The following is a 72,089-nucleotide window of genomic DNA, read 5'->3' as shown; positions in this document are numbered from 1 at the left end:
AGAATTATTAATGAAACTTTTGTTTTAATAGATTCCCTTCAGCAAGTTATTTATTCTTTTTATTTCTTTTTGTACTCTGTGCTTGTTTAAATACTTTAATTGTTTTGATATCCCTTAATTTTGTGCGCGGATTTGATCAACCCGTGTTTCGAAATCTGGAGGTATCACACCAATAAATCTAAACTCTGGCTCTCTTGGTATCTGAAATACTTCTTCTTTCCAAAAATAATCTATTGAAGCATGATACGCAGATAGCTAATTTATACTAAAAATGATATCAAAGTCTGGTATACCCAATGATATCAAATTCACCTTTAAATGTTTATCTCCCAATTGTAATACACAATCCCGATATTCATTTGTAACCACTACCACTTCTCCCATTGGTGTAGAAATAAACAATTTACTATCTAGTGATGAAAGTGATCTACCAAATGCATAGCAATAGATGATGCAACAAATGAATGTGTTGATCCAGTATCAATAAGCACAATAACATTTCTATCCAAAATAGAAAGTGTACCTGAAAATTCTGGGGGTGTTGCCTTTATAAACCTTTCATGATTCGAGCCTTTCTTTCCTTCCTGATGCCTCTTCTGACTTGCAATAAACTTTTCATTTTGTTCTGCCAATCTTGTTATATCTCTCTCTATTTTCTATATGTCAGTTAGCTGCTCATGTTTTCTTCCCGTACCACCCTGAATAGGTTGTTCCACTTCAGCCTCAACAGGAACATAAGAGGCTTCTAACTCGGTTCCATGATAACCATTTCCTCCTTCCATCACTTATTATCTTCAATGAATCTCAAATGTAACAAAAATATAAATGATATATATTCGTTTCAACATATTTGTTAGTATTAAATCAAGTCAAATATATGACTCTACTACTGACTTCCTACTGCCACTGCTAAACTAGACTTTTTCTACCTCCAAAACCTAGAAAACCTAGACTCTGATACCAAAAGTTGACACACTCCAACTCAATTTACAATATTTAATAAATCGAACAATTGGAATGTATCTAACCATCTGCATTAACCTCATACATACGTGACGTCATCATATATCAGAGTGCCTGCTTAAAAGTTTACAATTAAAAATAAACTATAAATCCATCTTGCAAGTTCTAAGAAAACTAAACGGTTAATTACAAGTCACAATATTAAATTCTACTACAATATTTACATTTTATACAAAAGACGTTCCATTATTCTTTTCCCCATTCACACCCAAGACTCTAGACCTGGCAGTAGCAACCTAACCTAATACCTGAAAAATATAGCTATGGAAGGAGTGAGCTTAAAGCCCAGTGAACGCAACACTACTACATCAAAGTAATAAATAAATATTATTTGATAACTTTAATTAAACTTCATTAACATATAACTTCCAACTTTACATACATCTAAAATATAGTACTCTCCTTCTAGGCCAGAGTATGCACCTTATATATATAGTATTCTCCTTCTAGGCTAGAGTATGGACCTTATATATATATATAGTACTCTCCTTCCAAGCCAGAGTATGGACCTTATATAATATAGTACTCTCCTTCCAAGCCAGAGTATAGACCTTATATAATATATTACTCTCCTTCCAGGCCAGAGTATGAACTTTATATGATATTATTATATGATATTTATAAGCATTTCCACATCAAATAAACATCTTCGATACTTCGGCATACATATTCAAATATAAACTTTTAGTTAGTACACTCACCTTGACTACTTTTCAAATTATTTATTTGTCCTTCCGTATTGTCGTAACTTCTGTCTCCTTATCTTTGCCTTTATTGCTAGTGTACAAAAAGTCCAGCAATAATTCTTCCTTTCCCTTTTGCTCTTCTTTTCTTCCTCCTTCTCTAGCCATTTTTCCCCAATATATTTCACTGTTGTATTTAATTTAATTAGTACCAGTTTATGGTGAGGCGGTTCTCAAAGTTTCTTCCAGAAACTTTTCGGCTAAAATGATATACATATCTATATACCCACGTGTCTTGAAGATTTGTGCTGGCAGTAAGTTAGACATATATCTATCTACTTATATCATACTATTATATGTCTATATAGTCAGACACCAACCCACCAAGCTTATAAAGAAAAACTCAGAATAAGTATACTTTCATGTGTATATGAAAATCTCCAGCATATATAAACAAATAAATACAAATATACCAACACACCAATACTTATCTTCACACACCCACGTTCACCTGTGCATCCTTATTTTTTCTTTTCTGTGTATAACATATTAAATGTGACCATCATTAATGATTCATTTCCTTGCCCTTTTCCTTTAAGCACATTAGTTAATATATATACTTACAAAGTCAAAGTCCACAAGTTTCTTAAATAAAGTTTAACATAATACAATGTTTAATATATATATACATATCCACATATAAGTGATCCACCAGTAACTTAAACATTGCATATAAATTCAGTAATCAACTCCACATTTGCTCCATCAAAATGATAAATTATAGATCAATTTATCAATCAATTTAATTTATTAAACAAATTAACTTCTAAAATTCCTTTCATCTAATTGTTGCTATTTATCTACTAACTTTGACGCCAAACATGAACTTCACCACATAACCCACTCTAGGCATGTTATATATATCAAGTTCTCATATAAAATATTTATATGAAATTTATGATAAAATAAAAATTAAATCATGCTAATGAGAATGATTATGTATTGGGGTCTAACAAAAATGCTCTAATATCATACTGTTGTTATAAAATTGAAAGATATACAAAATTTTATTAATATATACAGGTATTATTTTTCTTTCAAAGATTTCTATATTTCTTTCAAAGAAACATCTAAAGAAAAACAAAATTTTAGTAATATATACGGGTATTATTTTTCTTTCAAAGGTTTCTATTTTTATTTTGGTTATTACATTTTATTGCTACAATAGGTGGTAATGATAAAATTCAATACAAAAATTAAAAATAGGGTGAGAGTAGTTTTGTGTTAAAAGGAAAGGATATAGGTGGGTTTAAAAAATTATCGTTAGATTTAATCAATATGTCCATATAAAAAGTGTGGATTAATTTTCTTGCTACACAAGGAGCAAGAGATCAGGACTACATTTATATATCCTTATCTATCCTATTAATGAAGTATGAATTATGCTGCGATCAGGAGCTACTTAACATCATTGAGGATTAAGGCATTGGTGTTGGGTTTAAATTAAATTAATCGATGTAAAAATCAAGAATACTTTAAAGAGTAATTTAGATATCGTACCTGATTGATAATTAAACCACATAGTACCTTTAGAATATCCATGTAATCCTCTGTAAGTTCCTGCAATAACAACAACAAGGGGGGACGGCTTTACCCCCTTCTGAGAGTTGTCGATATGATAGGACTGAATAAGGGTTTTAAAACCCTTATATATAACAACAACAAGGGGGGACGGCTTCTCTACAAACAAGCATATCTAAGTCTCCTTTCCTATCATGGAAACTTAGATATCAATAATTAGAATTAAATCACACCAAATAAGTTGGAAAACCACAATCCAACGGTATAAAACCATACTCCTAATTAGACCACCAAATTGGAAAGTACAACCCAATCCATCAAGTATCAATAATCACATTGCAATCCTATTTTAGAAAACGTAGTGCATAGGACCGTAAAATAATTTTTATTATTTAAATATATATATAAAAATTCCAACAATCTCCCACTTGGTCCATGCACTCTAAGTTTTATAAAATGACACTATGGATTGCAACACACTTTATAAAAGTCGAGTGGCCACTCATTTTTATTTAAAAAACACAATTATCGAAATTGATAGATTGAAACTTTAGAACACTCTCCTCCATAAATTTCCTTAATAGTGGATCATGAATGCGTAAACAAGTAATATATTAGTCTATACAGTTCCATGGTCTCAAAACTGATTCCATCTAGGATTCAAGCAAATATAATGGTTTTACTGTATTTCATGAGATGTGCAAACTGCATGGGGTCTAAACGCACACCTCACTATCCGTCCTGCTTCATACCATTGCGGTATGTCACCTAAACATATTACAGCAAACCGCCAACCTTCTGTTCAGTGTGAGGGTTTACCGATATGGAGCCAATCCCATATCTAGCCCAAGCTATCCATCCTACTTCATACCATCACGGTATGTCACCTGAACATATTACAGCAAACCGCCAACCTTCTATTCAGTATGAGGGTTTACCGATATGGAGCCAATCCCATATCTAGCCCAAGCTATCCTCATAAAATGTGAAAAAACTCCCACAGGCAAAATTTAATATTTATGTTTGGATTTACCAATGTGGTGTCAATCTCACATCTAATCCAAACAACCTCATGAGTGAAATACCACTCCCAGACACATCTTATATTTGGATTTACCGATATAGCGTCAATCTCATATCTAACCCAAACAACCGTATGAGTGAATTATCACTCTTAGACAACCTTTAATAATTATTTTGGATTATCGATGTAATGCCAATCTCACATCTAACCCAAACAACCTCATCAGTGAAATATCACTCTAGGCAAACATAATAGCACGTGCATTAACCATATATATCAAGATAATAATAATTATGCATCATAACTTTATTTTGGATGCAAATAACTGTCACCATAAGGCGTAAACTGGAGGAAAAATAACTGTCACCATAAGGCGTAAAGAAACTAACTGCAATGTAGCATATATAAAAGAAATACCGGACATCATAACACAATGACTCTCGAACACCTATCCGAATCACGTGCTTTATAAATACTTTATTATCTTTGGCTGAAAACCCTTAGTGAGAGGACATGTACCAATCTTTCTGTAACCATATGGGAAAATCTTAAAGGCACTTAAACCTTAACTTTCTCATGCTTGAAAATGAACTTTATGTCAATGGGCTTACTACGCTTGGTCACCGTTAAAAATTTTCATATACTTAATTAATATAAGTCTTATGAGAAAGTCCAAATATTTCAATAGCATGATCTATGTGGATTCTAAAGCCAAGGACATACTTTGCATACCCATGTCCTTCATGTCAAAACTTTACATAAAATTCTTAATATCATGTATCACATGAATGTCATTGCTACCTTGCAAAATATCATCAACATATAGGACAAGGACTCCCACTGAACTTGAGGTATATGCATTTATCCATAACATTCTCTTTGAACTTACAATTAGTAACCACTGTATCAAAATTTTGGATACTACTGCTTTAAAACTTACTTAATCTATAAATGAGTGATAATGAAATAATGACTCTTAAAAAAGTCCTTTAATTAAGCTGGAGAAAATCTCAAAGAAATCAACACTTAACTTTTGCTTAAGCACTTGGCCATCAATTTTTGTCTTATATCCATCAGACATCTCAAAATTACCAACTACAGCATACTTCCAAGCTCTAGAAAATCTCCAAAGCTAAACTGGCTTAGGAACTAGATTGGAAACTGAAAGAAAGGTCTGCAAAGGAGAAATAACTGAAAGAGTAGGAATATGAGCTTTAACTGAAACCACTAAAGAAAGTGGAATAAAGCCTGGAATAAATAGAATAGATGCTGAAAATACCTTTTTGCAAAAAGAAACTACAATATCTTAAACTCCCACTAGATTCACCACTCTTATTAAATATGCATGGCATATTCCAATAATATCCATAGGTCTACAAGACAGTAAAATCTTGAATTCTTTAATCTTCCAAGATGTCTAATAAAATAATCATTGGTAATGTGAGTATTAAGCTCCTTAATATCTACATTATATAATTATGTCTCTATAAGATATCCCTACACTTCCTATTTTCTGCAACTTTATTCTGTTCAGGAAAAACTAAGAATGGTGTATTGTGGCACAATACCCTACTCTTTAAGTATGTATTGAAAATACTACTATTTACACCCTCCTTATCATTCTCCTATTAAAACTCACCACCTTAGTCTGATCTTAAAACCATAATCTTTATACCAACTACTTTCAACTTTAGTCTAGTAGATTTTACACACATCAAGTGCTTCGGACTTCTGGTGGATTAAGTACACAATCATACCTTGAGAACCAATTAATGAAGACAATGAAATACCTTTGCTGCAAACGAGCTACAGTAAGAAATGGACCACAAATGTCGGTATAAATATAGTCTAAAACCAAATGACCGACTAGCCTCAAAATTGCGTTTCTTAGCATTTGTTCTTTGACACAACCAATGCATAAAATTTGTGGCCTAATAATCTCATCCTTGACCAAGCGTTCAAATCTCTTTTGAGAGACATTCCCCAATATCCTATGCATAACATAGATGAATCCTCTCTGACCAAAACACGATTTTATTCGGATGGTATTGAGTCAATTGAAAAACAAGAAGCAAGTAGGATCACACCCGAATCCATCCACCATGTTTATACCTATATTTTTACCAAGTTAGGCTCAAATATTAATATAGCAATTTTCTTTCTTGCTTTGTTTTTCTTTTCACCACAATAAACTTTTCTTTTGATGTCCTTTTATTTCTACAGGATCAACATTTATCATTCCATGATCAATGTTTTTATTCTATTTAGCCTTATTCACTTTCTTGCCGCCTAGTTTCTTCATGAAACTATTCACTCTATCACCGCAAGATAAGCTAACTCAATTTTAACACCCTTGAGTTGTTTCCATTCAATAACACAAAATGCTAACAGCTGGTTAATGCCACATTTAACTTTTTTGTGAATTATAATTCACCTTGAAAAACTGGAAAAACCTAAGCAGAGAATAGACCACCATGTGGACTAATTAACTTATTAGCAAATATGATTCTCTACTACCTCAAATCATTAACTAGCTTGCACATCTTATAGATGTACTCCCTCACTGAACCATTACCATCATATCTCACTAACATAATCCATGTCAGATAATAGTATTGTAGTTACTTTTTAATACTCATTAACTCTTTCTTGATCAAATCAAAAAGCTCATTGGCAGTATCAAAACTAGAATACCACCCTGAATAGTATCACCAATAAAAGTATAAATTAATGTAACGGAATAGTAGTACCTGTAGTTCACTTAAAAAATGCAACAACTTTTCTACCTAAGAAGACAATGCACTGGGCATATGGGTTTCTTTCTAAAACAACAGACACGTAATCCAGGAAATCCAATATAATATCAAAACTGGTCTTCTAGGCAGTATAATTCTAACCATTCAATGGTTCAATCCCTATAAGATATCTTTAAATTGCGAAAGCGTCTGTAACCTGAATAAATGTTATATTGAATAACATCACATAAACAACATATAGTAATATATCTCAGCTTGAGGGATTATAACTTGTGATACCCCTCGGATCTGAGACACGGGTTGATCAGGCCCAGGCCCAAACCCGAGGGAATATCAAACAATTAAAGTATTTTAAAACGAACACAGATGACAAAAAGAAACAATAAAGATAGAATAAAACTGAAAGAAAAAAATAATAATAATACCCTCCATGTAGAACTGAAAAATGAAACTCCAATCCTCCAAAACTTCACGGTTACAACTTGGGAATCCACTGGTGGACCCCTAACCAAAAGTTCAACTGAAACTGAAAACTGAAAATAGATAATGCTAGAAACATCGAGAGAAGTCCTACGTAATCAGATGAACGTGAGACTGTCCTCAACAAGCACGATCAAGCTCTAAGGCTGGAACCGTCCTGTACCTGAAAAAAATAATAAAGGAGTGGGTCAGACCTACGAGCAAGTTCTAATCTAACTGCAATCCATATAGTGACCCGATACGCAGATACACCGTAGACACCTCACAATATCTATCTAGTCCATACGTATAAATATATCCACACTAAGGGACATTCACTAGTCTATAATAGGGGTCTCAACCTGAATAGAAGGCAACATGCGAATACGCACCCAAAGGTGGGCATGAGTACCTAGACCTAACAGGGTACACCTCAACCTATTATAACCAGCTACGCATCCACCGCATATACGCACCCTAGCCAACAAGTCTGAGACTCAAACTCAGCTCGTGGTACCATAAACATATATATAAAATCCATCCAAATCCAGGGTATGTAGTTCAAATATTTAATGAACTGACATACAACAAACCAACTGGTTAGTCACTCAACTTATTCAATTGATGTGACTTAACCACCGTCCATTAATCCAGGAAGCCACTCAACTTAGTTGCAGTTGATATGTCTTAACCAAAATTAGGATTCAATATTTATAAATCCATTCCTTTAATCCGTTAGGTTAGGTTTAGGCATTTTGAGCTAAACCGTTCCTAGTATGTCACCGTCCCATACCGGTACATACCATCCTCCATATCCAGGTAAATTACAATGTATACATAATAAACAAGTAATCTACAGTCCAAAACCACTATCCAAATAATTGCAAAAAAGTATTTAAAGTTTCATCAATTTAAATCCAAAAATTTAACCATATAGTTGCAGGAAACGATTTAATAATTCAGCAACTAGCCTCCCGAGAATGCATAGATCAAAACTAATAATTAAATGACCTTATCATGCACTTGAATGTATTTTAAAACAAGTTTTATAAACACATTACATTCCATCAAATTGCTGAAATTTATTTCAACAATTAATTTAACTTCCATTTGTTAACAACATAGGAAGTGCCTTAATTTTTACACTGTTTGTCCCGACAATTTAGAATTAAACTTTAATCAATTTAGGGTCTTAATAACACTCAAAATTCATTCCTTAATCCCTCTGTAAAGTTCCAGATTCACTCAAATAGTCTCCATGCTCCAACAATGTTAAACAGTACGCAGAAAACTAAAAAAAATAACAAAAAAAAAACAAAAATTGAAGATGGAGCCTGCTCCAAATTTTGGGAGCAGGCTCTTTCAGTCTAGAGCCCTAATGTAAAACTCTAGTCAGTCGGCCCATATAGCAATCTAGGTTATAAGATACTCGGCTACATACGCGTAACCTCTTAGGGAACCCTACTGTTTAAAAATTAGACCAGTTAGTAATTTATTTTAATACAGAAACTGATACTAATTTAAACTATAATTTAATCTAATTAAAATATTTAAATAAACCAATTTACACATTAGAATGACCAACTAATCCAATTACAGAAAACACACATATAACTAAATACACAACCCAATTAAAGAAAATAAGAAACAATTAACGAAAATAAAATTCATAATTAAACAATTAAAACACTTAAACAATAAATGCCAACTAAATACATGTCACATAAAATTAATAAATAAAAATAATTAAACCAAATAATCACGCAAAAATACAATAAAAATAATAAATAAATGCCGAGACTATCCTTTTAAAATTAGGGGTATTACATTCTTCCCCCCTAACAAAAGGAATTCCGTCCTCGGAATTCACTCTAACCTTCTTCCAATATTTCAGGAAACTGCGAGCGAATGACATCCTCCCGTTCCCAAGTGGACTCAGCCTCATTGTGATGACTCCACTGCACACGAACCAAAGGGAGAACCTTATTGCGAAGGATTTGATCCCGACGGTCAACAATACAACATAGGGGCTCCAAATAAGTTGCATCCGGCTGCAACTCAATCTCCCCAACATCAATATGCTGATACCGATCCTCATCGCGTAGAAATTTTCGTAACATGGAAACATGAAACACGTTGTGAACGCGATCCAAGTTATCCGGAAGTGGCAACTGATAAGCCACAGCTCCCACTCGATCCGTAATCATGAATGGACCGACAAACCGCGGAGACAACTTCCCTTTATTCCTAAAGCGCATAACACCCTTCATAGGAGATACTTTGAGAAGAACCTGAACCCCAACCCGAAACTCTAAAGCACGAGTACGACGATCAGCATAGCTCTTCTGCCTACTTTGGGCAATACGCATGCGATCTCGTATAAGAGCAATCTTTTCAGAGGTTTCCTTGATGAACTCAGGACCTAAGAATCGATTCTCTCCAACCTCCATCCAACAAACAGGTGATCGACACGGTCGACCGTATAACGCCTCAAAAGGTGCCATCCCAATAGTCTTCTGGAAACTATTGTTATAAGCAAACTCTACAAGTGGCAAATATTCCTCCCAGTGGCCCTTGAAATCCAGAACACACGACCGAAGCATATTTTCCATAATCTGATTCACCCTCTCAGTCTGTCCGTTAGTCTGAGGATGATAAGCAGTACTAAGGTGTAACTCCGTACCTAAAGCTTACTGAAAACTCTTTCAAAATCCAGATACAAAGCTCGAATCCCTATCCGATATAATAGACAATGGAATGCCATGTAGCTTCACAATCTCTGAAATGTAAAGCCTCACCAACTACTCTGAAGTGTAGTCAGTGCAAATAGGCAAGAAATGAGCTGATTTGGTCAACCTATCCACAATGACCCATATGGAATTATGCCCCTTGAAAGAATTTGGCAACCCTTCCACAAAATCCATAGATATGCTTTCCCATTTCCACTCCAGAATTGGTAGTGGCTGTAGAGCTCCTGGCGGCCTCCGATGATCAATCTTAACCATCTGACAAGTACTACACTGAGAAACAAAAAGAGCAATGTCCCTCTTCATACCTGCCCACCAAAACTACCGCTTCATATCTTGATACATCTTATCGCCTCCTGGATGAACAGAGAACTCAGAGTGGTGAGTCTCAGTCATCACATCCTTCCTCAAACCATCAGCAGAAGGTATTACTATACGCCCCTTGTACCTCAAACCTCCGTCAGCCCCAACATAGTAAAATGGAACCTCTCCAAAAGCTATCTCTGCAACCTTGTCAATGCACTGCTGATCCGTGAGTTGTGCTTATAAAACCTTGCGAATGATGGAAGGTGTAACCACCATGCAGGCCATAAAAGCATCCGATAACTCATCCACACTCTTCAAAGCATTCCACTCAGTAATGAATAGAGCAGAAAGACTACCAACAGGTCGGCGACTGAGTTCATCTGCCACCACATTCGCTTTCCTTGGATGGTACTGTATAGAAAAATGATAATCTTTTACAAACCCCAACCACCTGCGCTGTCTCATATTCAGCTCCCACTGAGTGAACAAGTACTGCAGACTCTTGTGATCACTGAATAATCTGAAGAACTCACCCAACAGATAATGCTTCCAAATACGCAAGGCAAAGACCACTGCTGCCAACTCCAAATCATGTGTTGGATAATTAAGCTCATGAGGCTTAAGTTTCCGAGATCCATAAAAAATTGGTCGCTCTTCCTGCATCAATACACATCCAAGACCCTGCAACGAAGCATCCGTGTAAACAAGATACTCTATCCTGCTCTGCGGAATAGCCAGAACTGGTGCAGAAGTCAGTTTCCTTTTCAGCTCATCAAAAGCTCGCTGACAGTGTTCATCCCACACGAATTGTACACCCTTCTTGGTTAGATGAGTGAGTAGTCCTGCTAACTTGGAAAACCCCTAGATGAATCTCCTGTAATATCCTGCCAGACCGAGAAAACTCCGAATCTCAGTAGGTGATGTAGACTGTCCCCACTCAACCACCGCTGAAACCTTGGATGGATCCACTGCTATCCCCTTTTCTGACACCACGTGACCCAGAAATTTCACCTTCCGCTGCCAAAATTCACACTTCTCGAACTTGGCATATAACTGGTGCTCACGAAGCGTCTGCAAGACTATGCGAAGATGTCTAGCATGATCGTCCTCCGACCGAGAATAGATCAAGATGTCATCAATAAAGACAATAACAAACTGATCCAAACAAGCCCGGAAGACTCTATTCATTAAGTCCATGAATACTGCAGGTGCATTAGTCGTCCCAAACGGCATAACACGAAACTCATAAGAACCATATCTCGTGAGAAATGCTGTCTTAGGAACATCCTGCTCCCTAACCCTCAGCTGATGATACCCAGAACGCTAATCAATCTTGGAGAAGTATGTGGCTCCCCTTAACTGATCAAACAAGTCATCAATCCTGGGGAAAGGATACTTGTTACGAATCGTAACCTTGTTCAACTCCCTGTAATCTATACACAGACGAAGCGAACCATCCTTCTTATTCACAAGTGGAACCGGTGCTCCCCAAGGTGATGTACTCCTACGAATAAAACCCTAGCTGAGTAACTACTGAATCTGATCCCTCAGCTTTCTCATCTCTACCGGTGCCATCCTATAGGGTGCCCTAGCAATAGGCGCAGTGCCTGGAGCTAAGTCTATCATAAAATCGATCTCGCGACTAGGTGGCAACCCTGGAATCTCCTGAAATACATCCGGGAAATCCTGTACAATCGGTATGTTATCCAATGACACAGTAATCCCCTCCTTATTTTCCCCCTCCACATGGAACAAATAGGTACTACCGCCCCCTTTAGAACGTGGCATAGCTACTACATACATATCCTGACCAGGTATGGTAAAAATAATAGATCTATCAAAATAATCAACTTGGGCATGGTAATGAGACAACTAATCCATCCCAAGTATCACATCATAAGTGTGCATGTCCAGGACCAATAGGTTGGCTAGAAATCTGAGTCTGCCAATATCTAGTGTCACAGGCCCATCACTCTCATATATAATAGCTGTATCACCCAATGGTGTAGAAATATCCTGAGGTCTAGTGCATACCCTCGTCTTCATCCCAGATAAAGCAACAAAAGTCCTAGCTACAAATGAGTGTGTAGCACCTGTATCAAATAAAACACGTCAATGCAAACCATTAATAGGAAACTTACCCTCAATAGTCTGAGGTGCCTGAACATCCTGTGGCATGGGGTTATACACCCTACCATAGTGTAACTGCTGTGGTGCCTGTCCCTGAGTCTGCGGCGGTGCCGGTAAAGCCAGATGTGTCTGTCCCTGAATTCGTGGAACCTGTGGAGCTGGTAGAGGCACTGGCGCCCTCTGTCCCTGCTGCACAAACTGTCCCTGTCCCTATCCCTGTCTTGCTTTAGGACACTGCCTGGTGGTATGACCATACTCTCCACAAGTGTAACAACTACCCTGGAAAGTACCAAATGGCCTCCTCTGTCGGTTTGCCTGTGGCTGACCCTGTCCTACCTGTGGTCCCCCATTCTGTTGCCTCTGAATAGGTGCCCCATTCCGGTGAGCATCTGAACCACCCTTGTGCTTCTTCCAAGGCTGTTGTCCCTGGAACTTGCCTTTGTCATTCTGCCGGTGACCATTGCCATTCCCCTTTTCAGCTGACTGGTTAGTAGAGTCTTTATCACCCCGCTTCTCACCACGAGCCTGTCTGATGTCCACAGTCAACTGATACTGTTGTAGAGCGGCGTCTACCACCTGAGCATAGGTAGTATAGGCTGGACTACCTGTAATAGCTCTCTTGATAGACCACATCAGTCCCTTGACGAAACTGTTACGCTTCTTCTCATCTGTATCCACCTCCTCCGATGCAAAGAGAGACAAGCATGTGAACTATTGCTCATACTCTGCCACTGTCATGTTTCCCTGCTGCAGATTTAGAAACTCGGTCTTCATAGCTGCCCTGACTGCATAGGGAAAATATTTCTCGTCAAAGTGAGCACTGAACTCATCATAAGACAATGTCATCCTCTCCTCTGAGGTGGTAACTGACTCCCACCACCGTAGTGCATCCCCAACCAGCTTGAAGGTAGCAAGCATTTGCTTCTGCACCTCCGTGCACTGAACCAAACGAAGATGACGCTCAATGTCCTGTTTCCACTGGTGAGCTGCTCTCGCATCGGTGGAGCCTGAGAACACAGGTGGACTCCCCTTTGTGAAACAGCTCCTAGCCTTTCCCCAAGAATCCGTTTGAACCACTGGTGCTGGTACAGGTGCCTGCTGAACCTGTGGTTAGTTCCGGAGTACAGCTGTTACCCCAGCCTCTATAGCCCGAGCAACAAGGTCATTAAGGTGTGGAGGAATCTCTGGATCTCTGACCCGACCCTGAGCTTGTTGAACTTCCTCCTGCTCCTCCTGAAACCCTGGCATTTGCTGCTCTTCTTCCATTTGCCGACGTTGTAGACGTTCTTGCTGTTTACGTGCCGCTCTCCTCTGTCGACTGTTCATGTTATGTCCTCTTCCAGTGTTAACCATGCTGTTAACATAGAAAGACAGACATCAGTACGAGTTTAAACGAACCGTAAAAGAATTCAACGAATCCTAAACATGAGCTCTATATAAAAAAAAACGCTACGCGGAAGTCTTAATACGAAACATCCTAGAGACACTTGAACCTGGAGTGCTCTGATACCAACTGTGATACCCCTCGGATCCGAGACACGGGTTGATCAGGCCCAGGCCCAAACCCGAGGGAATATCAAAAAATTAAAGTATTTTAAAACGAACACAGATGACAAAAAGAAACAAAAATTGAAGATGGAGCCTGCTCCAAATTTTAGGAGCAGGCTCTTTCAGCCTAGAGCCCTAATGTAAAACTCTAGTCAGTCGGCCCATATAGCAATCTAGGTTATAAGATACTCGGCTACATACGCGTAACCTCTTAGGGAACCCTACTGTTTAAAAATTAGACCAGTTAGTAATTTATTTTAATACAGAAACTGATACTAATTTAAACTATAATTTAATCTAATTAAAATATTTAAATAAACCAATTTACACATTAGAATGACCAACTAATCCAATTACAGAAAACACACATATAACTAAATACACAACCCAATTAAAGAAAATAAGAAACAATTAACGAAAATAAAATTCATAATTAAACAAGTAAAACACTTAAACAATAAATGCCAACTAAATACATGTCATATAAAATTAATAAATAAAAATAATTAAACCAAATAATCACGCAAAAATACAATAAAAATAATAAATAAATGCCGAGACTATCCTTTTAAAATTAGGGGTATTACATAACTTTAATTCGTGCTTGGGGTTTTAAGCCGAATTTATCAAGGTGTTTTACTATGTGCAAAACCATCCACCCCGCGGGAACAAATAAAATGCCATCTAAAAATCACCTTTTGGCAGAATTTTAGATTTTATTTTACCCCCAAACCTGCGATCAAATCGCATATTATTTGATTATACTTGAATTATTGCTAAACACTTCCACTACCTTTTGGTAAGAGAGTTATTTAGTTATAATCCAAGCACTCTCAAATATTCTACTCACTTATCCCACACTAAGACATTGATCACCTTTTAGCAGAACTAATGCCTTCATGTAGGTAAATGCACTATGAGACCTCAATAATACCAATGTCTTAAAAAAAAATTAAAAAAAAATAAATAAATAACCTCCGTGAGCGTGTCACCTTTTGGCAAGCATCACCCACTTTAGCTATTACCTTTAAAACGGTCACTTTACCGGTCTTCCTAAACCCCAAGGAAAGACCTAAACTGTAGATGTTCCATTTTATTTATGTTCATATTTATTTAGTGCACATAAGCCAAACCCAAAATTATGGAACATTTAATTTCACTGTAATATAAATGGCTTTAATATAAATAAAATAAAGTTTCTTCATATATCTTAAGAAATTACAGTGAACTATATAATAATAATATGCACATTAATCAAGATTTAAAAATCTCAATTCTTTATATACTTTAATTAAAATAAATTAACAAAACTTGACTCATGTATATTATATATCTGATAAACAATTTAAAGTATTTGAATCTTTAAATCAGTCAGATCAATTATACTTGCTTATGGCATGCAAACTCCCATAATTTTTCAACTTAAAATTGAACAAGTATCATGAAATACTCAATAAAAGCATTGGGCATAAGGTGTGGTTACATAGCCATACAATCTCGTATTTAACTAAAAAGTTACTTGTACCGTACCTTTAGAAAAACTTTATAGAGAAAACATATAAGGTATATACAGTATTTAAGCTTGAACAAATTTGAATCTTCCAGCAACTTGATTCCAAAAGAATCATTGATTCATTACATTTTATAATCATACAAAATCAAATTCTTGAACAATTTGATAGTTGGTTAAATTTTCATATAAAATAGATTCTCAAGTTCCATATAGAATATATATGAAATCATTAAATATTGCACGATTATATTACATACACACAAGACAAAGTAATTGTTCTATTTCATTGTCATGCACGTGAAACAAGATAAATAATTTTAATCTTTAAGTAACTTGATTTCAAAAGAAACCAATACCTTGTACATGTAATATAATATTTAATCAATGTCTAATAAATGGAGAAACCAGCCAACCTATATATACATACAAGCCATGCAGGAAACTGAAGTAGTAAAACATGATCACAATTTTTTTTATTTATGAAATCATGATATCTATACTTTATGCATGGATCACGAAGTACTAATTTAACATGTGGGCTGGCCATCAAAACAAATTAATAGTTGCATGGTTAAAATAAACAGGCAACAACAAGATATATAGTTTTTGGCCATATTATGAATATGAAAGAGAAAATTTTCTGGAAGTGTTTGACGCATAAATTGTAATAGTTGATCCCTAGTAGCAAGACCCTTTGCCAACTAAGCAGGCTACTAAATCCCCACTTTTTTTTTAAAGGCCCGTTTGTCCAGATTGCAACAGGACAATTGCGGAAAACGGTAAGCATTAACACCACCCTGAATGTGGAACAAGGTTTCGTTTGGTTGTGTTTCACACAATTGGGAAACAAATTGATCAAACAAATGAACCAATTCATACCAATGGATACGAACTGATATATATATATATATATATAGCATAACAAATTTATTTGTTAACAAATTCTCGTTCGGCGTGCAATAAATTTATAATTTCTACATTAAAAAATTTAAACCCTAACATTGCTCTGAGACCAATTGTTGGGTATAAATTAAATTAATCGATGTAAAAATCAAGAATACTTTAAAGAGTAATTTAGATATCGTACATGATTGATAATTAAACCACATAGTACCTTTAGAATATTCATATAATCCTCTGTAAGTTCCTGCAAAATATTAGAGTATTTTACCCCCTTCTGAGAGTTGTCGATACGATAGGACTGAATAAGGGTTTTAAAACCCTTATATATAACAACAGCAGGGGGGGACAACTTCTCTACAAACAAGCATATCTAAGTCTCCCTTCCTATCATGGAAACTTAGATATCAATGGTTAGAATTAAATCACACCAAATAAGTTGGAAAATTACAATCTAACGGTATAAAACCATACTCCCAATTAGACCACCAAATTGGAAAGTACAACCCAATCCATCAAGTATCAATAATCACATTGCAATCCTATTTTAAAAAACGTAGTACATATGACCATAAAATAATTTTTATTACTTAAATATATATATATATAAATTCCAATAATTGGTTCCTGGTTACATTATATTCAAATTTTTATCTTTGATGCTTTAATGAGCTGTTTTATGTGGGAAAAAAAAAATTAAAAATGTTAAGAAATTTTTTACACTTTTAGAATAGTGTATATATATATATATATATATGGATAAAAAATTTAAAATTAAAAAATAATAAAACAAGGAGAAGATTTGGGTACCGTCATCTAATATTAAAGGATAAAAACTAATAGCTCGAAAAAATCGGCAAAAAAATAGGCCTTCCATAAAAATATGGGTTATATTTACTTTTACAAATTTATAAATTTGGATTTTCAAAACTAACACTTGAAAGATTTCAAATTGAGATTCGGCACCTATTAAATAGGAATGTGTTCGGGCTGGACGGCTGAACCGTTCAACCTTTTTTTTTTTTTTTTTTCTTATGAACAAATATGCAAATTACATTGTTCTTTTCCGATTTGAAACATCATTGTCACTAAAATATTCAATTATTAATTTTTATGTATTTTCAACTCTAATTTTATTTGCAAATCCGAAAGAGAAGGGGAGGAAAACAGCTACCACCTCACTGTTATTATCATTTATTATCTCTTCAACCACATGTATAGATATAAATATATATATATATATATATAGGAATGCTCTCATGTGGTCCAAAACAACGTACTTTTCAACGGACCAAAACTCAATTAGTTAATTGCACTTTATTCTTTATCAGATTTAACCATAATTAATAATGTTAACTTTAATAGTCAATTTATCATAGTTAGCCAATATCTTTATTCAATCTCTCTCCTTCTTAATCTCTTCCATCTTCCTTGCAATCTTAACCACTACCGTCATATCCACACCACACCATCTTCACCACTACAACCACAACGCAACTACCACATTCATTTTCCAACATATGAGAATTAAAAAATAAAAAATATATAAATTTGAAAATTAATATAAATTAAAAATATTATTTTTCTAAATATAAAATAAATACGTGATTTTATGATGTCTAAAGGTCAAATAATAAATAAATAAATAAAAGGGAAAGTTAAACAGGTTCCATATTATTTGAGTCTCGTGATTATGTTTCCCGTGTACAGCCTTGCTGTGGGGAAAACAAAAGAAATGGGATAAAGAAGGGCTTTTATTAAATATATTTTCAGATCCAGAATACATTGTTGCCTTTACTCTATATATTTGTTTTTTCTCACTCTTTTCCTTCCTTTTCACTGGTCTAGAAAATGGCAGATACTGTAAAAATCGATTCATGTGTCGATATCAAAACTATAAAAAATCGTCTTGAGTTGGCGACAAATTTGACCTATGTTATAGAACAAATGGACTATTAAAGTTAGCATTATTAACTATAGAGTAATAAATTATAATTAACTAATTAAGTTTTGGTCCGTTGAAAAATTTGTTATTTTGGACCACATGAGAGCCTTCTTGATATATATATATATATATATATATATATATGCTGTTTTTCACCCTTTACCAATTCTTATTTCAATCACACACACACACACACACATATATATATATATATGTGTGTCCAAAACCAATTATGATTTTCAGTAAAAGATATAGACACCACACACACATATATATATCAAGGATTTGGAAGGAAAGAAAAAAAAAAAAAAAAAATTGGAAGGTGAAAAACAAAAATGGTAATAGAGCAACACACACCATACATACATACATATATATATATATATCAAAGACAACCACACACCGTACATATATATATATATAAGATATGTATATTTCAAAGATTTGGAAGATATTTTCAAAAAATAAAAGAGGAAGCTTTTTAAATTTCGGGTTTTGGGTTGGGTTAAGGTCGAGCTCGAGCCCAACCCGAACATGGCTGGGCTTGGAGAAAACCCAACCCTAATTGGACCCGATTTGTGAATTAAAAAGCCCATGTTTCAAAATTTTCAGGTTGGGTTCGGGAACAAGTTGCACCCCTAATAACAGCATCATACAAAGTCAAATTAATTTTGCTGGTGACTGGAGATTGAGCAAGCAACATAAAGATGCATTATTGATGTGTAAGCAATTTTTAATGCAAATAAACTCATGGATCTAAATGCAAAAATTGATAGAAAAGACATACCAGATATAGAAACTCAATTTGAAGAAAACTACCGCAGAAACAATCTTCAACACCTTTCTTATGTCTGCAAAACTGGATGATGGTTTCCAGGTCTCTTACGCATATACATAGTAAGGGTTGGAACCGTTTCAGTTCATACGTGAAGAGAGTGTTGGTTCCATTAACCAACACAACTCTTTATATGTGACTATTCATTCTAAGGGTGCAACATCTCTTATATGCGTAGATAAGTAATATATTTAATTAATTATTGATAGACTACTATTTTGCTTATATTTTCCCACTTAGTTTAATAATAATTAGTTATGATCACCTCAAGAACAAAATGATCATGAGTGTTTTCCAGAAATTAATTCATTTATTTTACAATTAACACCTCTATAATTCAATTTTGGAATCCTTTCAAGTCTACTAATATGGGATCAAGGGCGTGTTTACTAATATGTGATCAATGACATCATTATTTCATTAATGATTTAAGACACCAATGGTCACTGATACTAATAAACTCGACTCCAAAGTCACATATATATTGCATGTGTATATATTTAATACAATATTCATGTCATATATCGGTCTTACCATGTCTCAAAACAGTCAGTCCTACCGTGTCTCAATAAGGACATACCGTGTCTCAAAATAGGACACTTATGTCACAAATTTTCCACACACGCATGCACTAATATGGAAAATCTAGTAAATGAGTATAATAAATGTGATTACAAAATAAAAGTGTTTTTGTGAACCAAATACAACCTCCCACTAACAAAGTAAATCAATGTTGTCAAAGAGAAAACATACATGTTACTGAGTAACATAAACGGCAAACCCTTAGTCGTGGGATCAACAATTTTTTGTTGTATGTCAATGTGCTCAACAGACACTTGCTAGTTTTGAATCCTCTATTTCACAACAAGGTATTAATGGTCATATTTTAGACAAACTTGAACTCTTATTGTTTCTTTAATATAAGACTGTAGCGAAATTATTGACTTGAAGTTCAAAATTGATATTTTAAAAGGTATGAAACGTAGCCTTTTTAACATGCAATACATTCCGCTTCCATCAACTATTATAAAAGTAAAATAAAACTTCAAGTGGATTTTGTACTGTCATGAAAAACTAGCATAATCAGTTTTCTACCACTCCAAACTTGTCGATCTTATTATAAAGCATATGGTTCTCAATCCTTTACAGATATCTTTTAAATTTCTTTGCCGCTCAGTATATATCCAAACCAAGATCACTGTGATATCTGTCTAGCATATGCTATATAATAGTTAACCATATACCAAACATGAGCATACATTAGGTTTCCAAAGGTATATGAAATGTCTTTTATCTAATCTTACTCTAGGTATATTTTTTTTCTTTCCTGAATGGTGTAATTTATAAAAGAAAAAATAAACATTACAAAATCATAAGGAGTGCTCTAAGTATTTCTCACCATTGGAATATCAAATTCTCACATTTACAATGAGTTCAATTTCACCTTTATAGTGTTATATGTCAATTACTTTCATAACTCTATCAAAGCAGGTTATTTGTGGCAGTCCAAAATTTCACGAAATTTATTTAGGTGAAATTTAATACCAATAAAAGGCTTCACCAACACCTTTATCTCAAATATTTGAGAAGTTAAATTGTTTAATCTCATGTACAATAATGTCACTGTCATCCATATTTAACACTAAAGATGAATTTTATTGTAACTTAGAAAATAATTAAAAGTTACACATTTACAGTTTAATTGGTGGGAAAATCAACTAAACTTTCCATAGTTGATTAAACAATGTCTCAAAACAATTAATTCTGAATGTGATCAAAATAACATATAATAATATTTTTTTTGGACCAAAATTATCATATGTTAGTCTCCCACCAGTGAAATAACTTTCACCTTTGAGACTAATTAATCATAGAAAACGCAATAACAACTTATACTCTTTCGAGCTTTGGGTGTAATACGCCATCAATTATGTATTACACATTAATTACCTTAATCCGCTTAGTTAATTTAATTTAGAGCTAATAAGTTTGCCTCATCTGCGTTTAAAATGAAAACGATGGTGTTTGAATAGAGTTACGCCACCTGCACCATTCAGGAGATGGATCATAGATGGCTTCCACCGAATGGGCTGAACTTTGGGCTGTACTACAAGTAAAGCCATTCTTTAATGGCCTTTTAAATTAAACTTTAGGATGCCTTTAGGCTTGGGCTTCTCTTGTTACTTTCATTTTAGGTAACTGTGCTTGGGTTGACATAGGCCCGTAGTGGGTTTAGCAGCCCCTTCGGCCCATATTAGGTCTGTACATATATATTTTTTCCTCAGATATCAATGTATATATACTTTGCTTTTAAACTTTATCGAATGACCTTAATAAATAAATTTTTATTAAAAATCAATATTCATAACATTATTTTACATTGTAATATTACACGTTGTCTTGGCCTTTTTCTTATTATTTAACTTTTCATAAAGTGCAAAAATAACCTTATTATATATATACAAAATGTGCAAATACTTGTTGGTGTTAAAAAAAAAAAAAAAAAAATTATATTTTTCCAAATTCAGTAAATAAAAATATTTTGTCAATTTGAAAAATGAAATACCTAAAATGCTCTTAAGATAAATAAAAAAAATAAAAAAAAATTAATTTCAAAAAACACTATTATTTCGGAGTTTTAATTAAAAAAAAATTAGTCAAAATTGACGATAAAAGAGTAATTTACACGTATTTACAAAAGGTTCATTTGTTTGTTTGTTTTTTTTTTTTTTTTTTTTTTTTTTCACTTTACCAACTTTTAAAAGCACTCAGATGCTCCATAATAATGGAAGATGTGCTTTGTAACTATGTTTTCTTGACCTTGTTATAATCCTTGAATACTTAGAACCAATGCCACAAATTATACATACTGAAATTAAACTTTATCCATTTCTATAAAATCTTGCAACCTTATCCAATATCACACAAAGCAGCAACTCCAATTTTAATAACAGAACAATAGTAAATCGATCATTCCACTTCAACCATACAAACCAACAATTAAACCTGACAAATCCAAGCCAAAACAGCATAAAGTGACTTACAAAAAACTGAAAACACTACTACAAAGCAAAACAATCAAAAGAATGCCACATGTTTCACCATCCTTCCTTGACATTCACAGCAGCTAGTTTTCGAGCAGGCCGTGTGGCTGACATTGGAGATGTAGATTGAGGCAGAACAGTTATGACCAACTTTTGATTTCCTACTGCACAATGCTTAGCAACACCACAAATGTACCATTTTCTCCCCGGAGTGGCAAGGGTGATCACATCACTTCCGGTGGTCAGAGCCTCACTGAGAGGTGGCTTTATGCACTCTTGGAAGCCAGTTCCATTGACTTTGAAGACATTATGCGCTCCTACAGGATAGTTGAAAACTGCAACGGAAATATTTATGTTGTCAAACAATATTTTCACAGTCTATATTAATTTTGCAGTTTTCTTAATGAACAAAATCAAAATGACAAGCAATGTTAGAGAATTACGAACTAGTAAAGATAGAGTAATGAAAAAGCTTAAGTACCTAGTTTGTCTCCGACCACAAACTTCTTTCCCTTGGCCCAAGCTTGATAATTGAAGTAAGGGGTCCAACCATTGTCATCCCCAACGACAAATTTCTTTGCAGACTCATATGCTGGAGATGTAGATTGAGGCAGAACAGTTATGACGAGCTTCTGATTTCCAACCGCACAATGCTTGGCAACACCACAAATATACCATTTTCTCCCCGGGGTGGCAAGGGTGATCACATCACTTCCGGTGGTCAGAGCCTCACTGAGAGGTGGCTTTATGCACTCTTGGAAGCCAGTTCCATTGACTTTGAAGACATTGTGCGCTCCTACCGGATAGTTGAAAACTGCATCCCAAATATTTATGTCATCAAACAATATTTTCACAATCTAGAATTTTGCGGTTTTCTTATTGAGCAAAATCAAAATAGCAAGCAATGTTATAGAGAATTACGAACTACTAAAGATGGAGTATTGAAAAAGCTGAAGTACCTAGTTTGTCTCCGACCACAAACTCCTTTCCCTTGGCCCAAGCTTGATAATTGAAGTAAGGGGTCCAACCATTGTCATCCCCAACAATAAATTCCTTTGCAGAAATAGAAGTGAAAAGTACTGCAAGGGTGGTAATGACAATGATCTGGGAAGATGCCATTACGACTTTTTTGACTCGATTTTAGTAGTTGAATTTCTTGAAGGTAGTTCACTGAAGTGCAGAATTAGCTGAAAAATGATGCCTATTTATAGAATTCTAATGCCAAGAAGAAAGAATATGCATGGCCGGCTTATGGCAGTGTAATGCCTCTACTGTGGCCAAAATGCTGACATCCAAATTAAATTATGCATGTATTTAGAGCTATTCGTTTTGGCAATATATATACTATGACTAGGTCATTGTATAATTAAAACTCTGAATTTAGAGAATCTGTCCTCCTTGATTGTGTCGTAGAATTATTGAGATAAGGTTTACATATATTATCAACTTAAAGAAATCAAGAATAATAACAATTGTACCTGATTTGTGATTCATGATTAAACATTACAGTACTTTTGAGAATTTCCAGAAGATCTATTGATAATCATGTTAAATTCTATTTTTTAAAAATATAGTCCTTAAGACCATAAAATAATTTTTATTTTTAAAAAATTCCAACGTACAAATTACACTGACATTGCTTTTCGAAATTAAGAATCAGGTAAGTATGAGTGGGGCAAAAGTTAGTAAACCTTCCAGAGATTGAGACTTGGTCTAAGTTTATATTTTATTGATTGAATGATTTGATCATAAATGGAACATAGCACCCATAGCTTACCTATTCAACTCAAGCATGCTGTATATCAATAAGAAAAGCTATTAAAAAAAATGGAATGGATTTTAGACAACGACAAACAAGAACAATTTCGTAACAATTGCATGAAGGAAAACAACCTTTTAGAAAGCACAGCAGCACTGTTGTCTGCTTGATTTTCAGCAGAAAGAGGAACTGCGCAGCCAAAGAGGCAAAACATAGGTATTTTGAACGATGACAGCATCATACAAAGTCAAATTAATTTTGCTGGTGACTATGGAGATTGAGCAAGAAACATAAAGATGCATGATTGATGTTTAAGCAAATTTTAACGCAAATAAACTCATCGATCTAAATGCATAAATTGATAGGAGAGACATATTAGATATAGAAACTCAATTCGGAGAGAACTACAGCGAAAACGATCTTCAACCCTCTTCCATGTATACAAAATTGGACGATGGACTCCAGGCCTCTTTAGCATATAAATAATATGGGTTGGGACCATTTCAATTCATATGTGAAGAGATGTGTTGATTCCATCAATTAACATAACTCTTATATGTAACTATTCATTCTAAGGGTGCAACATCTCTTATATACATAGATAAGTAATATATTTAATTAATTATTGATAGAATACTATTTTGCTTACACCTCTAGCTAGCTGTGAGTTTTTTGATGCAACAAAATCACTTTGGATTGTTCTTTTTAAAGTTTGAAAATCGTCCAATTACTAGCTTAGGGTCACATCCAAAAATAATTTCCAAGAACAGAGTTAATTTGGATTGAGTACGTCTTGACACAATAGTAAAGTTGCTCTGTTGGGATTTGGTGGTCACCATTCGAAGAAATAGAGTCTATTTATATGAAGATAAAACTTCATGCATTCGAATCCTACAATGATGAGAGCTCGTGTACTAGGATAAGGTTATTTTGGATTTGACATTTCTTGTAAAATCAATTATACATCTGGTACATTTAGTTATTTATTTATTTATTTATTTTTAACCAATGGGCACACTAGATGTAATTATCATGTCTTAAGAAAGTGTTCTTCCTATTTCTAATTATCTTTAATAATTCTTTTACCTTGTCTGATTTAGAGAGCAGTCTTATTATAATAAGAGGCACCACAAGAAACATATACCTTTTTATTGGGTATATAGGACAGCTTTATATTTTTCACAACCACTGGCATGACAAGTCTTACTTGTATATCTTTCATATATGATTCCATTGCTGTGTGTGCGTTTGTTCTGGTTTTGTTCTCTCCATCTCTATGTTCTCACTTCCCGTACTTTTGTTTAGATTTGTAAAGCTCTACTGCACTCAATTTTACCTTCTTTTTGTTTCTTTGTTTTAGGGGGAATGCCACCTTGTAGGCTTGTAGCCTTGGTTATGGTTTTTTTTTTTTCATTTATTTATTTTTAATTATTCTAAAATTACCAACCTTAAATAGAGAAATTTATAAATAATCAATATTGGTAACATTTTTTTTTTTTTTTATACTACAAATTATCTTGTCCTTTTTCAATTTATTAAACTTTTATATCCAAAAGTAAGATGTGCAGACTTCTGCAATTCAACATATATTTATAACTTTTTAAATATATAGTCTAGTTTGTACTTCATGTGATGAGAAAACATGTGAACTTTTTTCAACCAATATAACCACCATATCCTGAACTGGAACTGTTGGGATTTTGGCAGAATTTTATTGGTTGAATGATACAATTATGGTAGTCAACTGTTTGGTCGTGTGAATGACTTAATGCTTAAGTTAAGGGTTTGATAAGATAATAAACAAACTTTAAGGAAAACAAACTTTAAGAGAAGAAATTGATAAGGAATGAATTTCTTTATACCAGCAATAAGTCAGCTATTCAAAGGCAACAACTTTGTCCTATAAATTAGGCATAACACGGGTAAAAGAAATCATCACTACTGTGATCCTTCGATGATCCCTGTGAGATCCTTTAGAGAGATATTTTGATCAAGAGGGTAGAGTCAGAATAAATTATATTGGTTTTTTTTTGTGTGTACAATTTTCAAAAGAGATATTTAAAGTTTGTCTTTAGGTGGGTTTTCTTCTTTATGTAAACCATATAATTTTTGGAAATTTTTCTTAAAAGCGTTCAGTGAGCTTTTCTTCGTTTGGTGGGTGACATTTGATTGTGAGAAGAGTGATTATTTCCTGGAAGAACGAAAAAGTTCTTCAATTTGTAATTTTTTTCTATATAGTGATGCGTATTATATCACCTGTGGATGTAACCCTATTTGTGAGGGTGAACCACGTATAAATCTTGTCTTGTGGTGTGTATTCTTTTTCAGCTTTATTCATATCTTGTTGTTAATTATAGGATTTGCCATCATTGTGTGTATATTTGTTTGGATTTCTGTTTCTACCCAACATATTGGCATTAGGAGCTTCCGCTGTGCCCAACAAGCGGTATCAGAGCCTAGGTTGCAAACAAGGGTCTTTTGGGATGGTTTCCAGATCTATGAGATATGAGTTTAGAAATTTGATGAAAAGAACAAGTTTGGGATGTGGCAAGTTGAGGTGAAGGATATTCTTGTTAAGGAATGTTTGATAAAAACCTTGGATAATAATCCTAATCCAATGAAGAAAGACGAATGGGAAACGTTTTCTATACAAGCTTGTTCTACGATCCGATTGTGTTTGTCAAAGGAGATCAAGCATAACGTGATGACAGAGACATCAGCAAGGGAGATTTGGGAGAAGCTTAAAAAATATTATTTGGAAAAGTCGCTTAAAAATTGGATCAATCTCAAGAAAGAGTTCTACTGTTTCAGCATGAAGGAGGGTTCTACGATGCAAGACCATCTCTACGAGTTTAATAAGCTTCTCTTGGAACTATTAAACATGGAGGTAAAATTGGATAATGAAGACAAAGTCTCGATTCTCTTGGCTTTTTTTCCCATGAGGTATGATCACTTGGTAACTACTATGTCATATGGGAAGAAGACTGTAGTCCTGGATGAGGTCAAATCAACACTTCTTTCTCATGAGAATAGAAGGAAAGTGTTGGAGATTGATAGAGATGGAGAGGCCACAGTCTTAATTAGCTGCAAGGGGGAGGAAAGAAAATCGAGGCTCAAATTCAAATAGCTCTAAGTCCAAATCAAGGAATTACAAGGACAAAAAGTGTTAATACTGTCATGAGTTAGGGCACATCATTATGCAATGTCCCAAACTGAAGGTAAAGAATGGGAATAGCAAAAAGAAGGTCCAAGAGGCAGATTCTGTGGTAGTTGCTACAACAAGTGATTCGGAAAAGGATGATTATGTTCTCATGGCAACTTCGTGTTCAAGTATGTCATTTAATGACAATTGGATTCTTGATTCGGGTTGTTCTGTTCATATGTGTCCCACTAGGGATTTTTTCTCCTCTTACAAAGAAGTGAAAGGTGGTTCTATTTTGACGGCGGATGGAAAAGCCTTCAAAATTTTAGGAATTGGAACAGTCAAGATCAAGAAGCATGATGGGTTGGTGAGAATATTGTCAGGTGTGCGACATGTACCAGATTTGAAAAAAAGCCTTATTTCAGTAGGTCTGCTAGACTCCAAAGGTTACAAGGTTATAACAGAGGGCGGAGTTATGAGGGTCGTGATGGGTTCTCTCATGGTGTTACAGGGAATCAAGGTGGGTAACTTTTATATTCTCCAAGGGAATACAGTAACAGATGGAGCTATTATGTAGTCTTCTACAGTAAGCAGAAATTTGCATTCAAGTCTTGGAAAAGGAGGAGTTACAGAAAATAGTGATGATCTTAGTTCTCAAAAGGGTTGTGAGGGGGTTACACAACATTATGGGAGGATGAAATCCGTTTTCAGATGGCAACCGAAATTGCAGTAGTCCTTACAAGGAGGCAGACTTATGAGGACAGATGTGGTAGTGACTTGTAACAATCTTGGTGGACATAATATAGCCCGTTTGAGTGCCATTAAGATTCGTGGGAAATAAGTAATTGATCACATTAGAGATGCGAGGGAAAGTCAGGGACATCTTATTCTCCACAAGGGTGATAAGATGACTTTTCATTACCAACCGGCGGTTTGTGGGCGGTTGGCGAAGGTTACTAGAAGAGATGTCAAATTTAAAGCTTCCGATGGTGCTTTTGATAAGCATTTAGAGTTTGACAAAAATACTAGAGGCATACTTGTAGCTGCGCAAGACGTGTTTGGGTTGAAGAAGGAGATCCCAAGGGTTAGATTTGAGGAGGACTCAAACTTAACTAAAATTCTTCATTAATTTGGTTTTTTGATGGCGATGATGATGACAATAATGATGACGTTTTTATTATTATTATTATTACTCACATTCGGGTGGAGAGAGACTTTTTATGGTGGTGCCTTATTATTTGTGTCAAGGTGGAAAAGTATATAGAGTCAAAGAATCTTTATATTTATATTACTCACATTTGGGTGGAGAAAGACTCTTTATCGACGTCCTATTTCTAATTCTCTTTTCTGAATTCTTTTACCGTCTGATTTAGAGAGCAGTCTTATTGTAATGAGAGGCACCACAAGAAACATACACCTTTTTATTGGGTATATAAGACAGCTTTATATTTTTCACAACCACTGGCAAGATAAGTCGTACTTGTATATCTTTCATTTATGCTTCCATTGCTGTATGTGTGCTTGTTCTAGTTTTCTTTTCTTCATTGCTCTATGTTCTCATTTCCCGTACTTTTGTTTAGATTTGTAAAGCTCTACTACACCCAATTTTACCTTCTTTTTGTTTTTTTGTTGTAGGGGAATGCCACCTTGTAGGCTTGTAGCCTTGGTTATGGTTTTTTATTTATATATATATATATATATATTCTAAAATTACCGGCCTTAAATAAATAAAATTTTAAATAATCAATATTGGTAACATTTTTTTTTATATACTACAAATTATCTTGACCTTTTTCAATTTATTAAACTTTTATATCCAAAAGTAAGATGTGCTGACTTCTGCAATTCAACATATATTTGTAACTTTTTTAATATATAGTCTAGTTTGCACTTCCTGTGATGAGAAAACATGTGAATTTTTTTCAACCAATATAACCACCATATCTTGAACATTTGCCACAAATTATGCATACACTTCCCAAGTCACGTTTCATTAAATCAGGCCAAATAACAACAAAGGGAAAAATAGTCCTAAACAAGGGTTAAGTGTAAAAAAAATCCCCGTACTATTTATATAAAGCAAAAAAGTCTTTGTATGATATAAAATATCCATTTACCTTTAATTTGGTATGAATACCCACCGTTTACATAAAAAGACTATAATACTCTCTTGTCAATAAAATAAAATAATATTTAAAAGATAAAATATATAATACTCTCTTGTCAATAAAATAAAATAATATTTAAAAGATAAAATAAGGTAAAATTACCATTTTAGACGAGGACACAATTGTAATAAACTCCCTAAACTATAAAAGTTTCAAAAAATATCCTAAACAATAATTTTTATTACAGATATTTATGACCATAGTACCTTATGAAAGGGCAATAATAGCCTTCTTTGTTGATGTAGACCAACAAACCCAAACGCCACCTAAACCTAATTTCCCACAACCCAAACACAGCCTTATGCCCATCTGTCACTGTTCATCTTCTTCAACGCGCACAATGTCACAGCCCAAACAGGCAAACGCCCAACCCATCTACAGAAGTTAACCAAGAAACCTCCATTAACTTCTTTCTTTCATCTCCATACCAAATGGTTCTGGTACCGCCGCCAACAAGACGTGGTCGCCAACGGCCTCCCCACCCGATGTCGCCGTCGCCGCTTCGACTTTGCGCTCGGCCATGTAGAATCAACCGCCACTGCCGCCCTCGGTCGCGATCTCTATCCCTCAGTCCTCAAATCAATACCCATATTAGAATTCAATCCCAAATCATTCAAAGACAGATTGGAATGTGGTTTCAAAATCAATCCCATTCCACTTGCCTTCTCTGTCGAAACCCTGTTTCGACCCAAAATATCAACACTCCTGAATCATCACTGTTAGACTACAGAAGATAGCTCATCTGTTAATGGGTATTCAACAAAGTCCCCAAAATTTCCAGAAAATGTGTCGTTTTGGGGGAATCAGAATCAAGTTAGCACTTCGGCTTCTTGTTTGGAAGAAGATGATCGTCAATGTCCTGTTTTTTCTTCTTCTTCATTGTCGTTGTTCGCTACAACAATTGCTCGTTCCTTGCTTACGAATGTCATCGATTGGCATCGGACCCAACCCAGACTCTCCGTGCCATCGTTGATGCTATATTCTGAACATAGAGAGTCGGCATTCCCACCAATTGACGTCAGCGTTCACTTCCAACTCACACCCTTGTCTCTAGCGAATTCTATCTTCGGAAGCTAGGTCACACTCCTTTATCACATCTCTCACCGGTTACTCGTCATCGCTGGGAGCTTTCTCTGGCCGTCCTTCGGATTTTTGCTGTGGGTCTACTTATGTGGAGTTGGCTCACTTTGTTTTTGTTCACGCGGCAGCTTCACATTTTTTTTTTTCTTTTTTTAAGTTTATCTTCCATTTATGCTTCCATTGCTGCTCTATATTATTACTTCCCAGAATCCCCCGCTTTTTGTTTACTTTTCATGTAAAGTTTCACCGAATCCTTACCTTCTTTTTAGTTTCTTTGTTATAGTATTCGGAATACCCCCTTATAGCCTTGTTTATGTCTTTTATTTTTATTATTATTTAATTGGTTTGCGTGATAGTTTATAAATTACCTTAATAAAGAAAATTTTCAAAAAATTAATATTCATAACATTGTTTTACATTTTAATATTACACAGTATCTTGGGGCCTTGGTCTTTTTCTTATTATTATACTTTTAAGCCAAACTCAAGACTCCATTGTAATGGAAGATGTGCCTCTCCAATTCAACACTATATTTACAATTCTTTTTAATACATAGTATTGTTTACACTTGTATTTTCAATCAATATGGACCTATATATCTCATGGTGTTGACAATCTTTGCTCTTTGTGTTTTTTTTTTGGTAGCGACAATCTTTTTTGTTATATTCCTTGCATTCTTGAACACATGCCACAAATTACGCATACATTTCATCTAAGTTAAACTCCATATCCATTTATATAATATTGGAACCTTATTGAATTTCACACAATCTAGCAAGTCCAATTTTACAGATAGAACAACAGTACAATATTCGAATTCAATAATACAATCAAATAATTAAACCTGACAAATGCAAGCTAAAACAACATAAAGTTACTTATAAAAAACTGAAAATACTAGAAGCATGACAATCAAAAGAATGCCAAATGTTTAAGCCATCCCTCCATGACAGCTAGTTTCCGTGCAGGGCGTGTGGCTGACATTGGGGACGGGACAGGACCAAAAGTACTCCCAACAGGCTCAGATGCTGGAGATATAGATTCAGACAGAACAGTTATTGCGAGCTTCTGATTTCCTACCGCGCAATGCTTGGCAATACCACAAATGTACCATTTTCTCCCGGGAGTGGCAAGGGTGATCACATCACTTCCGGTGGTCAGAGCCTCACTCACTGGTGGCTTGCTGCACTCTTGGAAGACAGTTCCATTGACTCTGAAGACGTTGTGTGCTCCCACCGGATATTTGAAAACTGCATTGGATAAAATAAATAAAAAATTTAAAAATGATTTCAAGTAATATTTTCAAAATATGGAATTGTTTCATAATGGTTTTAGTTTAAGTGAGTTTTCTTGAAGATCGTGAAACTTTCCTTCTACAGTTTACAATGCAAAAATAAAAATAGCAAGCAATGTTATAAAGAACTAAGAACTAGGAGAGAGTATTACAGAGCTAAGATAAAATACCTAATTTGTCTCCGACCACGAACTCCTTTCCCTCGGCCCAGGCTTGGTAATTGAAGTAAGGGGTCCAACCATTGTCATCACCTACAATAAATTCCTTTGCAGAAATAGAAGTGAAAAGTAGTGCAAGGATGGCAATGAAAATGATCTGGGAAGAGGCCATTGCGACTTTTTTGGCTCGATTTTACTAGTTGAATTTCTTGAAGTGGCTTACTAGATTGCTTGCCACTGATGGTTGAAAATGAAAGTCTATTTATAGAATTCTAATGCCAAGAGGAAAGAATATGCATGGCCGGCTAATGGGCAGTGCAATGCCTCTACTGTGGCCAAAATGCTGACATCCAAATTAAATTATGCATGTAGCTAGAGCTATTCGTTTTGGCTATTACTAGCTATGACTGGGTCGACATTGTATAATAAAAACTAAAATTTTAGAAAATCAATCGTCCTTAATTGACTCTGTCGTACGCAGAAGCATTATGGAGATTACAAATGGTCACTGACGTTGAGTTTCGCAAATGAGAATCAAGTTGCTGTTGGGGGTGGTAAGTGCTAGTAATTACCAAACCCTCCCAGAGATTTAAGACTTGGTCTAAGTTATATATTGTATTAACAGAAAGACTTGATCATGATTGGAACATAGCTTACCTACACAGCTCAAGAATGCTGTACAAGTGGAACAATTTCGTAACAATTGTATAAAGGAGAGCAACCAAATTAATTTTATTGGTGACTATTATTGTGAAAATTAACAGAAAAGTACAGATTTACGTGATTTACCCAAATCCGGGCTATGTTTATGGAGGCGCCACAGAGTTAATAATAGTCACCAATAAAATTATTCTAGTCTACTTTTGGAACCTGACCATTTAGCTCATGCCAAGCTAATTTTGAAAATAAAATTACCATCAGGTGTTAACAGTTCGAAAAACATTGTATTCCTTGAAGTAACAAAATCACTATGGATTGTGTGTGTGTGTGTGTATATATATACATATATATATGTATATTTGCAATAACAGAGTTAATTTGAATCGGGTGTTGCTTGTAAAATCAATTATAGTTCTGGTACCATTTTTATAAGCAATGGGCCAATATGTGCTATCCATGCAAGTGAAGCATTCTCTGGATGCAATGATCTCTATCCATAATCCATGGTCAGATCAACCTTGCGTTGAAAATTCGAAGCTAGGTTGCAATCTCGGTTAGGGAAGGAAACAGCCGTTATGGCTCCCAACGGTTGTGTGTGTTTTGACGTTGGGCCGTATGGCTTTTGTTTCGGCCCAAATGTATTTGAGTAATTAATTATTCAATCTCGCACTACCTGTCAAGCAGTCTAACTATATTTTTTCGAACAATGATCATTATTTGACAAGAAAATGTCAAAAAATAATTAATTCAAAATACAAAATAACTTTATGAAATTTTATAGGCAACTTGTTTTCTTGAGTATTTAAGAAAATATTTTACAGAAATTTTTTTTTTGCTATTTTTAGGATAACCAAACACCATAAAATAAATATATATATATATAAAAATATTTTTTGATTTTTTCAAAAAATATTTTACGTGGAAATACGATGCCTACATCAAAACTTCTTATCCATTCATACAATCATAAACCCTACCAATTTTCCCACAATGCAACAACTCAAGCTAACATCAGTTGGGAATAAAGAATAGAGAGGAGGTTGTGCATTAGTCTTTTTCTCTCTCTAAATTTTTTTTTCCCCCCTAGAAATTCCTGAAAAAATTCTGTGCATAGAGTTTGTAGTTTGTACTGGATTTTGGGTTCTTGGGTTGTCTGATTGGACTTGTTTAGTGTTCGGCTTGTCCTATATGGAATGCCAATCCGTTTGGGCTTTTCTTTTGCCTTTGGGCCACACGGTACATTATTATACATACAATTTGCTTTACCGGTCAAAAAAATAATAATAATAAATAAATAAACCAGTAAGACATCAACGTACGACACTTTTATGTAACCAATGAAATACATTAATATTGAGAAAATTTCTCAATTCAACTGAAATAGTTTAAAAAACAAGAAAATTAATTATTCAAATTAAAAAGTATAACTCAATAAACTTGACAAATGCTAGTCAAATCAAATACAACATGACGGATACCAAATTAAAAATCTCAAACCATATGAAGAATCCCATATATCCCTACATTTGTAGAAATGGATCCATCCTTAGTTTCTAATTGCAGCTATTTTGCGGGCAGGGTACCATACGGCTGGCATTGGGGCCGGCACTGGAGATGAAATTGCACCAATTGGGAAAGGAAAAGATGGCGCGGGAGCTAAATTCTGTTGAGGTTGCACAGTAATGGCTAGTTTTTGTTCGCCATACGCACAATGCATGCCAACGCCACAAATGTACCATTTCTTCCCGGGAGTGGCTAGGGTGATCACATCATTTCCGGTAGTCATAGCTTCACTGGGAGGTGGCTTCATGCACGCTTTGAATGCAGTTCCATTTACTTTGAAAACGTTGTGATTTCCCACAGGATATTTGAAAACTGCACACACACACACACATATATATGAGAGATTAAATTGATTGAAATGATTGGCTTTTTAGAGTGACTATCAAGCTAGTCTCATTTCTAAAATTTCAAAAATTATAGAAATACTATAGATAAAGTACCTAGTTTGTCTCCGACCACAAACTCCTTTCCGTTGGCCCAATCTTGGTAATCAAAGTTTACGGTCCAACCGGCATCATCTCCGACAATGAATTCCTTAGCAGAAACTGAAATGGAGAGTGCAAGGATGGCAATGATGATGATATGGGTGGTGGCCGCCATTGTATTATCTCAACTTGTGTTTTCTTGGAATGAATTATCAGAAGTGGGTACTACGATTAGGAGATGAAATGGTGTCTATTTATAGATTTCTTATCCGAACAGGAATGCAATTATGCAATTGAACCGGCATGGCGGGTCCCAATTCATCACAAAGATCAATGATACAATACTTAAAATAATAATAAAAAGTACATGTCACACCCAAAAAACTGCAACAACAAATTTTTATTAGGACGGTAATGATACTGAGTTATTCCTGAATAAATAAATTTCACAGATGACACTTTTATAGTAAGTTTATAGTGTAATTTCAATTTGAAACAAATACGTCCTTATGATGCATTTAAGTTAGAATTTAACTAAATTATTTTTATACACACATTTTACATATTATTAAAAAATACATCATTTTATGAAATGAAGAAAATAATCATTTAGTACATGAGAGTGTCATACGCACTGTAAGCATATTATAAGGATGTCAAACATATTATAAGTATATTATATGGGTATTTTTTGTACTTTATAAACTATTGTTGTGTTGAATCTTTTGATCTCAACAGTTAGATTTAATTGAGAATGTAATTTCATAGCGATTTGAATAGCATGATAACAGTAGGGGATTGAACATCTATTTATTTATTTATTTATTCAATAAAGATTGAATTCCCATGTGTTGTTATGTAAATAATTATATATATATATATATATATATATATATATATATATGTAAAAATTTATTACAAATTCTAAAGTTTAAAAAATTAAATGTATATTGTTTATATATAATGAATAAGTATCTTTAATTTATTTTTTAATTATATATTTAATGAAAACGGATAACTATATTAAAATTTTATTGGAATTTTTTTTTCTTTTTTATAATTATAAAAGGAATTGAAATTTTCATTCCATATAATATACAATTGTGACAATATATATATATATATATATATATATATATATATATATAAAGAGAGAATACGTTGGTAGCAGAAATATATAGAGAAATTATTTTTCAAAAAGGTAAAAGAAAATGGTTAAAAGTGGGTTAAAGATAATTAATGTGCATATAATACCTTTATACTATAAGATTATTAACATACACATCTTCTTAGATATTTTTAAAAGGGTAAAAAGACAAAACGAATATTATATCATTACTTTATGTCATATTTCTTATTAGAGAGTGTTTTCGCACAAGTTTAGTATAAAAATATCTTTAGCACACTGTTTCAAATAAGAAATAAAAGCACTATACAAAGTATAGATTCGGATTTCTGCACTTTACTTTCTATCTATGCATGTTTGTCTGTATGCAAATGTAGGCGTAAAGTTACAAGTTACAGTTCAATTTATAGAGTTTTTAATTCTTTAACATTAGGGAACCAACCGGCCAAATTAACAATGAATGTTTAAAATATACATATGGGTTGAGCTGTTCATTTATCCTGTTACTATGACTGGGTCAATGAACAAGAAAAATTACAACGATTACAAAATCTCTCTGATTTGGTCTTTTAAAACATTGAAACTCTAATTGGCATTGCTTCATGGGAGTATTTAATCAGGCTGTCGAATTTGAATTAAATTAATTTTTTTTAATTTTTTAATTTGAAGGACTAATTCGATACTCTCAAACTTAATATATGTATTTTGTGATTGAGAATTATGGTTGTTAATTGAATACCAGCACAGAAGGTGCTGCTTCAATTTCTTTGGATTGATAACTTTAAAGGATTAGCTCTCTACTAGATATGGTTGTTAATTGAATAGCACCTTTTGTGCTGCTCAATTTCTTTGGATTGGTAACTTTAAAGGATTAGCTCTCTACTAGATATGGTTGTTACTTGAATACCAGCACCTTTTGTGCTGCTTCAATTTCTTTGGATTGGTAACTTTAAAGGATTAGCTCTCTACTAAAATCCACAATCCACTCTTTAATTATTATAGTTGTTTATGCTTTTTCTAGTTTAGTGATAAATTAATAATTGAACTACACAAGTTTTTCAACAATTTTTACTCTCATGAAGGACGTACACAGGTAGTGTTATACATAATTTATGTATATAATATGAAAATGATAGGTCTTTCAACGTTAATTGTCGACTCTTCTTATTAATACAACGTGGTTGGACCCCATTGAAACTCTTCAAAAAATTCCCGTAAACATTTTTTTATTTTTGACTCATTCCCAACCACGTTATATTCGGAGGAGTAGTCGGCAATTGAAGTCGGAAGATCTATCACTTCTTATATAATATATATAAACACATACAAATGGATACTTCAGTCATTTATCATAATAATTTGAAGACATTTTAGTAAATTATATAAATTCGTTAGTGTATTTGACGGACCGTGACTAAGACGAGAGGTCCGTATAAGTTAGGTTCATTTTTAGAAAAGATCCATTTTATTTTGCAAACTATAGTAGAGATTTCTAGAATTATGACAAACCATAGCAGAGGTCCATGTATTTGACGGATTTTCACAAGTTTTTCAACAGTTTTCATTTGATTTTAAAACTGATGAAACACCGAAGGGCCTGTTTGGTAAATATGTGGTTTTTATATTTGGGTGTGCTTTCATTTATGTAAAAATGATAAGTTTTAAAAAGTTGTGCAATTATTTCTGTCAAAAAGTAAATACCTTTGGTAACGTACACAATTTTTGAAAAGAGAAAATATTTTTGGTAATTTTTTTAAAAAAATTGACTCTTTTATTTACTATTTGAATATAATTGAAAATTAATAAAATAACACTTTAATTTTACTATTTGAGTATAATAAAATATTTTTAAAAATTTTATTTACTATTTGAGTATAATTGAAAATTAATAAAATAAAATTTTATTTACTATTTGAGTATAATTGAAAATTAATAAAATAATATTTTATTTACTATTTGAGTATAATTGAAAATTAATAAAATAATAAAATAACTTTTTAAATTTTATTATTCTAGTATAATAAAATATTTTTAAATTTTTATATATTGTCTGAGTATAATTGAAAATTAATAAAATGATAAAATAGCATTTTTAATTTTATATTCGAGCATAATTTTTTAAAAAAATTTATTTACTATTTGAGTATAACTGAAAAATAATAAAATATAATTTTAGTTACTATTTTAGTATAACTGAAAAATAATAAAATAATACAGTAAAATTTTATTTACTATTTGAGTATAATTAATAAAATAAAATATTTAATTTTACTATTTTGGTTTGATAAAATATATATTTTAAGTTTATTTACTATTTGATTATAATTGAAAAATAATAAAATAACATTTCTCTAATTATGAAAAATAATAAAATAATATTTCTCTAATTCTCATTTTGAAAAATAATAAAATAATAGTTTTTCAAAACCAAAACATAAAATCAAAGCTCACATTTGTAGAGTTTAGAATTGTGAAGTGAATATGAAAAGAGTATTCAAAAGTTTTGAAATATGAAGAGTCAAAAAAGAGTTATTAAACGCATTTTGTTTTCATTTAAAAAATAAAAAAAAACTAACAAAAACAAAAACGAAAATTGAAAACGTAGCTAAACAGGGCTTAATCACTTTAAGTTTCATTTATGTTGAACTGAGAAATCAAAACTATACTATGGTGATATAACGCAAAGGGCAATGCTTAAGTTCTCACTAGTCGCAAGAATAACACTTAGGTCATTACTAGTGAGGATCTACACCATCTTCACTAGTGATGTGAACCAATAATAAATATACATATCATTTTTAATTACTAAATTTAATATGGTGGGTAAATACTCACTTACCAAATCACAGAGATGGTGATTTATTATTGGTATATATCATTAGTGAGGATGGTGTAGATTATCACTAGTGAGGACCTAAATATTGTTCTAACGTACGAGTAATGCTTAGGTTCTCACTAGTAAAGATTTACACCATCCTCACTAATGATGTGAACCAATAATAAATATACATATCATTTTTAATTACTAAATTTAATATGGTGGGTAAATATCCACTTACCAAATCACAGATATGGTGATTTATTATTGGTCCACATCACTAATGAGGATGGTATAGATCCTCGTTAGTGAGGACCTAAGTATTATTTTAACGCAAGAGCAATGCTTAGGTCCTCATTAGTGAGGATCTACACTATTCTCACTAGTAATGTGAACCAAAATTATACAAAAGCATGAATTCCCCACATTCTGTACATGTTACATGAAAGAATTAGTTGAAAGTTGTTTCTAAGTACATGATGTACATTATTAAAAATACTGGGGAATGTTTATTAATTGACATTTGGGCTCTGTTTGTTTGAATGTAAAATATTTTTTTCAGATAAAATATGTTCTTTATTTTTAGTGTTCGGCAAAGGTTGAGATCTAATCGATCGGGTAACTCGTGTAAAATAACTTATCGAAAATTGATTAATAAGTTATTTTCACTACATTTTAATATTATTTTTCTTCGTAAATATTTTACAACAACTAAACACAAAAAATAAAAAATATTTTATATCCAAACAAACAAATGGGCATTCAAGGTCGAATTACAATACCAAAAAATCTTTAAAGTGATAGTTTGGCCAATATCAACATAATGAAAAGTAACTAATGTATATTAGTTTGGATGATATGATTTCTCCTCTTTAAAGGGGAAGATTCTCCTCTTTAAAAGGGAAGATTGAGGGTTGGAGTCTTATTAAGAATATTATTTGTGAGCGAACATGTGTATAGTGTATGATACTTTCAAAATTTCATTGACGCAGTGTTTAATGGCATAGAATCCACTGCTTAGAATTGAAACTAAGACTATATTAATCTAAATTTCAAAATAGTTTTCTTCTAATACCAATTTCAACACTATACTCCATGTCTCCATGGTACCACTTTATTATTATTATTATTATTATTTTTTTGCAATAACTGAGTTAATTTAAATTGGGTATTGCTTGTAAAATCAATTATAGTTCTGGCACCATTTTTTAAGCAATGGGCCAATGAGTACTTTGAATTGGGTCCTGCTGGCTGGACTCTCCGTGGTCCCGTCCATTTATTTCGTATGGTACATTATATATTTACTTGCTCAATTCAATTATCTGAACTTCCGGGAACCAAAAAAAAAAAGAAGAAGGAATTAATTTTTTTTCTCAGTAAGAAACCAAATTTGATTTCATACTAGATTTAATTTTATTTTAAAACATTTTCAAAAATCAAACACCAGAAAATTTTTCCCCAAAATAAAAACATTTGACATGTAATAAGTTTTATATGAAAAATATTTTTCACAAACATGCATGTAAATATATATATATTTTTTGAGTAAATAAGTATGCATAAAGGCGAAAACTTTACAAATGTACATGGCACATTCCCCAGGAGAAAAATATTGAGCCATAAGCCCATAGAAAAAACAAAACAACAAAAAAGGCAACAAGCCCAAAACAATAAAATTCATCCAGATTGTCCAAATAGTTGGCCCAATGTGAATATCAGAATCTCAAAACCTCAAACCCAGTCCATAAGCATGGGCGGGAATTCATCAAGAAGTTCTAAAGTGTCTCAGCAGAGGTTTGGGAATTGGTTATGGGCAGTTGTGGTGCTGGTTGTGGTTGTGGATGAGGATTGTGGAAATGAGTAGAAGAGGTTCGAGTGGCTTAGTTCGTAGAAAGAGCTGGGTAGGTTCCAATCCATTGCAATTTCTTCAGCGGGTATGAACATTTCTTGATGGAGAACAATTTGTATCTCACCAAATTCACAATTACATTGAGTGTTTTGGATGGATCACCACTCAGATTGCGGAAGATTTTGTTGTTGCGTTCTCTCCATATTTGGTAGACAAAGCTTGCCAGCATTAGCTTCCAAGTAAGTATTTTACAATCATTTGCTTTTTGCTTCCAATTTGAAGATGCTCAAATTAGGAAATTTTGCCAAGAATTAGGGTTTATAGTAAACCCACATTTCTATTGAATTCCATTCCAAACAAAATTTGAGTATGAACATTGGTGGAAAATGTGTTCATGACTTCCTGCATCACTTAAGCACAGTATATATACATTAGACTACATCGTACAATCCATTGAATGCTTGTCAAGAGTTGATAATTTTTCCTGGATTGCAACCCAGAAACAGAAGGAGTGCTTTGGGATTGGGATGTTTGAACCATACCAACTTGTGTCAATGTATAGTGGGGAGAGGGGGAGAGATGGCTGTGATGGTGTGTTTGAGAGAATACCTCTTTGTTGGTGCGGTCATTATTTCACTAACAAATTTGGTAAGGTGAGTGTAGTTAGGTCAAAGTGTGGGGATTTTTAGATAAGCTCGTAGGCCATGTCCATTGGTTATGAGTGGGGAGTTGAGACACTTTAATAAACCTGTTGATGAACCATCCCTATTTATGAAAAGAGTTTTGAGTTTAATACCTGATGAAGCCACAGGGCAATCAGTTATCAAAAAATACCATTGTACGTTGAAGAGCCATTATTAACTTTGTGCTTGATCAGAGGTTGTGCTAAGTGTCTGTTTTGCATCAATTTTCTCCAGAATCATGAGCACTGATTTGGAATATTGATATCACAGATGCTTTTCTGTTTGACAAGTGTTCTTCTGTCCAAGCCTTCCATATTGACTAGTCTTTTTACCGGGAGATAAAAAAAAAAAAATGGAATAAGTATTTTGCTTGAGGATTAAATGTGTGAGAAATAATTATATGGTTATGGCGCCATTGATCCCGGTGAATTATCATATGACATATTTACTTAGATGTCAAATATATTACTTTTTCCTTTTTTTGAAAAAATAAAAATAAATAAATAAATTTCAAGTGAGCCCCCTTATGTTGCTGTACTTAAAATTTATTTGTTGTAACTTAGGTAAGACATCAATGTATCCAATGTAAGACACTTTTATGTAATCAACCAAATGCATTAATATTGAGAAATTTGCTCAATTCAACTGAAAGAGTATACTAGAAAACAAGTAAATTAATTATTCAAATTGAAAAGTACGTCCCAATAAACCTGACAAATGCTAGCCAAATCAAAAATAACACTACAGATATCAAATTGATAATCTCGAACCATATAACCATCTGAAGAATCACTTCCCAACTTTTGCAGTCATGGATCCATCCTTAGTTTTTAATTGCAGCTATTTTTCGTGCAGGGTACCATACGGCTGGCATTGGGGCTGGCATTGGAGATGGAGACGAAATTGCACCACCAATTGGGAAAGTAAAAGATGGCGCGGGAGCTAAATTATTCGGTTGCACAGTAATGGCTAGCTTCTGTTCACCATACGCACAATGCATGCCAACGCCACAAATGTACCATTTCTTCCCGGGTGTGGCTAGGGTGATCACATCATTTCCGGTCGTCAGAGCCTCACTGGGAGGTGGCTTCATGCACGCTTTGAATGCAGTTCCATTCACTTTGAAGACATTGTGATCTCCCACAGGATATTTGAACACTGCACACACACACACATATATATCAGATATCAAATTGATTAAAATGGTTGGTTTTTTAGAGTGACTAGCTAGCTAGTCTCATTTCTAAAATTTAAGGTATCACAGAAGCACAAAATTTACAACTATTGAGCATATATATGATTCAAAGTTAAAAAATTAAAGTAGTAGTAGAGATAAAAGTACCTAGTGTGTCTCCGACCACAAATTCCTTTCCCTCGGCCCAGTCTTGGTAATCAGGGCCTACGTCCCAGCCGGCATCATCCCCAACAATGAATTCCTTAGCAGAAACTGAAATGGAGAGTGCAAGGATGGCAACGATGATGATATGGGTGGTGGCCATTGTATTATCTTACTTGTGTTTTCTTCAAATGAATTATAAGGAGTGAGTACTACAATAATTAGGAGATGAAATGGTGCCTATTTATAGATTTCTAATGCATATGGACCGGGATGGCGGGTCCCAATTCATCGCAAAGATCAATGATGCAACATTTAAAAAAACATGTTTGTCTTGAATATATACGCATTTTTTATATATGCAACAACGAATTTTATTAGTACCAGAATGATTTTGAGTTATTCTTGAATATATATGCGTGTTTGTCTGTTTGCAAATTTAGGCGTAGAGTTTGAAGTTCAATTTATAGAGTTTTTAAGTCCTTAATATTAAGGAACCAACCGGCTCAATGTTGTGAGCTAGATTAAATTATGCAACAATGAATGTTTAAAATATACATATGGGTTGAGCTGTTCATTTATCATGGTACTATGACTGGGTCAATGAACAAGAAAAATTACAAAGATTACAAAATCTCTCTGACTTGTTCTTTTAGAACATTGAAATTATAATTGGCATTGCTTTAAACCCATCTTAGAGAGTATCTAATCAGGCTGTGGAATTTGAATTAAAAGAAATTTGCTTTAAATTACTAATTTAGTACTCCCAAACACAGCATATATGTTTTGTGATTAAGAATCAACATTACGGATCTTATTTGAATATAGGCACCCTTTGGGCTTCTTCAGTTTCTTTGGATTGGTAACTTTAAAGGATTCACTCTGTAATTGATATATTTATTTATGCTTTTTCTAGTTTGGTGATAAATTAATAATTGAACTACAAGTTTTTCAACAATTTTTGCTCAAATGAAGGTACCGTTTTCATTTAATTTTACAGCTGATCAAGTAGCATATTGACGCGGTTGGATGAGAAGGAAGAAGAAAAATTATGAGACAATAAAACACAACTAAGAAAGGAGTTGGATAAACAAAGAGCTATGCTCTATAATTTCATTACAAAATATAAATTCTAGTTCTGTAACTTCTTCACTCCCAGCACATATAAATATAAGACTCCAACTTCAACACTACATTGATGAAGCTTCAACTCCCAACTCAAACCACAAGGCTTAAGATTGACAACCTTAAATTAAAAAAACCTTCCAATACCCAAAATACCAAGCAAATAAATACAAGTTGTTGAGGAGAACAAGTAATTTTCCAAGACATCTCATGATCTTCCAATTAGCCACTTAAGAATCCGCATGTTGTTGACAAGGCTACAAAGTAGGCACTACATCATCCTCCCCGTGTGAGAAAGAACTCGTCCACGAGTTTGCAACCAGCTCTCTATGATATCCTGACAAATCTCGAACATTGAAAGTAGGATGGGTATGAATATTGGGGGGAAGTTCAACCTTGTAAGCATTATCATTGATTTTCTTGAGAACCCGACATAGACCAACCTTCTTCTCCTTGAGCTTGTTGTAAGACCCGGCTGGACATCTTTCTTTTTTCAAGTAAACCCATACAAGATCTTATTCCTTGAAAATTTTAATTCACCGATGAACATTAGCAGCTTCCTTGTACTTCTCATTGCTTTCTTCAAGTTTCTTTCTCACTTCTTCATGAACTCTTACCATGGATGTAGCAAAATCCTCAATCCTCTTATTAGGCAAAGAGGGAATAGGAATTGGTGCAAGGTTAAGGTAGTGTCTTGGAGCTTACCCATAAACCACCTCAAATGGACTTTTTCCAGTAAAACGATTCACCGCATAATTATAGGTAAATTCAGCTTGAGGAAGAAACATGTCCCAATGCTTGGGTCTTTTTGCTGCCAGTCCTCTAAGCAAATTCCCCAAGGTTCTATTCACCACTTCAGTTTGTCCATCCGTTTGGGGATGATAGGCACTACTATAAAGCAAACTAGTACCAATCCTCTTCCACAAACACCTCCAAAAATGACTAAGGAATTTGGTATCCCTATCCGAAACAATGGACTTGGGAACACCACGAAGTTTAACCACTTCATTAAAATAAAGATTGGTAACATAAGAGGCGTCCATAGTCTTCTTGCAAGGAATAAAATGAGCTATTTTAGATAACCGATCAACAACCACAAAAATGGAGTAATTACCTCTTTGTGTTGTTGGTAAACCCACCATAAAATCCATACTAACATCTTCCCATGGAGCCTTAGGAAGAGGTAATGGAGTGTAAGCACCAATATTTTATGTTTGCCCTCTACAAGTTTGGCATACTTGGCATCTCTTCACATAATGGGTCACATCTCGATAAATGGTAGGCCAAAAATATTTTTCCTTCACAAGCAAGACGGTTTTGTCTCTCCCAAAGTGTCCTCCCAAGCCTCCCGAATGAAGTTCTATAATGATATACTCTCCAAGTGAGCATTTTGGAATGCACAAACGAGCTCCTTTAAAGAGAAAATTATCCTGGAGAAGATAGTTTTGGTGTCACCCTTCTTTACAAAGTTTCCAAATTTCACCAAAATCTTCATCTTTGGCATACATGTCTCTAATGGCATCAAACCCTTCAAGTTGAACACTCATGGAATTTAGAAGTGCCACTCTCCTACTAAGAGCGTTTGCCACTTTGTTACATTTGCCACTTTTATGTCTCAACATAAAAGTGTACTCTTATAAGAAAGAAACCCATTTTGCATGTCTTCGGTTCAAACTTCCTTGGTTGTTGATGTACTTGAGAGCTTCATGATTGGAATTCAAAGTGCTTGAACAATGGAATAAAATTCCACATCATAAGTAGAGTATTTCTTCCTAGCTTCATTGAATTTTTCAGTAAAGAAGGCAATCGGATGACCTTCTTGGCTAAGTACCCCACCAATGCCCACATGAGAGGCATCACAATCAACTTCAAAGATTTTTTCAAAGTTCGGCAAAGCAGGAACGGGTGCGCTGGACAATTTTTCTTTAACAAGCCGGCAAAGCAGGAAGATTTGGGAGTTTTTTCCTCTTTACTTAGTAAGAGAACAATTTCTAATTTACCCATTTTAAAGGAGTAGGTGTTCTTACGACCATTATGGGTAACACTTTTATCATATTGCCAAGGTCTTCCTAGGAGTATGTGACACACATCCATAGGAACAACATCACACCACACTTGATCATTATAATTTTTGCCCATAGAAAATGAAATAAGACACCTTTTGGAGAATTTTACCTCATTTCCTTTCTTGAACCATGCAATCCGATAAGGCTTTGGATGAGGCTCGGTTTTAAGCTTAAGCTTGTTCACCAATTCTTGTGAGACGATGTTTTCACAACTCCCACCATCAATAACAATTGTACACACTTTGCCTTGAGATTTGTAACGAGTTTTGAAGATATTAGACCGAAGCCAATCTTCATTGGATTCAACTCTAGGAGTGGCAAGTGCTCTTTGGATCACCAAGCTTTCGCCTTCTTCGGGTTCAATCTCCTCACGTTCGAATTCACATTCTTCATCATATATGGGCTGATTTGAATCATCAAAGACCCCGTCATCAATGTCTTAATTACCAAAAGCCACATGAGCATCAACTTGCCTCTTTGGACATTGGTTGTAACGATGCCCAACTTGGCCGCAATTGAAACAAGACATAGGATTGTTGTTGCGACTAGATTTAGCTCCAACATGGTTGGTAGGGGTTGATTTTCTAGAATTTTTACTCGCGTCTCCAAACTCGGAATTAGTTCCTCCACCACATGAAGATTCTCCTTTAGAAGAAGGATAAAGACAACGAACATCCACAAAATTTTAAGCACCACCACGAGCCAGTTTAGCCTCAACTTTCAAAGCTAATTAGTAAGCATCATTGACCCTCTATACTCGATAGATTTCTACTTTATGGCGAATTGGAATTTTTAACCCACCAACATATCTTGAAACAAGTTGTTCTTCAGTTTCTTAAATGTCATTCCAGGCCATGAGTTTGTAAAATTATTCGGTGTAATCTAACATACTCTTTGAATCTTGGCGAAGGTTGTTAAATTGAGAAAAATAACTTAATGCAAAATTCAAAGGTAGAAATTTCTCTTGAAGCCTAGATTTCATTTTCTCCCATGAAGTAATTTTAGGCTTTCCCTTGCGAAGCCTAATCTCTTGAACTTTGTCCCACCATGCTGAAGCATAACCTCGAAGCCTTGTTGCCACAAGCTTCACTTTTTGATTATCGGGTGTTTATTTGTAATCAAAGAGTTTCCCAATGGCACTAAGCCAATCAAGAAACTCTTTGGGCTGAAGACGACCATGGAACTCTGGTAAATCAATCTTCACATATTCAGAATCACGATAGAACCTTCCCAACCATAGCCCTACACAATTGGCAAAACGGTTCTTATCGGACTCGTCAGTAGAAGACCCACGACTTGATCTACCCTACTTGCAATAAGCTTCTTGGCGTTCCAGCCACAAGGTAAGTTGTTCAACTTGTCTTCGAAGTGCTTGAAGTTCAACATCTCTTTCATCCCTTAAATCTCCCATCATACGGTTGCCATTTCTTCCTCTACCTCTTCTAACTGCCATGAAACAAGAACACTAAAAGTCAGCCCGAGAGCGTAGCGCAAGCTCTGATACCAAATGATGCGGTTGGATGAGAAGGAAGAAAAAAATTATGAAACAATAAGACACAACTAAGAAAGGAGTTGGATAAACAAACAGTTATGCTCTATAATTTCATTACAAAATATAAATTCTAGTTTTGTAACTTCTGCACTCCCGGCACATATAAATATAAGACTCAAACTTCAACACTACATTGATGAGGCTTCAACTCCTAACTCAAAACACAAGGCTTAAGATTGACAACCTTAAATTAAACACACCTTCCAATACCCAAAATACCAAGAAATAAATATAAGTTGTTGAGGAGAACAAGTCATTTTCCAAGACATCTCATGATCTTCCAATTAGCCACTTTAGCATTTGTACGTATGTTGTTGACTAAGCTGCCAAGTAGGCACTGCATCACATATTTAGGCTCCGTTTGTTTGGACGTAAATTGTTTTCCTTGTAAAATATATATATATATATTTTTTTTCGGTGTTTGGCAACAATCAGTAAAATAATTTCTAGATCAATTTTTGTGCGCAGTTAACTCTTTCTTTATTCAATATTTCTCACCAACAGGGAATAGTACTCCTTAAACCATCCCCCTCTCTCTGCATTAAACCATACCTCCCTCTCCTTCTTGTTACTTTCTCCCTCCACTCTCTCTCTCTAGAACATGCTCTCGACCCAAATGTGTTCCTCTGCCAACCCAAATTTATGTCCCTCTTTCTCTTTCCTCTCTTTCTCACTCCTCTCACTCTATGTATACGTACATATAAAGAGAAGACTGAAAATTAAAATTTAGATTGGGAGGACTGAAAAAGATTAGTTGTTAGAGGCATATAGGTGTTCAATGAGAATACATATGATTAGATGACCCAAGGTAGCTTGTGGAAAATGACTTAAGAAAACTTTTTTGATAAATCATTTTCAGTCATTTGAAGGCAAAATGATTTACATGATAAATAATTTCTTAACCTTAGAGTCTTCCAAACACCAAAAAATGAGAAAAAAAAAAAAACTGTGCTATGGAGTATACATCATGAACTAAAAACTATACAATAGCATGAATGTCTTGAAAAATGTAGAATCGTGTTATATGTGTCACATGGAAGAAGTTGAAGGTTGCTTCTAAAGTACATGTACATCAATATTGTTGTGTGTGTTTGGGGGGGGGGGGGGGGGGGGAGGTTTACATCAGTAAAAACACAATTGAATGTTTATTAACTGCCAGTTCAAAGCGAGCTTCAATCTGTTGGGAAACGTGCTAGTTTTAAAAACTTTTCGAGGGATTTAAATTCATAGATCTTGATTCATTACATAGAGACAAGTTTCATGCAAAAATAAAACATGATGTATCATTCAATTAAAAGATTGAATACTTACCATCAAGGTTTGAGTAAACCTTAGATCTCTCCTCTAAAGTGAATGTTCTCACTTATTGTAGATCCCTTAGCAAGATGCATTCTCCTTGGATCTCCATCTTCTTGGTAATTGTTTTGCCTTTAGGAATCACTCATATGCCTCCATGAATGACCTTGGAAAACTAGGCTTGTGGGAGCCTCCATTAGATGAGAACATAAACCCTACTTTTCTAGAGAGAGAAAAGTTATTCTTTTTTTTCTTCTCATCAAAATCACCTCCTAAAATATACATAGACCATGTATATTTATAGGCAACATAAAAATAAAGAAAAGGAAACAACAAATCCTTCTCCATCTCTAATTCATATGTCTCAAATCTAATATGATTCCAATATCAAGTTAGGCTATGAGTGAGAATCCATTGGGCCTATTATTTTATTGGCTACAATGAATTAATAATTGGCCCGGTCCATGGACCCAATTCAATTAATTCATAAATTAATTTCTACTCCACTAAAAGAAATTAATTGAACTCCAATTAAATAATAAATAACCTCTAAGTCAATATTGCACTTTGACCCCTCTATGCATAATTAGTTATCGGATAAATATAGTCATCAATCCGACTACTTAATTAATATATTTATTTTGGTACCTTTGATTATTTCTAGCTCGATCACAATAAAACATTTGTTTGACAAAAATAATAATTTAAATAAATAAATATATAATAAATTATTTTGTCTAAAAACACACGAAGGCCTTCGAATTTACTTTGTGATTAACCATAATCAATACAAAATAAATACAAGTAGCAATGATACAAATATTGAAAATATAACCCTCTAACTATTAATTACATAACTACCCAAAGTGTCGGTCTAAGGATCCCGAAGAATCCGCCGAACAAATCAAAGTAATTATTAATTAATAAAAGAGTCTATACTTTTCTCATGCTTAAGAGTCAAATGCCATGACGGTGATAGGGAGTAATTGCATACGACGGCTCTCGCAATATATCTCAACCTAACGCGGATCCAGTTCAAGTCTTACTTAATTATGAGTCCATCCATAATTACCGACTATGAACAATTTATAATTACTATTTATATATCATGCATTGATTGTCATCACATACATATATATAAATGTTTCTTGTAATTACATGGACACTATCAATTTCATAGTGAATCGAAACATAATACATTGAATTCACCAATTGTATAAAATATAAATATTTCAGAAACGTCAGGAACATATGTCAATTAATCCAAACAGGAATTTGCTATGCCAGGGCATATAAATCCCAACAGCTCCCACTTGCCCTCATAGCCAATTCAAATTGTAACTAACTCCAATGTTATCCAGATGATGATCAAAATTATTGATCAATGACATCTTTGATAATGGATCAACAAAGTTGTGTTCCAATGCAATGTTCTAGCTACAAGTACATTTTCTTGCCGGATAATATCAAGTAGAACATGATACTTCCTATCAGTGTATTTTGTTCATCTATGGAACCTTGGGTCATTGATTTGGACTACTTCTGCACTATTGTCGCAATATAGCTCGATAGGCAGGCTAGTATGCTCCACAACCTCTAAATCAGTGAGATCAAACCAATAGGCTTATATTGCCACCTTTAAGGCTGCAATATATTCCACCTGCAGGTTTAAGTCAACAGTTGAAATCTGCTTAACAATCTACCAACTGATTTCCCTTCCATTAAGTGAACATACACTAAGTCATGAACCTCATAGTATCTACTTCTGATTGAAAATCAGAACTAGCATACCTGACTAGGATCATATCATCACATCCATAAATGAGTATGATATCATTGATTCTCCTTAGGTACTTAATGATATTTTTCACAATAGACCAGTTGTCAAGTCCAGTATTGGACTGATCTCTACTGACTATCCCTACTATGTAGCGGATGTCCTGTTTGGTATAGACCATGGCATATATGAGACTCTCATATGCCGAAACATATTGTTCCAGTCTCATTTGCTCAATCTCCTCTGCTAGTCTTGAAAAACTACTTACTAGAGAGGGCGATCCATATCAATAAAGCAAGAACTCATTCTTTGAGTTATGCATACCAAACCTGGTCAAAACTTTATCAATGTAGGATTATTAAGATAAGCCTATTTTCCTTTTAACCTGATCTTGCAAAAGCTTGATCCTAGGAATATAGCTTACATCTTGAAAATCCTTCATTTAAAAGTAATTGAACAACTACCTTTTAATTGATGACAAAACTTCCACGTCATTATAAATGAGTAGGATGTCATCAATATATAGAATTAAGAAAAATAATGACATTCCCTTGTACACTCACGATTTATTCACTAAGAAATCTTCTGGTATCTTTTTGTAGATTAACTTGCCTTCCATAGGAATCACCCTACTAGAAAGTTCTACAAGATCCCAGAATTTATTAGAATACATAGATTCCAACTCTGATTTCATAGTAACTCACCAAAACGATCTGTATCCACATCGGTTCACGCTTCCGTGTAGCTTACTGGGTCCAACTCATGTTTAACAGGGATATCCATAATGGTTTCACCTAAAAACATGATTCTGTCGAATTAGATGATAATCCTCCCACTACATCAATGTACCGATGCAAGAATCTGTGTAGTAGATGATGCTAACGCATCAATAGGGAATTCATATATTATTCTCAATCTCTATAATAAGTGTGTTCACTTGTGGTACATCTGGTACTCTTACCATATTCTCCAACACTATGCTACTAGGTATGTGATTCATAATATGATTCTCCTATAGATAAACAGTGAGTGTAAACAATCAACTTTTATCATTGAGATCATAAAATAATCAGTCCTAGTGACATTTTAGAGTAGCTATCAAATCTATCATGCATATGATCTGTTTCCAACTTACTTGTCCATATCAAGCGCACATGTGCAAGACTACCCCATATGTGCATGTGATTCAAACTAAGATTTAGTCAAAAACACAGCTCAACGGTATCCTTGAGACAGACTAAGATGGAATGCAGTTCATAATGCGCATCGATGTTATTAACGCTAAACTCTTAAATGAAAGAGATAATGTAGCATAGCTGATCATAGATCTAACCATGTTAAGTGGAATTCTGTTATTCCTATTTGACACCTAAATACATTTAGCGTCAATTGCGGAAAACTGGTACATAATACCCTCATTGACCATATAGTCTTTGCACTATCCCAAGAAATACTCATATCCTCGATCAGATCGAAGTGTCTTGATAAGTTTACCTAATATGTGTTCCACATCAGTCTTAACCTTCTCAGAAAATACTAAGAGTTTAAGACTTGTGTTGCATCAGATAAACTTATCCAAAACGTGAGTAATCTTGCTTGGATGTTCATAAGACCACACGTGTCAGTGTGTACCCTCCAATTGTCCTTTATGTCTATTTCATCTGGCTGATTAAGCCCTAAGAGTTATCTATCCTTCAAAACAGGGTTCACAAGTTTGGTTTAGGCTCCCCTGCCTCACTAGGTAATTAACCTTCTTTGACCAATCTTTGAATCTTATTTTGATTGATAACAACCCAAAAATAGACATTAAAAATACAATGAGTCAGGAATAACAATTTTTCTCTTAACATTCAATCTAGAAGATGCAACATTAGTTTCTACATCCTGCAAATCTTAAGAGTTTGTGATTATAGTATATTAACCATCTTTCAATGCACCAGAAGCAATCGCATATCTATTCAATTTTATAAAACCAGTTTTACAAAATAACAACACAGTTTTTATAAACCAAAAGTGAAATAAGAATGAGATTGCGTTTCACTTCTGTGCATAAAGATAGTTCTCTAATACTAATATCCTCATACTCTCTAATTTCAGATGTAATACTCCCACTGACTTAACTACAACCTTGGCATCAGGTCAAAAGATAAATATATATCCATATCATCAAGGCTTCTAGATTCCTGAAATCCTTATAATAAATTGCAAACATGTTTAGTGGCTCCAGAATCTATCCATCAGGAATTAATAGACGCACCCACATAATATGGCTCAATGATTAAATATATATTTTCCTATGCCACGTCATTGCTCAAACAGTTCGTCCTTTAGTGTTTTAGTTAGCGACAAAAGAAACAATTTTCTTCGCCCTCAACATACACTGCCTTATTCCCTTTAACCTTTTTGAATACCCATGTTTTGTGCTAGTCTAGTCCTATTATCATCCTTCTTCTTTGCTTTTCCCGTCCACTTGAGCCTAGAAGAAGATGGTATAGACTAGGTTAGATTGATAGGAACGCTCATACTCTTGATTATCCCTTCATCTGTTACCAATTCTATAAGAATATCAGCGAGTGAGAACTCAAACTGATTCCTTATTTAGTTCACTCTAACAGAGTCGAACGAGTTTGGTAACAAGGCAATAATCATGTCAACTTGAAACTTACCACCCAAGTTAACCTTATTAATCTCCAGCTAATTTTTAAATAATAAACAATCATTTTCCAAAATTCGATTTCATACTGGAGTTCCTTAGGCTATCTTAATGGTGTTCAAATCTGACATAGTACGTAAGCATACGCCCTATCTAATCTCACCAAAACATCATATTGACATTTAACATGATGCTTGAAGAAAATAAAATAATGTAAATGTTAGCTTTGGAGCGTATTCGAGGTAAACTCTAGAATATTGCACCAAGTCATCTCATTTGCCTTATTTCACTTATTCAAAGCATTAATGTTCTCTTGGGTATCTTAAAGTAAAAGGATTAGGTTTTAGAAGTAGTAAATACATTTGTACCACCACGTTGTGAATAAAATATCTAAATTCCTTTTCTAGTCATTATAAATGAAGTCCACATACATTGAAATTAGCAAGCAGATAAAAATGGATTAGACATAATTAGTCTGAATATAAATGTATTCATACAATATGCAAGGTGAATTATTAATACTGTCATGCATATTTAAAATTAAAATGAATTTGTTTACCATATAATATAATAAATCTCAATCGAACAAGAGATCATTATCATTATTGGTGAACAATCCCTTTTAATTAATGCGGGTCCCTCAACTCTGTAGCATAATAAATCAACCAATCAATATGTCAATAACTTATCCTGTTGGAGGAGTTCATTATTACTATTATTGAGATTCATTTGCTATTAGGTGAGCACTTCCATTAAAATAGTATGTGGGTCCCTTAACCACTGCATGAAAAATCGGATAACCAATACACCAATAACTTATTCGGTTGGCGAAGTTCATTATTGCTATTAGCGGGCAAATCCCATCATCTCCATATTTCTTAAGACAATGCCTTGTCTATATATATGAAATGATTCCCGATTATGTTTAGCCTTTCTAAAATCACCTAGTGTAGACCACTCCGTTGGGGAGCTAACACTATTGATTTTAGATTGAGTTTATAACGTTATTAATACTCTAACGAAAAATAAAACATTAAATATCTTGTCATTATAATCTAGACTCTTTAAATCATGCGTAGGGCCTTATTTTTAAAGATCTAATTACAATGAACATTTAATATTATTATTTTTATGAGATAACCATTCTTGTAATATTAAGACTCTTCAAATCATGCGTGGGGCCTTATTTTTGAAGACCTAATTACAATGGTGTTAATAACGAAGGCCATGGGGCAATGTATAAAAAACCCCGCTCCCACTCAATTTTTGATCATTCATAATTAGGGTTTTCATTTTATTCATTTACATGATATAATGCATGCAAAACGTCTTGATTTTAATCCAATTAAATTTAGAAAATATTTGGACTTTAAACGATTCACTAATATTTAATTTGAAGCACACTCTTTAAAAATAATTTACAAAAATAATTTTTCGTTTCCCAATAAGTGCCCTCAAATTAATTAGTAATCAAATCCAATTAATTTTCATAATTTAATTAATATAAATCAAGTCATTTAATTAAATATCATGGATCCAATGCATGAATAATAATAATAAACAATTAATTATTCCATGCATCAGTTAAATAAATAAATAACAGACAGAAGTAATTTAAATGGCCAATGGATTCAGCTTTTAACATTTAATTGCTCTAATAACTGCATGATGGTCTTTCATCAGCATGAAAACACCCGCAGGAGGTTGATACGCGCTAGGAGAAGCAAAACGAGGCTTGAAACGCACCTGGAAGGTCATTCACGCGCTCCCACGCGCCTCGGGAGAGTCCCAGCGCGTGCCACGCGCTCCCACGCGCTTACACGCGCTGGGAAGATGATTCAGTGCATGCCACGCGCTGCCACGCGCCGGCACGCGCGTGGGGAAGGTTCCTTTGTCTGGCGCGTGTTCCTCACGCGCCGGATGGTTGACTTTGTCTGGCGTGTGTACCTCACGCGCCAGAATGCTGACCTTGTCAGCGCGTGTACTTCACGCGCTTTTCCATTGGCTGTCCTCTTCAGTACACCATGGGTGCTGCTACACTGGATTATACGTCCATCTTCCGGCGCTGTCCCTCGCCGCCGGCATTGCTCCGGTCGCCGGAAAATCGCCGAAAATTCCAGAAAAATTAATAAAAATTTCCAGAAATTAAATTTAGGCCCTAAAAATTTCAGAAAAATTCTAAAAAATTTCTAAAAAATCCCAGAAAATTCCTGAAGCCTAATTTAACCCTTTTGGACCTTCTTGAAGCTTCATAGCATCCTTTGATGAATATTACATGGCTTTAAAAATATTTACAACTTGAAATACAGTGGGAAAAATAAATTACATCATTGAACTTTCAAACGGCTAAATCAAAGCCTTAATTACATTCATCCAAAGATAAAATTACATTCCAATAACCTATAAGCTTCATCCATGGCCCAAATATTCATCATCATTCATTCACAATTATACATACATCATGATCATATAATAATATAAACATATGCATATATATATTTGGATCCATGATGATGATTTTGATAAAAACATGATCTCTAGTAATGAATCAAACCATGCTCTGATACCACTATTGGGAAACGTACTAGTTTTAAAAACTTTTCGAGGGATTTAAATTCATAGATCTTGATTCATTACATAGAGACAAGTTTCATGCAAAAATAAAACATGATGTATCATTCAATTAAAAGATTGAATACTTACATCAAGGTTTGAGTAAACCTTAGATCTCTCCTCTAAAGTGAATGTTCTCACTTATTGTAGATCCCTTAGCAAGATGCATTCTCCTTGGATCTCCATCTTCTTAGTAATTGTTTTACCTTTAGGAATCACTCATATGCCTCCATGAATGACCTTGGAAAACTAGGCTTGTGGGAGCCTCCATTAGATGAGAACATAAACCCTAATTTTCTAGAGAGAGAAAAGTTATTCCTTTTTTTCTTCTCATCAAAATCACCCCCTAAAATATACATAGACCATGTATATTTATAGGCAACATAAAAATAAAGAATAGGAAACAACAAATCCTTCTCCATCTCTAATTCATATGTCTCAAATCTAATATGATTCCAATATCAAGTTAGGCTATGAGTGAGAATCCATTGGGCCTATTATTTTATTGGCTACAATGAATTAATAATTGGCCCGGTCCATGGACCCAATTCAATTAATTCATAAATTAATTTCTACTCCACTAAAAGAAATTAATTGAACTCCAATTAAATAATAAATAACCTCTAAGTCAATATTGCACTTTGACCCCTCTATGCATAATTAGTTATCGGATAAATATAGCCATCAATCCGACTACTTAATTAATATATTTATTTTGGTACCTTTGATTATTTCTAGCTCGATCACAATAAAACATTTGTTTGACAAAAATAATAATTTAAATAAATAAATATATAATAAATCATTTTGTCTAAAAACACACGAAGGCCTTTGAATTTACTTTGTGATCAACCATAATCAATACAAAATAAATACAAGTAGCAATGATGCAAATATTGAAATATAACCCTCTAACTGTTAATTACATAACTACCCAAAGTGTCGGTCTAAGGATCCCGAAGAATCCGCCGAACAAATCAAAGTAATTATTAATTAATAAAAGAGTCTATACTTTTCTCATGCTTAAGAGTCAAATGCCATGACGGTGATAGGGAGTAATTGCATACGACGGCTCTCGCAATATATCTCAACCTAACGCGGATCCAGTTCAAGTCTTACTTAATTATGAGTCCATCCATAATTACCGACTATGAACAATTTATAATTACTATTTATATATCATGCATTGATTGTCATCACATACATATATATAAATATTTCTTGTAATTACATGGACACTATCAATTTCATAGTGAATCGAAACATAATACATTGAATTCACCAATTGTATAAAATATAAATATTTCAGAAACGTCAGGAACATATGTCAATTAATCCAAGCAGGAATTTACTATGCCAGGGCATATAAATCCCAACACAATCATCATGTGGGCAGATTTGAGGTAGCTTTTATGCGCTCTCGCTCTGTTTCCTTGTCGCTTCTGAACATTTGGCTCCATTTTTTTTGGATATAAAATAATATTTTTCAAAAAATATTTTTTTAATTTATTGGTATTTAATTATCTTAAAATTTTTACGAAAAAAATAAAATAAAACCTACCTAAAATAAATTATCTATCAATTTTTGCAACCCAGAAACAGAAGGAGTGCTTTGGGATTAGGATGTTTGAACGATACCAACTTGTGTCAATGTATAATGGGGAGAGTGGGAGAGATGGCTGTGATGTTGTGTTTGAGAGAATAGCTCTTTGTTTGTGAGGGATCCCATTGGATGAGGTCATTCAATAACAAATTTGGTAAGGTGAGTGTGGTTAGGCGAGTGTGGTTAGGTCAAAGTGTGGGGATATTTAGATAAGCTCCTAGGCCATGTCCATTGGTTATGAGTGGGGAGTTGAGACACTTTAATAAACCTGTAGATGAACCATCCCTATTTATGAAAAGAGTTTGAGTTTAATACCTGATGAAGAAGTCCACAGGGCAACCAGTTATCAAAAAATACCATTGTTGAAGAGCCATTATTAACTTTGTGCTTGATCAGAGGTTGTGCTAAGTGTCTGTTTTGCATCAATTTCCTCCAGAATCATGAGCATTGATTTGGAATATTGATATCACAGATGCTTTTCTGTTTGACAAGTGTTCTTCTGTCCAAGTCTTCCATAAGCTATGTTCTTCACTTGAGCATAAGGTCCATAGGTGTCTCAATATGACAACATTATTCCACTCCTGAATATCATGTAGTTCCAATCCATCTGCTTTCTTTGGTGTGCACACATGTTCCCTGTCCACTTTTGCCTTGAATCTGTTCATGTTTAGTCCTGACCATAGAAATATTTGTAGAATTTGAGTAATGAGCTCACACACTTTGACAAGAAGTATCAAAATGTTTGACCAATAGATATTCATACTAAAGAGTGTTGCCTTGATGAGTAGTCTTTCTGTAAAGGAAAGTGCTCTAGCAGTCCAAATATTCACTTTAGATAGCATGCTATTTACGAGTGTTTGGCAATCATCAGTTGTAAGGTGTGCTTTCGGTTGGGCCCAAATGTGGGTCTTATTTGATTTCTTGCTTCTGCCTACGTGTCTTCTGCTCTCGAAGCCTGTTTGGTGGTCCGGGCCATTTATTCCATATAGACTAGTATTTTTACCGGGAGATAAATAAAATAAAAAAAACAAAAAAAAAAAAGGAATAAAGTATTTTGCTTGAGGCTTAAATGTGTGAGAAGTAATTATATTATATGGTTATGGCGCCATTGATCCCGGTCAATTATCATATGATATGACATATTTACTTAGATGTCAAATGTATTATTTTTTCCTTTTTTCAAAAAATAAAAATAAATAAATAAATTTCAACTGAGCCCCCTTATGTTGCTATGCGGAAAATTTATCTGTCATAACTTTAGGTAAGACATCAATGTATCCAATGTAAGACACTTCTATGTAATCAACCAAATACATTAATATTGAGAAATTTGCTCAATTCAACTGAAAGAGTATGCTAGAAAACAAGTAAATTAATTATTCAAATTGAAAAGTACATCCCAATAAACCTGACAAATGCTAGCCAAATCAAAAATAACACGACAGATATCAAATTGATAATCTCGAACCATATAACCATCTGCAGAATCCCTTCCCAACTTTTGCAGTCATGGATCCATCCTTAGTTTTTAATTGTATCTATTTTTCGTGCAGGGTACCATACGGCTGGCATTGGGGCTGGCATTGGAGATGGAGATGAAATTGCACCACCAATTGGGAAAGTAAAAGATGGCGCGGGAGCTAAATTATTCGGTTGCACAGTAATGGCTAGCTTCTGTTCACCATACGCACAATGCATGCCAACGCCACAAATGTACCATTTCTTCCCCGGCGTGGCTAGGGTGATCACATCATTTCCGGTCGTCAGAGCCTCACTGGGAGGTGGCTTCATGCACGCTTTGAATGCAGTTCCATTCACTTTGAAGACATTGTGATCTCCCACAGGATATTTGAACACTGCACACACACACACACACATATCAGATATCAAATTGATTGAAATGGTTGGTTTTTTAGAGTGACTAGCTAGCTAGTCTCATTTCTAAAATTCAAGGTATCACAGAAGCACAAAATTTACAACTTAATTGAGCATATATATGATTCAAAGTTAAAAAATTAAAGTAGTAGTAGAGATAAAAGTACCTAGTGTGTCTCCGACCACAAATTCCTTTCCCTCGGCCCAGTCTTGGTAATCAGGGCCTACGTCCCAGCCCGCATCATCCCCGACAATGAATTCCTTAGCAGAAACTGAAATGGAGAGTGCAAGGATGGCAACGATGATGATATGGGTGGTGGCCATTGTATTATCTTACTTGTGTTTTCTTCAAATGAATTATAAGGAGTGAGTACTACAATAATTAGGAGATGAAATGGTGCCTATTTATAGATTTCTAATGCATATGGACCGGGATGGCGGGTCCCAATTCATCGCAAAGATCAATGATGCAACATTTAAAAAAACATGTTTGTCTTGAATATATACGCATTTTTTATATATGCAACAACGAATTTTATTAGTACCAGAATGATTTTGAGTTATTCTTGAATATATATGCGTGTTTGTCTGTTTGCAAATTTAGGCGTAGAGTTTGAAGTTCAATTTATAGAGTTTTTAAGTCCTTAATATTAAGGAACCAACCGGCTCAATGTTGTGAGCTAGATTAAATTATGCAACAATGAATGTTTAAAATATACATATGGGTTGAACTGTTCATTTATCATGGTACTATGACTGGGTCAATGAACAAGAAAAATTACAAAGATTACAAAATCTCTCTGACTTGTTCTTTTAGAACATTGAAATTATAACTGGCATTGCTTTAAACCCATCTTAGAGAGTATCTAATCAGACTGTGGAATTTGAATTAAAAGAAATTTGCTTTAAATTACTAATTTAGTACTCCCAAACACAACATATATGTTTTGTGATTAAGAATCAACATTACGGTTCTTATTTGAATATAAGCACCCTTTGTGCTTCTTCAATTTCTTTGGATTGGTAACTTTAAAGGATTAGCTCTCTACTAAAATCAATGATTCACTCTGTAATTGATATATTTATTTATGCTTTTTCTAGTTTGGTGATAAATTAATAATTGAACTACAAGTTTTTCAGCAATTTTTTCTCAAATGAAGGTACCGTTTTCATTTAATTTTACAGCTGATCAAGTAGCATATTGACGCAGTTGGATGAGAAGGAAGAAGAAAAATTGTGAGACAATAAGACACAACTAAGAAAGGAGTTGGATAAACAAAGAGCTATGCTTTATAATTTCATTACAAAATATAAATTCTAGTTCTGTAACTTCTTCACTCCTAGCACAAATAAATATAAGACTCCAACTTCAACACTACATTGATGAGGCTTCAACTCCCAACTCAAAACACAAGGCTTAAGATTGACAACCTTAAATTAAAAAAACCTTCCAATACCCAAAATACCAAGAAAATAAATATAAGTTGTTGAGGAGAACAAGTAATTTTCCAAGACATCTCATGATCTTCCAATTAGCCACTTAAGAATCCGCATGTTGTTGACAAGGCTACAAAGTAGGCACTGCATCATCCTCCCCGTGTGAGAAAGAACTCGTCCACGAGTTTGCAACCAGCTCTCCATGATATTTTGACAAATCTCGAACATTGAAAGTAGGATGGGTATGAATATTGGGGGGAAGTTCAACCTTGTAAGCATTATCATTGATTTTCTTGAGAACCCGACATAGACCAACCTTCTTCTCCTTGAGCTTGTTGTAAGACCTAGCTGGACATCTTTCTTTTTTCAAGTAAACCCATACAAGATCTCATTCCTTGAAAATTTTAATTCACCGATGAACATTAGCAGCTTCCTTGTACTTCTCATTGCTTTCTTCAAGTTTCTTTCTCACTTCTTCATGACATCTTGCCATGGATGTAGCAAAATCCTCAATCCTCTTATTAGGCAAAGAGGGATTAGGAATTGGTGCAAGGTTAAGGTAGTGTCTTGGAGCTTGCCCATAAACCACCTCAAATGGACTCTTTCCGATAAAACGATTCACCACATAATTATAGGCAAATTCAGCTTGAGGAAGAAACATGTCCCATTGCTTGGGTCTCTTTGCTGCTAGTCCTCTAAGCAAATTCCCCAAGGTTCTATTCACCACTTCAGTTTGTCCATCCGTTTGCGGATGATAGGCACTACTATAAAGCAAACTAGTACCAATCCTCTTCCACAAATACCTCCAAAAATGACTAAGGAATTTGGTATCCCTATCCGAAACAATGGACTTGGGAACACCATGATGTTTAACCACTTCATTAAAATAAAGATTGGCAACATAAGAGGCGTCCATAGTCTTCTTGCAAAGAATAAAATGAGCTCTTTTAGAGAACCGATCAACTACCACAAAAATGGATTAATTACCTCTTTGTGTTGTTGGTAAACCCACCATAAAATCCATACTAACATCTTCCCATGGAGCCTTAGGAAGTGATAATGGAGTGTAAGCACAAATATTTTGCGTTTGCCCTCTACAAGTTTGGCATACTTGGCATCTCTTCACATAATGGGTCACATCTCGATAAATGGTAGGCCAAAAATATTTTTCCTTCACAAGCAAGACGGTTTTGTCTCTCCCAAAATGTCCTCCCAAGCCTCCCGAATGAAGTTCTTTAATGATATACTCTCCAAGTGAGCATTTTGGAATGCATAAGCGAGCTCCTTTAAAGAGAAAATCATCTTGGAGAAGATAGTTTTGGTGTCACCCTTCTTTACAAAGTTTCCAAATTTCACCAAAATCTTCATCTTTAGCATACATGTCTCTAATGGCCAGGGGCGGCTAGAGCCTTAGGCGAGTTAGGCGGTTGCCTAAGGCCCCATCCAATAAGAAGGCCCCATAATTTTTTATTTCTTTATATATTATAACTTTTCTAAAACAATTATAGTATTTTCTTTAATTATTAACCTATAACATATAGAGAAATTTGACAGTTGACCTAAAAGATTTCTATTCTTTATATTTTTTTTGAGGGGCCCAAATTTTTTTCTTTCTTTATGTATTATAACTTACCTAAATATTTTCTTTTCTTATATTATTAAACCTCAACAAATACAAAGTGTGCCCAAAATATTTCTATCCTTTTATTATTATTATTATTATTATTATTATTATATATATTTTGCTCTCTCTCACCCTCATTAAATCAACATATATACACACACTAAATATTAAATATATATTTACGTGAAAATTGGTGAAACTTTCTATATTTTTCTAAGACTCCTATTAACTTTTATTTTCTCTTTTTTTCTTACTCCGTATATATTTTTTCTCCTCTCTCATTATAAATTTTCTTTTTTTTCCATCTTCTCCACGGTTACAGTTTACAATCTCACAATCTCACTTTGTAAAAAGATTTTGAATACACTTATATTCTATTAAATAATTTATTGGAGTATTATACCAAATTATTCGAAATCTGTTTCTATTATTCTATAACTTAAATTAGTTTATAATTTTATTAATTTTTGTAATCATAAAATTATATATTTTGTTTATAATTTTTATTTATATTGTTAAATGTGACTATTAGAAATCACATGGCCAATTAATTAACAATGGAACTAGAGTTTGGAAAAAATTTAGTGATTGGTTTAAATATCACAAAATAAATAATTAGCATAATACTGACATAAATATATGGGTAGATTTAATTAAAAGACCACTTTATTTTTTTTGCCTAAGGCCTCAAATAACATTGAGCCGCCCCTGCTAATGGCATCAAACCCTTCAAGTTGAACACTCATGGAATTTAGAAGTGCCACTCTCCTACTAAGAGCGTTTGCCACTTTGTTACATTTGCCACTTTTATGTCTCAACACAAAAGTGTACTCTTGTAAGAAAGAAACCTATTTTGCATGTCTTCGGTTCAAACTTCCTTGGTTGTTGATGTACTTAAGAGCTTCATGATCGGAATTCAAAGTGCTTGAACAATGGAATAAAATTCCACATCATAAGTAGAGTATTTCTTCCTAGCTTCATTGAGTTTTTCAGTAAAGAAGGCAATCGGATGACCTTCTTGGCTAAGTACCCCACCAATGCCCACATGAGAGGCATCACAATCAACTTCAAATATTTTTTCAAAGTCCGGCAAAGCAAGAACGGGTGCGCTGGACAATTTTTCTTTAACAAGCTAGCCGGAAACTTTTTTCAACCTCGGTTGTCCACTTGAACACTCCTTTCTTTATGCAATCAGTCAAATAAGCTGAAACAGTGCTGAAATTCCTTATGAATCGGTGATAAAATGAAGCAAATCCATGGAAACTCCTCACTTCTTGTAAGCTTTTTGGTGTAGGCCAACTTTGGATAGCTTTGATCTTTTCTTCATCCACCTTTATCCCTATAGAAGTCAAAACAAAGCCTAGGAAAGCTAGGCTATTTGTCATGAAAGAACACTTTTTGAGGTTTACATACAGTTTTTCTCCCTCAAAGTGTTTAGAATAGCCCTCAAATGCTCTATATGCTTACTTTGATCATGACTATAAATAAGAATATCATCAAAGTAAACAACAACAAATTTACCAATGAAAGGTCGAAGCACTTGATTCATTACCCTCATGAAAGTGCTTGGAGCATTGGAAAGACCAAATGGCATGACAAGCCATTCATATAAGCCTTCACGAGTCTTAAAGGCGGTCTTCCATTCATCACCCGGCTTGATACGAATTTGATAGTAGCCACTTCTAAGATCAATCTTGGAGAACACCTTAGAACCGGCAAGCACGTTGAACATGTCATCAATTCTTGGGATGGGAAACCGATATTTGATGGTAATTCGATTAATAGCATGGCTATCCACACACATAAGCCACGTCCCATCTTTCTTTGGAGTTAACAAAGCCGGCACCACACAAGGACTCATGATTTCTCTAACATACCCCTTCTTTAACAACTCCGTGACTTGCCTTCTTAATTCTTCATGTTCTTTTGGGCTCATTAGGTAATGAGCCTTGTTAGGAAGACTAGAAACGGGAATAAGATCAATTTGGTGTTGAATGTCTCTAAGTGGAGGGAGACCATTAAGCAAATCATCAGGTGTGACATCTTGAAACTCTTCCAAAAGAGGTTGTAGCTCACTAGGCATATCAATGGGCTGCATTTCTTCTTTAGAAACCAACATATATACAATACCAGTTTCATCACTTTCTTTCATAAATTTTGACAGAGTTAGAAAATTATTACCCTCCTCTTGTGAAGATTTGGGAGTTTTTTCCTCTTTACTTAGTAAGAGAACAATTTCTAATTTACCCATTTTAAAGGAGTAGGTGTTCTTACGACCATTATGGGTAACATTTTTATCATATTGCCAAGGTCTTCCTAGGAGTATGTGACACACCTCCATAGGAACAACATCACACCACACTTGATCATTATAATTTTAGCCCACAGAAAATGAAATAAGACACCTTTTGGAGAATTTTACCTCATTTCCTTTCTTGAACCATGCAATCCGATAAGGCTTTGGATGAGGCTCGGTTTTGAGCTTAAGCTTGTTCACCATTTCTTGTGAGACGATGTTTTCACAACTCCCACCATCAATAACAATTGTGCACACTTTGCCTTGAGATTTGTAACGAGTCTTGAAGATATTAGACCAAAGCCAATCTTCATTGGATTCAACTCTAGGAGTGGAAAGTGCTCTTTAGATCACCAAGCTTTCGCCTTCTTCGGGTTCCATCTCCTCACATTCGAATTCACATTCTTCATCATATATGGGCTAATTTGAATCATCAAAGACCCCGTCATCAATGTCTTAATTACCAAAAACCACACGAGCATCAACTTGCCTATTTGGACATTGGTTGTAATGATGCCCAACTTGGCCGCATTTGAAACAAGACATAGGATTGTTGTTGCGACTAGATTAAGCTCCAACACGGTTGTTAGGGGCTGATTTTCTAGAATTTTTACTCGCGTCTCCAAACTCGGAATTAGTTCCTCCACTACGAGAAGATTCTCCTTTAGAAGAAGGATAAAGACTACAAACATCCACAAAATTTGTAGCACCACCACGAGCCAGTTTAGCCTCAACTTTCAAAGCTAATTAGAAAGCATCATTGACCCTCCATACTCGATAGATTTCTACTTCATCGCGAAGTGGAATTTTCAACCCACCAACATATCTTGAAACAAGTTGTTCTTCAGTTTCTTAAATGTCATTCCAGGCCATGAGTTTGTAAAATTCTTCGGTGTAATCTAACACACTCTTTGAATCTTGGCGAAGGTTGTTAAATTGAAAAAAATAACTTTGCGCAAAATTCAAAGGTAGAAATTTCTCTCGAAGCCTAGATTTCATTTTCTCTCATGAAGTAATTTTAGGCTTTCCCTTGCGAAGCCTAATCTCTTGAACTTTGTCCCACCATGCTGAAGCATAACCTCGAAGCCTTGTTGCCATAAGCTTCACTTTTTGATTATCGGGTGTTTATTTGTAATCAAAGAATTTCTCAATGGCACTAAGCCAATCAAGAAACTCTTCGGGCTGAAGACGACCATGGAACTCTGCTAAATCAATCTTCACATATTCAGAATCACGATAGAACCTTCCCAACCATAGCCTTGCACAATTGGCAAAAGTTCAACATCTCTTTCATCCCTTAAATCTCCCATCATACGGTTGCCATTTCTTCCTCTACATCTTCTAACTGCCATGAAACAAGAACAATAAAAGTCAGCCCGAGAGCGTAGCGCAAGCTCTGATACCAAATGATGCGGTTGGATAAGAAGGAAGAAAAAAATTATGAGACAATAAGACACAACTAAGAAAGGAGTTGGATAAACAAACAGTTATGCTCTATAATTTCATTACAAAATATAAATTCTAGTTCTGTAACTTCTGCACTCCCGGCACATATAAATATAAGACTCAAACTTCAACACTACATTGATGAGGCTTCAACTCCTAACTCAAAACACAAGACTCAAGATTGACAACCTTAAATTAAACACACCTTCCAATACCCAAAATACCAAGAAATAAATATAAGTTGTTGAGGAGAACAAGTCATTTTCCAAGACATCTCATGATCTTCCAATTAGCCACTTTAGCATTTGTACGTATGTTGTTGACTAAGCTGCCAAGTAGGCACTGCATCACATATTTAGGCTCCGTTTGTTTGGACGTAAATTGTTTTCCTTGTAATATATATATATATATATATATTTTTTTCGGTGTTTGGCAACAATCAGTAAATTAATTTCTAGATCGATTTTTGTGCGCAGTTAACTCTTTCTTTATTCAATATTTCTCACCAACAGGGAATAGTACTCCTTAAACCATCCCCCTCTCTCTGCATTAAACCATACCTCCCTCTCCTTCTTGTTACTTTCTCCCTCCACTCCCTCTCTCTAGAACATGCTCTCGACCCAAATGTGTTCCTCTGCCAACCCAAATTTATGTCCCTCTTTCTCTTTCCTCTTTTTCTCACTCCTCTCACTCTATGTATACGTACATATAAAGAGAAGACTGAAAATTAAAATTTAGATTGGGAGGACTGAAAAGGATTAGTTGTTAGAGGCATATAGGTGTTCAATGAGAATACATATGATTAGATGACCCAAGGTAGCTTGTGGAAAATGACTTAAGAAAACTTTTTTGATAAATCATTTTCAATCATTTGAAGGCAAAATGATTTACATGATAACTAATTTCTTAACCTTAGAGTCTTCCAAACACCAAAAAATGAGAAAAAAAAAAAACTGTGCTATGGAGTATACATCATGAACTAAAAACTATACAATAGCATGAATGTCTTGAAAAATGTAGAATCGTGCTATATGTGTCACATAGAAGAAGTTGAAGGTTGCTTCTAAAGTACATGTACATCAATTTTGTTGTGTGTGTTTTTTTTTGGGGAGGGGGGGGGGGGGGGGGGGTTTATTAACTGCCAGTTCAAAGCGAGCTTCAATCAGTTCAAAGTGTTGGGGTGGGGGGGGGGGGGTTCACATCAGTAAAAACACAAGAATGTTTATTAACTGCCAGTTCAAAGCGAGCTTCAATCATCATGTGGGCAGATTTGAGGTAGCTTTGATGCCCTCTCGCTCTGTTTCCTTGTCGCTTCTGAACATTTGGCTCCATTTTTTTGGATATAAAATAATATTTTTCAAAAAATATTTTTTTAATTTATTGGTATTTAATTATCTTAAAATTTTTCTGAAAAAAATAAATTAAAACCTACCTAAAATAAATTATCTATCAATTTTTGCAACCCAGAAACAGAAGGAGTGCTTTGGGATTAGGATGTTTGAACCATACCAACTTGTGTCAATGTATAATGGGGAGAGTGGGAGAGATGGCTGTGATGGTGTGTTTGAGAGAATAGCTCTTTGTTTGTGAGGGATCCCATTGGATGAGGTCATTCAATAACAAATTTGGTACCTTTTGTGCTTCTTCAATTTCTTTGGATTGGTAACTTTAAAGGATTAGCTCTCTACTAAAATCAATGATTCTCTCTTTAATTGTTATAGTTATTTATGCTCTTTCTAGTTTGGTGATAAATTAATAATTGAACTACAAGTTTTTCAACAATTTTTGCTCTAATGAAGGTACCATTTTCATTTGATTTTATAGCCGATCAAGTATCATACTTAGGCTCCGTTTGTTTGGACGTAAATTGTTTTTCTTGTAAAATATTTTTTATTTTTTATTTTTTGGTGTTTGGCAACAGTCCATAAAATAATTTCTAGAACAGTTTTTGTGCGCAATTAAGTCTTTCTTTCTTCAGTGTTCTTCACCAAGACGGAATAGTACCCCTAAACCATCCCCTCTCTTTTCTTGTTACTCTCTCTCTCTCTCTCTCTCTCTCTCTTTCTACATTAAACCATACCTCCCTCTCCTTCTGGTTACTTTTTCTCTCCACTCTCTCTCTAGAACATGCTCTCGACCCAAATGTGTTTCTCTACCGGCCCAAATTTATGTCCCTCTTTCTCTTTACTCTCTTTCTCACTCCTCTCACTCTATGTATACATATAAAGAGACGACTGAAAATTAAAATTTTAGATTGGGAGGACTGAAAAAGATTAATTGTTAGAGGGACATAGGTGTTCAATAAGAATACATATGATTAGATGACCCAAGGTAACTTATGGAAAATGACTTACGGAAACTTTTTTGGTAAATCATTTTCAGTCATTTGGAGGCAAAATGATTTACATGATAAATAATTTCTTAACCTTGAAGTCTTTCGAACACCAAAGAATGACGAAACTAATTTTTAAAAAATATTTTACGGTAAAACAAATGGAGCCTTAATCACTGTAAATTTCATTTGTATGGAAGTGAGAAATCAAAACTGTGCTATGATACATCATGAACTAAAAAACTATACAATAGCATGAATGTCCTTGAAAAATGTAGAATCGTGCTATATGTGTCACATGGAAGATGTTGAAGGTTGCTTCTAAAGTACATGTACATCAATATTCGCCCGCGGGGGTGTTTATTAATTGACAGTTCAAAGCGAGCTTCAATCATAAGTATGATGCTTCAAAAATTGCATGGACTTTGTGTTTGATAGCATACAATCCACTGCTTTGAATGGAAACCAATACCATATTAATCTAAACTTCATAATTGTTTTCTTCTTCTAATTTCAATTTCAAGACTTAAATTTCATACTACCGAATAAATATTATTCTATAAAAAGTAAAGTGCAACCGAGAAAAAAAAAAAAAAAAAAAAAAAAAAAACCCTTACATTTTTAAAATTAAGAATATAAGGACATTTTGTCAATTTCAAAACTGAAATACCTAAAATGTCCTTAAAAAAAAAAAAAAAAAAAAGATGATTTCATAAAACACCCTTTTTAATATTTAATATTAAAAAAAAAAAAAGATGATTTAATATTTTGGGGTTTTAATAAAAAATTTGGTTAAAACTGATACTAGAAAAGTCCAAATTAATTTAACTTAATCACTTTTTTTTTTTTTTTTTTTTTTTTTTTGGGTTAGAAAATAGACTCATAAACTAGTTATGGTTAGTTGTAACGGATGGGCGCTTGCCCATTTATCCAAAGCTCAAGTTATTGAATAGTGCTGCATGACCACCTATTTATACCCAATTACTTTTTCATTCGAATTCGATGTGAGACAAATGACCCCAATATTAAATTGGCACTTTCTGAAAATAGAGACAAACTAATTCTTGAGTTTATTGGAGTTTTAGCAAGGGACGCTTTGTCAGTTGGCATTATGGCCAAACCAAAGCTTGCTAAATTGCCGCATGGAATAGATATACTTAAATTCACAACTTAAGGGGGTTTGATTTAGGTTGCATTCAGTTGTATAAAATATTTAGAATTTGTAGAATTAGAAAAAAATAACTTACAAAATTAAACCAAAATTTTCTCCAATTTCACAAATTACAATTCCATATATCCGAACATGGCCTAAAACAAAATTATGTTATTTGGCAATGGTATCTTCCTTATTTCTAAAAAGATAATCTTCATTTCAACTGGTACAAGTATGGATCACCAGTAAATAATCCAACAAATCCAATAAATTCAAAGAATACAACCCAATAAATCAAAGAAAAACCAAAACCAAAAGAATACATAAAGTTGACATACGTCAAATTCAAATCATTAAACCATGACAATCAAAAGAATGCCAAAAGCTGCAGCCATTATCCACCCATAATACCTAGATGCAACCATTCCTTATGGCAAGCTTTTGGTTGCCCGACTCACAGTGATTGGAGACGCCACAAATGTACCATTTTTTCCCGGAAGTGCTAAGGTGGATCACATCATTTCTCGTGGACAGAGCTTCGTTGGCTGGCGGTTTAATGCATTGATCAAAGCCAGTTCCGTTCACTTCGAACACGTTGTGGGATCCCTCTGTTTATTTGAAAACTACATTAAGAAAGTTTCTATGTATTAGTTAAAATTTTCAAATTCAGGAATTATTTCTTAATAGTTGTATACATATTCTTTAATTTGCATTCTTTTTGGACATCATAATCACGAAACTTCTGTATAACAATGTAACCTCAAAAATAAATAGTACAGTGTTAGGGAGCTAGCTAGTATACCTAGTGTGTCTCCGACCACGAACTCCTTTCCCTTGGCCCAAGCTTGGTAATCGAAGTTAGCTTCCAACCCTGATTGTCTCCAACAACATATTCCTTGGCAAAAGTTGGAGCCAGAAATGCAAGGACGGTGATGATGATGATTTGGGTAGAGGCCGTTGCAACTTTTATTTGAGTTTTTGGCTCTGGTTTTATCAGTTGGTTCTCTCAAATTTGCTTATAGAAGTGTTTGCTACTAAGAGCTCAAAAGATGCCTATTTATAGATTTCGAATTTATAACAAAACATAGGACCGGCATGGACGGCCCTAATGACAATGGATCCCAAAGTTGTATGTGACAATTAATATTTTAAATTAATGTAAATATATATATATATGATCCCTGTGAATGTCTGCGCAATTAATTATTTATTGATTTTTATGTTTTTGGTTCTAAGTTACAGAGCTTTAACATTAGTGAACCAGTCGGTCATTGGTGGTGTGACTGGTGTCACACATACACTGCTTCCGGAAATGCGGGCATTGTAACAAGAGATATGCAGGTCCCACAGCACCACTGTGACGGTTTATGCCGAAATCGGCTTTAAAACAATTTTCCTTGCAACAAATGTAAGATTATGGATTCCAGATTGGATTTTATTTTGGTTATTACTTGATGTAGAACTGATTAGTGATTGCTGATGCTTTTAAGACCTGTTTGGATTATTAGGGGGCTAAACGGGCATATTGACATATTTTTTAGACTGATCCGGAAGTGTGCGTTTTTTTACCTGACGAGAGAGTTTTTTTTTACTGGAAATGGCCCTAAACAATGGTATTTCGTCAAAAAGTACGTTACGTCAAAAAGTATGTTACGTCACGGTGTAGCGGTGAATCTTGTTCGTGGGGCATTTCTAGTAAAAAATAATTTTACTGTCAGGTAAAAAACGCACACTTCAGCCCAGAAAATATGTCAGTATACTTGTTTTGCCCCTCAACGATTCAAACGGACCATAAAAACTTCACGAATCAATTCTGCATCATTACTTGTGACTCTCTGGCCGATCAATCAATAAAAACTGAAAATTCCCTCCTTCACATGGTGCTTTAGAAACATTGAAATTCCAATCTGCGTTAATGTTGTGTTTTTCATCTAGGCTTATGGGGAAACAAAGGTTTTTTTTTTTTTTTAATATCAAAACACGGTTTACTTAGAGTAATGATGCCAAAACTACGAATTTCTTGACAAACAACTTTTAATCGGTCATTTTTATTAAATATAAAGAATTAGAGAGTCCACTTTCTTTTATTTAGTTCACTTTAACTAGTCGGCTTAAAATTTATTTTCTTTTATAATATTATCACATTTAAATCAAACATACTAGTGGCATGCATTTAAGATTGATGCATCTTTTCTATCAAATTCTGGACGAGATGCAAGAACTAGTGAAAGCAGCTACAGTTTTCTTCTGCCATGTCTGAAAATTTCTACCGAGTCTGTGGCAACAAACTAGTTGCAACAATTAATAGTTACTTAAATAGCATTTTCACGGAACAACCCTCCACCCATAAGTAAAAATCCAAAGCTATTAACACATTATAACCACCCTCCAACTAAGAAGCACGGATATGGATACGGATACGGATACGACACGATATGAGTACGGTGATATGACAAATCTCAATGAGTATGGTGATATGACAAATCTCAAATAAAAATGATACAGATACAGATATGGATACGAATTGGATACGACAATAAAAATATATATTTTTATATATAAAAAATAATAATTTTTGTTCAATTTTTAAAATATTATGAATTTAAATACAATCATTAATATAAGGTAAGAGTTGTTTCACAAAACACAAAGCAAGCATCTCTCGTCATATATTTTAAATTTTTCT

General features: G+C 34.2%; 4 protein-coding genes and 1 pseudogene across 4 annotated transcripts; 1 reads left to right on the top strand and 4 right to left on the bottom strand.

Annotated features, from left to right (window-relative positions):
- Positions 1-22,548: 22,548 nt before the first annotated feature.
- Positions 22,549-23,613, bottom strand: LOC132309807 (blue copper protein-like). The gene is made up of 3 exons (XM_059808081.1): positions 23,454-23,613; positions 22,976-23,308; positions 22,549-22,829 (listed from the first exon to the last, which is right to left on the bottom strand). The coding sequence occupies exons 1-3, from the start codon at positions 23,611-23,613 to the stop codon at positions 22,549-22,551; spliced, it is 774 nt and encodes a 257-aa protein (XP_059664064.1).
- A 4,689-nt stretch (positions 23,614-28,302) lies between these two features.
- LOC132309806 (uncharacterized) lies at positions 28,303-30,951 on the top strand (annotated as a pseudogene).
- A 604-nt stretch (positions 30,952-31,555) lies between these two features.
- On the bottom strand, positions 31,556-32,276 carry LOC132309805 (blue copper protein 1b-like). Its single transcript, XM_059808080.1, has 2 exons — positions 32,108-32,276; positions 31,556-31,893 (listed from the first exon to the last, which is right to left on the bottom strand). The coding sequence occupies exons 1-2, from the start codon at positions 32,265-32,267 to the stop codon at positions 31,556-31,558; spliced, it is 498 nt and encodes a 165-aa protein (XP_059664063.1). The 5' UTR covers positions 32,268-32,276.
- A 2,025-nt stretch (positions 32,277-34,301) lies between these two features.
- On the bottom strand, positions 34,302-34,918 carry LOC132309804 (blue copper protein 1b-like). The gene is made up of 2 exons (XM_059808078.1): positions 34,759-34,918; positions 34,302-34,630 (listed from the first exon to the last, which is right to left on the bottom strand). Exons 1-2 carry the CDS (start codon positions 34,916-34,918, stop codon positions 34,302-34,304), a joined length of 489 nt encoding a protein of 162 aa, XP_059664061.1.
- A 7,124-nt stretch (positions 34,919-42,042) lies between these two features.
- LOC132309803 (blue copper protein-like) lies at positions 42,043-59,439 on the bottom strand. The gene is made up of 4 exons (XM_059808077.1): positions 59,283-59,439; positions 58,848-59,096; positions 42,562-42,666; positions 42,043-42,377 (listed from the first exon to the last, which is right to left on the bottom strand). Exons 1-4 carry the CDS (start codon positions 59,437-59,439, stop codon positions 42,043-42,045), a joined length of 846 nt encoding a protein of 281 aa, XP_059664060.1.
- Between the last annotated feature and the right edge of the window lie 12,650 nt (positions 59,440-72,089).

This window comes from Cornus florida, unplaced genomic scaffold, assembly GCF_030987335.1.
Source record: "Cornus florida cultivar Cherokee Brave unplaced genomic scaffold, ASM3098733v1 CherokeeBrave_3.0.0_Hap2_Chr05, whole genome shotgun sequence".
NCBI lineage: Eukaryota > Viridiplantae > Streptophyta > Magnoliopsida > Cornales > Cornaceae > Cornus > Cornus florida.
The sequence above is the reverse complement of the archived record's forward strand: the minus strand, read 5'-3'. Positions and strand labels throughout refer to the sequence as shown.

Coding starts and splice junctions, on each gene's coding strand:
- LOC132309807 (XM_059808081.1), bottom strand. CDS start 23,613: ATGGCATCTTCCCAGATCATTGTCATTACCACCCTTGCAGTACTTTTC. Junction 23,309..23,453: donor TGTGGTCGGAGACAAACTAG/GTACTTCAGCTT, acceptor TTTGGGATGCAG/TTTTCAACTATCCGGTAGGA. Junction 22,830..22,975: donor TGTGGTCGGAGACAAACTAG/GTACTTAAGCTT, acceptor TTTCCGTTGCAG/TTTTCAACTATCCTGTAGGA.
- LOC132309805 (XM_059808080.1), bottom strand. CDS start 32,267: ATGGCCTCTTCCCAGATCATTTTCATTGCCATCCTTGCACTACTTTTC. Junction 31,894..32,107: donor CGTGGTCGGAGACAAATTAG/GTATTTTATCTT, acceptor TATCCAATGCAG/TTTTCAAATATCCGGTGGGA.
- LOC132309804 (XM_059808078.1), bottom strand. CDS start 34,918: ATGGCGGCCACCACCCATATCATCATCATTGCCATCCTTGCACTCTCC. Junction 34,631..34,758: donor TGTGGTCGGAGACAAACTAG/GTACTTTATCTA, acceptor GTGTGTGTGCAG/TTTTCAAATATCCTGTGGGA.
- LOC132309803 (XM_059808077.1), bottom strand. CDS start 59,439: ATGGCCACCACCCATATCATCATCGTTGCCATCCTTGCACTCTCCATT. Junction 42,667..58,847: donor TTTTACTTTCCCAATTGGTG/GTGCAATTTCAT, acceptor TCTCCATTTCAG/TTTCTGCTAAGGAATTCATT. Junction 42,378..42,561: donor TGTGGTCGGAGACACACTAG/GTACTTTTATCT, acceptor GTGTGTGTGCAG/TGTTCAAATATCCTGTGGGA.